Raw genomic sequence first — 72,089 nt, forward strand, 5'->3', positions numbered from 1 at the left:
ATTATACGTAGAGAATCTTTCTTAGATACAGGAGAAAACGTCTCCGTATAATCGATTCCCTCTTTTTGAGTAAATCCCTTTGCAACAAGTCTTGCTTTGTATCTCTCAATGTTACCTAACGAATCTTTCTTAGTTTTAAAGACCCATTTGCAACCAATAGCCTTTGCTTCATTAGGCAACTCTACAAGATCCCAGACTTCATTGCTCATCATGGAATTCATCTCTTCTTTCATGGCATCATGCCACAAATTTGACTCTTTGCAACTCATGGCTTGTGAAAATGTTTCAGGATCATTTTTGGCTCCAATATTATAATCAGATTCTTGTAGATATACAACATAATCACTAGGAATTGCTGATCTTTTATTTCTAGTAGATCTTCTTAATGTTGTACCAATGGTTCCTTGAGGAACTTGTGGTTCAACTAGTTGTTCAGGAGCTTGTTGTAATTCCTGAACTGCTTGATCTATTAGAATACTATCAACAACTTGTGGAATTTCAATGATTGGTTGTTCAGCACTAGTTTGTACTTGAGGAGTGCTATGAACTATAACCAATCTATCATTTGATGTGGAAGGTTAAGATTCTATATGATCATGTGCGGAAACTATGTTCTTGAAATGATCGCTCCCACTAATCACATCATCCTCAAGAAATTTAGCGTTTCTTGATTCCACAATCCTAGTTGTGTGAGATGGACAATAGAATCTGTAACCTTTGGACTTTTCGGCATATCCAATGAAATATCTACTAATAGTCCTCAGGTCCAGTTTCTTCTCTTGTGGATTATATATCCTGACTTCAGACGGACATCCCCAAATGCGCATATGTCGCAAACTCGGTTTCCAACCTTTCCATAGTTCAAATGGTGTCTTTTGGACAGCCTTGGTTGGAACTCGGTTTAATATATACACAGCCGTCTTTAGTGCTTCAGTCCACAAGAACTTAGGAAGACTGGAGTTGCTAAGCATACTTCGCACCATGTCTAATAATGTTCGGTTTCTTCTTTCTGCAACACCATTCTGGTCTGGAGAACCAGGCATAGTGTATTGGGCAATAATCCCATGTTCTTGAAGAAACTTAGCAAAAGGACCAGGTGCTTGTCCATTTTCAGTATATCTACCATAATATTCTCCACCCCTATCTGATCTCACAATTTTAATTTGCTTACCACATTGGTTCTCAACTTCAGCCTTAAAGACTTTGAAGGCATCCAATGCTTCATTTTTGTTATGAAGCAAATATATATACATATATCGTGAGTAATCATCTATAAAGGAGATGAAGTATTTCTAACCATGTATGTCCATGTCTGGACAACATATATCAATATGAATTATCTCTAATAAGTCTGAACTCCTATTAGCACCCTTTTTGGACTTATTGGTATGCTTTCCCTTAATACAGTCCACACAAGTCTTAAAATTAGTAAAATCAAGAGTACTAAGTACCACATCTTTAACTAATCTTTTAATTCTCTCTATGGAGATATGTCCTAATCTCCGATGCCATAATATAGAGGAGTCCTCATTAATATTACACCTCTTAATGCTAGCGTGAACATGCATTGAACTTTGAGTATTATCATTTTGTAATAAAATACGGTAAAGACCATCAGACAAAATACCATTCCCAACACAATCAGATTTATGTAATAAATAAAATGATGTGTCTTTAAAATTAAAGGAATACCCAAATGGTACGAGTCTAGAAACAGAAATTAAGTTTCGTGAGAAACTTGGTATATAAAAGGTTCTTTCCAATTTTAAAACAAAACCACTACTTAAAGTTAAAATGCATGTTCCAATTGCTTCCACATGTGAGCCCATCTTATTTCCTGATAAGATGCTTTGCTCACTTCCCACTGGCTTCCTTAGGTTTTGCATACCCTGCAAAGAGTTTGTAATATGGATTGTTGATCCAAAGTCAATCCACCAGGTGTTAATATTAACATTGACCATATTAGATTCATAACATACATATGAGGTTGGTTTACCTTTCTTTTCAAGCCATTGTTGGAATTTCGTGCATTCTTTCTTCATGTGTCCCTTTCTTTTACAAAAGAAACACCTTGCTTCTTTCTTGATATCAGCTTGGGGTAGTATTTTACCTTTTCCCTACTGATGAGCTTTCTGATTGGCTTAATGTTTGTCAGTTTTGTTTTTCCCTCGAATGGTTACTACTAATGCATTCTCACCCAATTCTATCACTAGCCTTTCTTCTTCTTGAATACACATAGTCATTAATTCATTGATTGACCATTTGTCCTTATGTGTATTGTATAAAATTTTAAAAGGGCTATATTGAGGTGGAAGAGTGTTCAGAATATAGTGCACCAGGAAGGATTCTGACATATTAACCTTAAGTTTCTTAAGTTGAGCCGCAATATCTCACATTTGCATTATGTGCTCACGCACACCCTTTATGTTGGTGAGTCTAAGGGATGAAAATTTCATAATAAGGGTACTTGCTAGTGCTTTATCCGAAGTGACGAATTGTTCATCAATAGCTTTTAGCAAGTCTCGGACATTTTCATGCTGGTCAACAGAACCACGTATGCCAGCACTCATCTTAGTTTTGATAAACATCACGTTGAGCCGATTGGATCGCTCCCATCGCTCATATAATGTGATCTCAGTTGGAGTGCTGGTATTAGTGACTATAGGTGGTTCGTCTTTCCTGATAGCATAATCGATATCTATCCACCCTAAATGGAGGAGAACCCTCTCCTTCCATATCTTATAGTTATCACCATTAAGTTCAGGAATATCACATCGAATATTAGAGAAATTAACAGTTTGAGAAACTGCATAAAATCAAACATGCTTATGTCAAAATTTGAAGCTTAATAGACTAAATTATATGTTTTACCAATGTGAAACATGCCAAAAATATGAATCTCATGACATAAAAATTGCCTGTGGGCTAAATTCTTAATTCAAATATATTCATATGGTCTTTATGATAAAACTATCAAATTATATTCCAATTCATAATACCTGTGGGTAAATTATGAAAATAATCTGATATTTTATCCTGATTAATTATATTAAATATAATAAAAGATCTTGTGGGATAACAATTATTATACGAAATATAATCAATCATAATATGATGTCTAATTACTTATGTGATCCTTATTTTAACTTTATATATAATTTTAATTAATGAAGGATGCTGTGGCTAATTCTTAATTAATTAAGATTATATGGATCACTAGACATTTTAAACATAAAAAATTTGCTCATAAGCATAATTTAATATAACTAAATATGCATACATAATACGAGCATTTTACCAACAAAAATGTTGAAAATGATATTTCCTCATGATTTTCAATAAAATATATCAAGAAGTTTCCAAGAAGAAACCAAAATCAAATCATTTTCATGACATAAAAATAAAAACTCTTTTGTATCAAGGCAGAGGTCAAAAGGCTCTGATACCAAATGTTACGACCCGAGTCTGATGAGCCAACTGGCCAATAACTCCATTTTGGTCCTTCAACCACGGACCAAAATGCTTAAGCGGGAGTTAATGTAGTACACTCATCAGTCCCTTATAAGCTAATCATACACTTTGCCCACTTCCGATGTGGGACTAATGGGATGTTACAATATCCCTAACTCAATTAGCTTGACGTCCTCATCAAGGCCCGACATAACCCAGATCGAACCCTAGCATAGTGCATGTGAGGTTTAACTCAGTGGTGGCTCCACACCGTGATGAGTTCTCGACTCCATCCACGGGTAACCCTTTCCTACTCGAGCCCTCTCACCCTACCCAAGTGCTAAGTCGGCTCTGATACCAAATGTCAGAAATCACTGAAACCAACTTGTGTTTCTAAATCGTTAAAATAGAAACACAATAAAAACGGATGCGGAAATAAAATAACATACCTCTAGCCATTGTCGCCAAGAATTTCAAGGTTTCTTCTTGAACTTTGGCACTTCTTGGCTCAGAACTCTCGCTTTAGATGGTGTAGAAAAGCCTTTCGCTTCAAAGAGATGATTGAGCCCAAGGACCAAAATTCTCATATATATATAGATATTCTCCCATCAAGAACATTTATTATCACCAAATCATAACGTTCAAGAATTAATTCAAATTTGTAATGTTTGGACCATAATTAAGAACTTTAATGATATTAAATATTCAATTTAATAATAACGGTTTCATGCATAAAGAATAAAAAACTGAAATCATTTAAATCATAATAAATGAAAAAATTCATGATAATAAATTATGAATCTTAATGATAACAGTTATATTATTATTAAATTAGATATTTAATAATAACGGTTACAACTTCGAATTGGACCAATAAATGTTATTAGAGTTCTCGTAGAGTACATCAGAAATTGTATTACTTACAAGAACCAAAACTAGATTAGGAGCGCATGAGATCTACCAATAGGTACAAAAGTAGAAGAACTGATAATAGACATTGAATGTATATCTTTGAGGGTGAGGCAAAGAGTTATCCAGATCCATACAAGTTTGTTTTCCAAGCATCTAGAGTGTTGGAAGATTGTCTCTGAAGCTCACTAGATTTTTAACCATGTCTTTGATCCATCATATGTATAGATTTTCAAAACATGCATCTGTAGTGTATTGCAAGATTTTAAACAGACGCATGCTTCCTCTGGTCTTTATGAAATCAATCTCGTTCACCAGACTGAACACTAAAACTCCATCCTTCACGATATGGCTTCTTCATGCTTTTGCAAGGATATATATATAATTTACCATCTAAAAAGATCAACTCTACTTATAAGAAAATGTCAAAGCAACCCCGATCTAATTATAAAATACAAATCATTTCCATTCACAAATACAAATCAAAGACTACTAATCACCCAAAATTAAAAACAAAAGTCCCTGATGCTTCAAATTTCACATAGCTAAAATTTTAGCTACAGGTTCCAAAATGTGATAGATTTTAAGAGTGAGATCTATAGTTATGGTCAACAAAATACTCAATATCAGACGTCTCTTGGCCCATCAAAAGTCAAGCGGATCATTTCTTATGCAGTTCTGCATCATGTAATATGATCCATGCTTCTTACCTATCCTTCCATCACCATGTTCTTGCCTTCATTATGAGGAGGCTTAGGCCATGGAAGAGTTTAAAAGGACTCAACCAATAATATCGACAAAGAAAATAATAGGGGTGACACATAAAGATTCTTTCGAGTCTCAAGAAGCTAATCACTGTACAAATCGATCAGACAATAACCACTAAATCAACCCTTCACCAAATGATCAAGGAAGCCTCTAATCTTAATAGAAAAACGGGACTCATGCATGTATGCTCTCCACCTGAATGAATGATTAAGGACACAAATTTGCACAATTTGGCACTTTAAGATTTTAAAAGTCAACACAGTTCCGATTTCAGCAATCAATCGAACCACTACGACACCAATATATTGGATGGCACACTGGTCTATACCATCTAATACCACAAAAAATGTAATGAAAATTAAATATACACTAATTGGTACTAATTTATATAGTTCGATGTCAGATCGATATCAAACCGTGGTTGTGCAGTTGCAGAAATAAGTTTTTTCAAATTTAAATGCTGTATTTTGTAACTGCAAATCATGGAGTTTTATCAAATTTGTAACTCCAACACATATAGTTCAGCACAAATCAATGTAATTTGTGGAAATCATGTTTTTGTTGATGTAGGATACTACCATGGGCTTCCTATAATGGCACCACCTCAATATGCTGCTCCACCACCCAGGAGCAGTGGCTTTTTGGAAGGATGCTTAGAGTGTTCATGGCTTCTATTTTTTTATGCTCTTAAAGTTTTGTTCTAATACTCTGTTCCTAAAAAAACTTCTGAATCACCCCTTCCTTCTGTTTCTGTGTTTGTCAGAACAAAATGAAAAATTGGAGTCTTTCTCTGTTTTTTGTGTGATTAAAGTATACAGCAGTAGAGGAATATGATATTTCACTGATAAACAAAGATTAAATAGAAATGTGGAAATTAAATAGCATATGCAATCATGATTTGATGCATTGTACGACGTACCATTCAAAATAATATGAAACGAGCTGTACGTACTGGTCTGCCCACTGATTGGAAAGTGATAAGTCCGTTTCAGATGGTATGCAAGAATCAGGTGAGGTATCAGCCAAGCATAGATGATATGTCGCTCGATACCTTCAAAACTCATGTTGTATCGGTCAAAATTTGATTGATACCAATCCAAATCGGCTCAAGCAAAACCCGAATACTCAAATTAACCATTAAGGCCTCTTTTGGAACTTTAAATCTTCATGTGTCCCCCTTTTCACTCGGTATTACTCTCATTCTCATCCGCTTTCTCACTCTTTCTCACACTTTTCTTTGTGAAAGTTCATGATCGGTGATTAATGGTAATCAAGATATTGATTTAAATAAATGACGGATTCGAACTCAACAGAAGGCTTCAGGCCGTAGACTCGGTCATCGGGCCAAGAAGTGCGGGTATTGTGCCAAGGATATCGGAGTTGCGAAGTCAACTGGCCGATTGGGCAATAGGCTGCAGGAAAGGACGATGCGCCGAAGAATCGGACGAAGCGTCGAGGGACCAATGACATGCCGGACAACTTGGTTTATTGCTTAGGATTAATTGTCTTGATCGATGTTTTGTTTTAAGTGTGCAGGATTAACTACGATGGAAGAAAGACATGCAGCAGGAGTTGCGCCGGAGTCAAGACAATGATCACGTTGGGAGTTCGAGAGTTCGACGGAAGTTCGGACAGTCGTCGGAGGTTCTGCGGGAACAAATCCGAGAAGTCCATGAGCTTGCCAAAGAAGCTCGTCGGAACTCGCCAAGTGGATCGTCGCAAGTCCAGGAGTTTGTCGGAAGTCCGTAGGAGCATCACCGAGGGTTCATTGGATGATCGACGGAAGTTCGCCGGAAGCTCGCCGGAAGAAGCGATTGACGCACCGGAGCAAGTTGCAGTAAATGTCTTAAGGAATATCGTAGTTAGCACAATGATTAAGTTGGAAATGGGAGGTGATCCCATTAACTTAATCTTGGGGCAATTGGGCCCCTGAAAAACCCAAATTGGGCCGAATGGATCAACCCATTCGGACCCTGATTTCTGCTGGGAGGTGCAACCGCCCAAGCCAGGAGGTAGCACCGCCTGGGCTAAGTCTCCAAGCGAGACTGGGCGGTGCAACTGCCCCAACCAGGAGGTGGCACTGCCTGGGCTCAGTCTCCGAGCATGAACTTACACCGAAATCTTGATCTTGTTCTGTAATTTTTAGAGCTCAAAATTATTGTAAAGGCCAAAAGTTCTTCTTCCTCTTTTCTTCCAAGTTCTGAGTTGTAAAGAGAGGAGAGAAAATTCTGTAAGGGTTGTTTCCTAAGCCCGTCAAAAGGAGTGAAACTGTAAAAGGGTGGTTGGCCTTCGCCTATTGAAGGAAGGCCTCTAGTTGACGTCGGTGACCTCGTCGGTGGAGGAAGCCAAAAGTGGAGTAGGTCAAGATTGACCGAACCACTTTAAATCTCAGTTTGCATTTACTTTGAGCATATTATCTTTACTGCAAACCTCCTCAAAAGCTTACTGCTTTCTGCGCTTATACGATCGGGTTTCAAGCTTTGCACTTTTCGAATCGGCGTTTAGACGTAAATCAGTTTTATCGTACGATCATCATATTTCAGTTTGCGTTTACGTTTTGATTTCTATCATAACTGCAAACTGCCTTTATATCCTTGCTTAAACTGCATCTCTCTTAATCAAGTGATTTACGAATCAACATTTAGACGTAAATCAGTTTTTTCGTACGAATATCATATTTCAGTTTGCTGCATCTCGCTTAAACAAAAGTTAAAGTGATTTACGAATCGTCTTTCTTACCGAAATCACTTTTAACGAACGAACGCAGTTTTTATCGTAGAAGGTTTTCCGCTGCACTAGTTCACCCCCTCCCCCCCCTAGTGCTCTTGATCCTAACAATTGGTATCAGAGCCCGATATTTCTCATTTCGGATTTACACCTGAGAGAAATGACTCTTCATGGCTTTCAAGAGGGTTTATCGATTGTTCGTCCATCGTTGTTTAACAGATTGGACTACACTTATTAGAAAACTCGAATGAGAGTTTTCTTGATATCTATGAATTTGGATTTATGGAATATCGTTGAAAACAGTTTTCAACTTCCCTCTAAACCAATGAACGAATGGTCGGTTTTAGAGAAGAAGTATTTTTCTTTAAACGCAAAGGCTATGAATGCCTTATTTTGCGCTTTGGACAAAAATGAGTTCAATCGGATTTCTACATGCGAAACGGCTTTTGACATTTGGCGAACACTTGAAATCACGCACGAGGGAACTAGTAGAGTCAAATACTCGAAAGTTAACATTTTATTGCATGATTTTGAGCTTTTTCGAATGCAACCAAGCGAGACTATAGGCGACATGTACACCCGTTTCACGGATGTCGTCAATAGTTTAAGAGCTCTTGGAAAATATTTTTTGGATTTTGAACTCGTAAACAAGATTTTACGTTCTCTTTCTAAGAAGTGGGATTCAAAAGTAACTGCAATACAAGAAGCTAAAAAACCTAAACAACTTACCACTTGAAGAACTAATTGGTTCGTTGATGAACATGATGAATACGCTCAAGTGGTGCACAATGCACATGATGAACATGATGAACAAAATCACCTTCCAAAGAACAGGAAGGATTTGGAACTCCGGACAAATGAATACCACTTGAGCGATGACTCAAGTGATGAGGACAATGATGAACTTGAACTTCGAACACTAAATCTTAATAAGTTTATTAAACAAAAATCTAAAATAAACAATAAACTTGAACGAAGGAAGAGGCCAAAGAAGAAGAACATAAAGTGGGATGAATCGAGCTCCTCCAAAGACGAGGAGAAAATCAACAAAGGCGAGGTGGCAAACTACGCATTTACGCCGATCGACGCTGAGGTAATCAAAATGCCTTTAATTTACTTCAAAATTACATTATGCTTTTCATGATGCATTCTTTTCTATTTAATACAAAAATTAGGAATCATGCTTATCAGTCTAGTAATTTTGAAAATAATAATGAAAATTACATGTTTATGATAAATAAAATAATTTTGATTAAAAATACCTTATGAAATCATGCTATATGTGGTTAAGAAGTAATAATGTGTATCATGTTGATGTCCATTGTTATTTCTCGATTTTGAGTATATCAAATCATGTTTGATTTGAAGTTATGATTAATGAGTATATATTTTTGAAATTATGTATGATGATTCTTGATAATTATGGATTATCGATTTTCATGATAATAACAGTGGCTTTAAAAATTGATGCATATTTTGATTTGACATAAATGAAATAGGCATAGTTATATGAAATAGTGTAAGTGTCATGCTTGACGATTGTATACTCAATGATGCATAATGATGTAATAAAAATACTAAATGTTTGGATACCATGATTTTATTTTAAGGTTATACATGATGATTTTTGTGACTTATTGGTCTTGATGGTTTTATGATGAAATTCATTTTACGATCCTAAACGTTGATGCATGTTTTCATTTGACATAAATGAAAGGGCATGCTAACATGAAATCGATCACTTAAAATGAAACACTTAAAAAAGGAGGAAAATATATTATCAATGAAATCATAAATCTATTTATGTTATAAATTTTGTGAGCCATAAAAATGATTTTGATGATTTAAATTTGAAATGAGTTTTATCAAAATCATGATCATGATTTATCAAATTGAATGAATTGAAAATGAATGATGATTTTTCTCTTGAATGATTGTGACCTGTATTCCTTGTATTCATGATATGATTTTTATATAATTTCGTGTATTCATAAAATATTTATCTCATCACCCAATAACTCTTCTTGATATTCCTTATGTGATGATATGAATACATGAAATATTCATTAATTTATTTTGATGTATATAAATGAAAAGTTATGATCATCCATGGTAAGATATAATTTGACAAAATCGATACCATCATGATATGAAGCATTTATGATTTGCAATGATGCATGCAATACTTGAGCTTCTTAATTATGATGTGATGTATTGCATATAATGTAAATCATGATTTAAAATGCTATGAGTTGTTACTAAAATGATGTATGTTGATTTAATGTCATGAATACTCTAAATGATGAATGTTCGGTATCATGATCAAAATGTTGATAAATAGTTAAAAATTTAAGTATCATGTATGATATGCTCATAATATTGATTGATTTATTCAGTCTCATGCATGAATGAAATATAAGGTTTTTGAAATTGTGCATGTTCGAATTTGAAAATATAATGATGCACAAATAAGATTGAAACCTACCTTTGTCATGATTTAGAAATTAATGTAAAGGTCTTCCCGTCTTTTTGCCAATGACATAGGGGGAGAAAGAGTTGCTAATGTGCATATCTCAAAGAGAAAATTACTAGCTTGCGTGTCTTAAAATGTTAAAAATTTTTTGCTAGCTTGTATATTGTAAACTTGCTATCGTACTACCATGATGATGAGTATGTCTTATCTTCATGATTGTATTTGAAAAACTATGGCAAAAATATGTCCGAATGATTGAACTTGTTAAAATTAATTTTCGGATTTTCTTGATTGAATGATCAAATCACTCGACTGCCATGATGATTTTACACAATTACATGCCCTAATAACAGGTTGGAAATTATGTGCTTTGGATACAAAAATTTCCATGATAATAAGCATGTTTTGTCCTTATGATTATATTTGAAAATCAATAGCACAGCCTTGTCCGAATGCATGAAAGTGTTAATTTCATTTTCAGATTCTCTTAACTATTGGTATCCTAACAATTGGATTTTCGAATTATCCTCTTCCAGACTTAATAAGCATATGTCATATCAAGTCTAATTCATATCATTGATTTTTGACATATGGAATCAACTAGCAAATACATCTCTCATACACTTATCATGTGAACAATATTTTGTTTTGAGAAATGGATTTGATGAAATGATTCCTGCTTATAAATTCCTTCTTGAAAAAGGAAGTCATTTTTACGTACAAGGATTTGATTCACATACATATTTTGATACTTGTAAAAATAAAGCATGCTTTAATATCTTATCAATTTTAACTTCATTCGAGTAAGCTCAGAAATAGCTTTCCTCCTTCATGTAAAAAGAAAATAACAAATAAAATGGAAGAAGCTTTCAAAGCTATCTCCATGTCATGTTTTCCTTTAGATGTTTGAATATTTGATATCTTATCACTATTTATTGAAAAATGACATGAACATGCTTATGGCATCGCACTTATATTTAAAATTTGCTTATATCGTTCTCCTTTTTGTTGATGACAAAGGGGGAGAAATATATGAATTGATGCTATGATTGCCATATTTGCTTTATGTCATGGTTGCATTATAGTAATATATCAAGAACTAGCCTCGCAACTTTACTTATTGATATCATGCCATATGATGAAATGCTACAATTGATAAACACTTGAAATGGTTGCGTTACGATATCAAAAGCTAACATTGCAAAGGAAGCAAAAATTTGCTAGCTTGCAACTTGCATATTTCAAGAAGCAAGAGTTGCCTTCTTGAACATCTCTAAATTGCTAGCTTGCAAGTTCTAAAATATTGTAACATTGCTAGCTTGCATGTTCTAAAAGTGCTATCTTGTATGCTGTAAAACTTACATATCTAAAACTTGATAGCTTGAATGTTCTAAGCATGATGTAACATTTGCTAAATTTTCTGGCTTCAAAACTACATGATGATAAAACTTGATATTATGTTTTTCATGTAATAAGTTAAACTAATATCACAAACACAAGAATAGTTGGACTTCTCCTTTTTGTTGATGACAAAGGGGGAGAAGTATGATGTTATGCATAAGTTCATGATGACGTGTTGCAAGTATTCATGATGAATATTGCAATGACTTGAATTTAGTTTGAATTCAAGGTTCTATCAATATGACATATTGATAGGGGGAGTTTGTTTAAACTCCGGGAGTTAAGTTTAACTCCGTCATCAAGTGGTTGTCATCATCAAAATACGAGATTCAACAATTATATTATATAATTGTTCCAATATAATGTATTGTTTCACAATATTGTTTAATTATATAGTCTATTACCATAAATTGACAATTCGTGAGACCAGGTTAGAGTTCCAATTTCCACTACAAAAGTAAACCAACACACGAAATCCTCACTCCATTATATTATAACAATATTTGTAATATCCTCCAAACTAATGTACATAACACTAACTCTATTAAAGTACAATTATATTATTAGCTACTAGGTTTTGATAATGAATAACGTAGTCGCTAGTTACACGAACAAATTCTCAGTTCAAGTCACTAGCATTTACCAATTCGAAACATTTCTATAAAAAAAACTCTCCATACATTATAAGTTACCTATAATAAAATAATCTTAGAGCATTAGAATTTGCTCATCTTGAAATTCAAGTGATTGTAATGTCAATGTTGGCAAAACAAATATTTAAGATATTTTTATAAAATATCAAATTTGTCTTCTTAGATTTTGATTATGTTTGACTTTTTTGTTCACACCTTTATACAATTGATTATTAAAATTCATCTTTGTTATTTAGCATGAGGGAAACAAATTAACACAAAATGAAAGATATTTTTTTACAAATATTTCTAACTTTGCCATGCTTGTTTAAAATCATGATAACATCATATTATGACTCAATTTATCATGATATACTTGATGTTTATTAAAATGTTTTGTGTTTTTGTTATAAAATAATGAACAAACATCTCCAATAAGTTAAATTGACAATAATTTCATCCATAATTTGATTTTTTAACTTGTACGAAGACGATCATTAACTAGGTTAATGAAAAAGTTGAACTAGTTATTATTCAAATCAAAATTTCTAAGAGTGAGAATTTTTGCACTATGTTTAGATTTTTTGAAATTACAAGAAAATTGATCGTCAAAAAGATTACGTTAGTTCTATTTTTAAATAAGATTTCTATGTGTGGAGTTTAGAACCATGCTTCGTGTTATTGATCATAAAAAGAGCATAAAGTTTTGGATGACTAAAGGATTACAAGCCAATTTACAAAAGAGATGCTTATTCCTCTCTGAATTATATTTATGCACTTGAAAGATATGGAATAGATTTTTTTCAATTTACCATACAACATTCTTAGATTGTTACATAAAGTATAAGCATTATGTTAAAAGATGACATTATTTTTATAAAATCTTTAATTTATAAATATAACAAGCATAGTGTATAAGGTCATAATTCTTTATTTAATTTATATACATTTCCCTTCTACCATGAGGATATGTTATTGCATACAAAAAAGTTACAATATACAATGATGATTTCAGTTTCTAGACGACCATGGTTATTTTTAAAAAACTAAAACCTTATGTATATCGTTTAATTGATCCTAATATTTAAAGCAACTCACTCTTATGATAAACAATTCATCCATCTAGAGATATTAATTTAATATTGTAAATTTTTTTTACAAATAATCAAGTGTTAGTCCATCATGTTTCTAAGACAACTTCTCATTAACCTGATTGTTTTCCTTCTCTTAACGACAATACAATTTTTTTCGATAGCGTATGATGAGCTTGCTCCAACATCATCTAAAGCATTAGAAGAGTTTGCAAAAATCTTAGGTCAGTAATAATTATTATTTATTTATAGTATTTGAAATACCGTATTAATTATTATTATTGTAGTTTTGATATTAAAACCAATGATAAATAATACCAAGTTATACTAAATGTGGACCATATAGGAAATATGTTACGTGAAGAGTTATCTTCAATTCTTTTCATTCAAATCTAAAAGCTTATATTTTTACTAATTTTGCTATATTCGACAATAGTTTTTATTGCTTCGTATGTTTGTTAAAATTTATATCTTGTTTTAAAATATTTTACTAATTGAATTAATTTTGTTCTCTAACCATTGCTATCAAAGAGGCTATAGTTGGAGATGACGTCAAATCATTCGATATAAAACCTTTTATCATTCCTCCTCTACATAATCCTATAGTCCCTATAGGCTCATTGTCTTAATATCATAAATAATAAATTGTAATGCATTATGCATTGTCATTATTTTACTTTGAGATGAACTAAAAATTATTAAAATACATGTGTCTCAAATATTATTGATAAAATTGAAATGATTAAATGTTTGCTTGTAGAAAAGATAACCCAAATAAAATTTCAAATATTAACTTTCATCCGTGAAAAGTATTATTATAACAATCGGTTATATGTTTTCTTGAAAAGAAGAGTGGATATAACTATTACCACATAAAATATAGTTATATTACAGAATTATTCCATTATAATGTATTATTTCTCAATATTATTTAATTATATAGTTTATTACCATAAATTAACAATTCGTGAGAGTGGGTTAGAGTTCCAATTTCTACTACAAAAGTAAACTAACACACAAAATCCTCACTCCATTATATTATAATAATATTCTAAGTTGTTATATTTTAAAGATGAATAACTTACATGATAGTTAAATGAAAAAATTTTAATTTCACATCACTAGTTGGTAATGAGTTGAAACACTACTATAAAAAGAAAGTATAAATACCTTTCTAGTTGCCCATGATAAATTAGCATTGGACCATTAAAATACACTCATTCTGAACTTTAAGTGGTTATAATCTTAGAGTAGGCAAACCTAAAGTTTGGTACAATTTTTATACAATTGTGACATTATAGATTTTTAATATGTTTGACTTTTTAGTTCACTCCTTTTAACAATACATTATTAAAATTTATCTTTTTAGGATTTAAGTAAAAGAATTAACATAAAAGCAAAGATAAATAATTGTAAATATTTTCAGGTTTATTATCCATAAATATAATATTGATAACATCATATTTTGATTTAAATTATCATGAGATAATAGATGTTTATTTTAAAATATTATTCTTTTGATATAAAATAATAAACAAAGGACTCGAATAAGTCAAGTTGATAATTAATACATCCATATTTTAATATTTTTAACTTGTACGAAGAGGATCATCAATTATATTCCTAAACAATGTGAATAAGATATTATTCAAATATAAAATTATAATAGTGAAAATTTTCAATCCACATTTAGATTTTTACATATTATAAGAATACTAAATTGACAACATAAAAAATTAAGTTGGGTTTCTTTTTAAATAAGAATTCTATGAAGAGTTTTACACCATTTTTTATATACTTTATCTTAGAAAGGGCATAACATATTAAACTACTAAGGTATTAATTAGTAATTCACAAAGTAAACTTTAATTCCTCTCTTAGTTACTTTTATGTACAAGATATGAAATAAATTTTTTAAATTTAAATCTTAATAGTGTTATATAAACTATAAGTATCATGTCAAAAGATGATAATATTCTTATAAAATATTTACTTTATGGATATAACAAGCATAGTTTATAAATTGTATGATGTTACGATTCTTTATTCAACTTTTATACATTTCACTTCGTCCATTTTATACATTATTAGATACTACGGAAGTTACTATATACAATGAAGATTTCAGTTTACATGAAAAGTATTAAAATAATATAGTCTTATGCATAAAATTTAATTGACCCTAATCTTTATATTATCTCACTCTTGTGATGAATAATTCATCCATCTACATATTACTTCAATAATATAAAATTTATTTTTTTACGAATAATAAAATGTTAGCACAACAGAACCACCATCTCAAGGTAATAAGATTACTCAATTTACGAATAATGAAATGTTACAAATAATAAATTAATAGCACACTTACCGACCACAAAATCTAATCTTTGTTCCTTTTTCTGAACACATCTCGAGGGAAAAGATTGCTCAATTTTCTTTCTTTTTTTCTTACATGCATAATTCATTCATTATAGATTAAATCCAAGTTCTCTTACTTGGTCATAGCAACAAGCTTGTGCCTGGGATAAGTTTGATTAATACCATGATAATTTCAGCTTTTAAAAGATTGATTAATATCATGATAATTCCTTCAACCTCATGAGTCACTACTGTTTAATTTTATTAAGACAATTATCATGCATAATTGTCTATCGTGAATGCATAAACATGCTAAATGGCTTGGCAATTTAATTAAGGCAATTATCATGCATAACACACTTATAATTTTGTTGAAGGCAAATTTTATATACAGCACAAAAGAAAAATCAAAGAATCACAAATGGTTAGATCAATATATGAAATTATATTGCTATCTAAAACTTTGTAGGATTCTTTTTGCAAATAATTTAGAACATATTAGCTTAAACCGGTCGTATTATCTTGATTAATGGGTTGAAACAGAAAACAAAATGAAAGATAAAAATGTAAGGGTGATTTTTCAAAGAAAAAAAATCCCTTGGGGTTTTCCTGAAAGATTTTCTCCATTTTCATTTTTTTTTCTAGCAACGCTACTTCTTTTTTACCTAATTCCGAATATACTCTTGATTTGAAAATCAACTATCTGTCTCTTTTCTTCTTCTTCTTTTTTCTACCCCAGACACAATATTTTTCTATTTCAATAAAATCTTTTTTGTATTATTGAAAACATTAAAACTTTATTTTTTTAGGTTGATTCCTATACCTATACTCATAAGTTTTCTAAAAATATTTTTCATAAGGATACATAAGAAAGATTCATTAGATATTTTTAGTTTATTTTATTTTATTTTCTTCTATTACAAAAATTTGTAATGAAGTTACACTACTTTTGAGAATGTGCTAAAAATATTATAGGCTTGTTGAAAGATTCTATAACCTATATAGAAGTCAAATTATTTTAATATTTATTTATTTATAATAGAGAACATTTAATGACTCAAATAATTTGACTTCTATATTATTTGGTATTGTTGACTTCTTAAATATTTTTTTTATTTTCAAAAATACATATTCAAATAATTTGACATGGCTACATTTTCAAAAACACCCTTTCCCAAAGGGAATAAACTGAAAAAATAGTAGAAAAATATTTATGAACCATGCTTATATATTATTATAAAAAATAAAAAGAATATATATGATTCCTAAATCAAATATAGAAACCAATCTAAAAAAAATTCAGTTACACTAAATTACAATGTTTTCCGTAATATAAAAAAAGTACCATAACGTTGTAGAAAAATATTTAAACAATAAAAAAATAAAAAAAGAGATAGATCGTTGATTTTCAAATCAAATTATATTTAGAATTATAAAAATAAGAAACTCCGCTAGAAAAATCTGAAAATGAGGGAGAAAAATAAAAAACCAAAAAGTAATCGAAAGCATTTCTGTCGAAAAAATCAATGTTGGGATCCGTATTATATATATATATATATATATATATATATATATATAGAAACTCTATGCCTTGAAATAGTACAAATACTTATCCAACTTTCTTTAGGGACCACCTCGTCGTTGTCCTGTCCAAGAGATTTCCGAGGAAAACCAACTGCTTCTATGGATGCAATTGTGGGCCCCAATAATAGAAGCGATCTCCGTGGGGACGGGCGTTCCGATGACTCCGCTTTACCCCTATCTAGTTCTCTTTCTTTTCGTCTCCCTTCGCCTCGTACCCCTCTCTCTCTCTCTCTCTCTCTCTCTCTCTCTCTCTCTCCGACGACAACGACGACGACGCGCACGACCCACTGACGCCGCCGCATTCTCTTCCATTGCCGGAGTCGTCATCATCATCACCATCGCCTCTTCTCCATAACTTTCGTCTCCTTGCGCCTTCGACGATCCTTTTGTTGTCATTTCCCCTACGCGGTTTGCTCTTCTATCCCTTCTCCTTCAAGTCTTCTTACTTTGAGCCTCCCGCATTGCGACTTCTTCTTCTTCTGAAAATGGATTGACGCACTCAATCGGGAGGAAACACAAATTCTTGACATTAATTATTCGTTCGGTACTTGTCGGTGTATTTAGGAAATCTACCATAGAATGAACCCGATAATTTTTATGACGATATTTCTTGTGTGAGGGAGAAGATGAGGAAATCTGGAAGTTCTTGTATATGGTATGAGATTGCAATAACTCTTTTAGGGTTATTCCAACAATTATCTCTCATCCTATTTAATTGATTTCTTTGTTCGGTGGATGGTTTCTGCAGGAAATAAGAGGAAGATTTTTTTTCCCTTTCCCCGTAAAGAGACGTTTTTTGTGTGAGGCAAGAGAGCAATGGTTTAGTTATTGTATTATATCATATGCTAGCGTAAGATAAATCCATAAAAATCTTCTAAATTAAGTTTCTTATCTGTTGTCATGTTATTTAATCAATGTGATTTTTTTTTTGGCATTGCTAAACGTAAGGGGTAAATTTGGAATTTGATTTTATGGATTTACGGTGATATGATAAAGAAGCTAAGCTAGCTAACATCTTCACTAATCTTATGATTGCATAAAATTATTTGTATATGTGCCATTCGTGAAACTTAGAAGCTTAGCCTCTCCCTTGGCTACTAGAAATCTTTTTAGGCTTGTAAGTCGAAGAAGTCAAGTTTGTATCTTGAAAAGGATTATAGAAAAAAATGTGGAATTTGGATTCGATCTCTTCCATGAGTTTGTCTCAATATTTTTGTGAAAGGCAGATAAATGCAAATTTGATCCTGAATACCTAAAAAGTAGCTAAAGGAAGGGAATGCTTCTCCATTACTTTCCTTTTTAGTGAGGTGAGATGTTAAAGATGGGAGCTCTACTCTACCACAAAATTCAATGGACAGTCTCTTGCCTATAGAGAAAGCTTGTCATTATCTCTGAAGAGAGATACTCGGAGTTGAATGGAAGAGTTCAAATAAAAGAATAGAGACATCTGGTTTCTGTTAATCAAAACTCCTGTTACTTTTGCTTGCATTAGTTATACCTTTTACAAGATAGTGTTGGATATTCAAACATGGACAAAGGCATGATCATTTTCAAATATGAATATTTCATTTGTTGAAATCAATGTTTGTTTTGAAGTGGTGACAGCTACATAGATAGCCCTCCAAAATAATGAGATTTTTTATGTATTGGAATCCTACTTACATTTCAGCTTAATTTTTATCATTATACATTTTTAACTCTAGTACAATAGATGAAGCTATTGTCAACTACATATGTCCTGTCAGTGAAAACAGTGTTGTTCTTTTTAGATTCTAAATTCATATTTTACATGGTGAACTTGTTTTTATTTCATTGAATATGCCAAAGTTGCATCTGGTACATGAATCAATTAGGACATATGTAATTGCTTACTTTATTCACAAATGAAACTGTTCCTGATTGTTTATGCTAAACTGATATTGGTAGAAAAAGTGGCATGGAGACAAAAGCTGGACAAAATGGTACAGATTTACCCAAAGCAGAAATAGACACAAGAGCACCTTTTAAATCTGTCAAAGCTGCTGTCAGCCTATTTGGTGAGGTAGCATTTACATCTGATAGATCTACTGTGAGAAAGCCAAAGCCTCCGCCCCCTGAGGTATATGCTCTCCTCCTATGTATTGGAAGTTGGATTGAATATAACTTTACGCATCTAAGTTATCAAAGTATGTAATCAATGTATTTATCCCACTCCGCTAAAGAATTGGGGAGTAATTAGGATAACATCAAGCAATTATATAGAAGATCCAGCTGAGGATGATAAGAAAGATGCAAGACCTAAGTACAGCATCTTGGAGGTTGTTTCAGGTTCTCATCGTGATTCATTTGCAATAATAGTTGCACACTTTAGAAGTCTAGCGGCAAGACTTCAAATCATAACTACATTCACCATGATATAGTTGCCATTATGAATGGAAACTCTCTTTGATGACCATTTGCTTTTTCACTTCAAATCGATAACAATTTATGGTATCAATAATAATGTGTCAGCTCTTTGATATGTATTACTTTGTATACATTTTTTTGGGAGGTGGATACGGGTAACCTGGTGAAATATATCTGCATCAATTACAGCAATAGGCGGCATTATTGTAGCTGCTGATTTTGTTTCATGTATAAGACCTGTTAAACTTTATCAGTAGCGTATCTTCTGGCTCTTAGTTACACTGCCAGATCCTGGAGGAAAAGGCCGTTGTCACTTGGATTATGTTGTGTTTCTAGATTGCTTAAGAATTTAATACACCATCAATATCATGCATTTAAGATGAACTTGATTTTATATATTTGGATAACCTAACTTGGTCATAATTAAGATGGTTGTGAAGTCCTCTTTGTGGTCTAAATTCTGTAGGCCCGAATAGAGAGGTTAAATGTTTTGTGCAAGCTCAATCAATGTTGTTTATTCTAACAGAGTGGTTTACCTAAGGAGACACAGCTTCACTTGGCTAAGAAGGAGCTTAATAAGTACAGAGAACAGCTTGACAATGCTGCAAAAACTAGGACCCATGCGCTTGTTGAGTTAGAGAGGGTGAGAAGAACTTTTGAAGAATTGACAAACAAGCTCAATGCTGTAAATGAATCGAAGGAACTGGCTCTAAAAGCGACTGACGTTGCAAAAGCTCAGACCAAGAATCTTGAAGACGTGAACTCTGTCGTGAATAATGGTCATGATGGTGGCTGGGAACAGGAATTCAACAATGCAAAGGAGCAGTATGCGATTGTCGTTGTGGAGCTTAATGCAGCAAAACAAGAACTCAGGCGGATCAGGAAGGATTTTGAGGCATCAGCGGAAGCAAAGCTCACCGCCATTTATCAAGAAGCCAAAGCGAAGCAGCTTCTTGATGCCTGCAATGAGAATGTTGCTCAGCTTTCTATGGAGATTAGAACTTCTCAGGAATCACTTGCGGATGTAAAGCTTGTCACAGAGCAAGCCCAGCAGGAAGAATCAAAGATTCGCTCTGAGAAAGACTCTTCCAAACAGGCCTGCAAACAAGCGCTAGAAGAAACTGAGAGGAAAATGGCATCTCTGAAGAAAGAATCTGATCCTCAAGTTCTTAGGAACCTCGAGGCCAAGCTGGCCGAAACGGCTTCTGAGATTGGAGCTGTGAAGAAGGAAATGGAAGTTGCCCGTGCTTCAGATTTGGAGCTTTTTACGGCCATGGGCGCTGAGCTTGATGGTGCTAAAGGGATGCTGCAGAAACTGGCTGAAGAAGAGAGTTGGTTCAGGAGTTTGGTGGACTCCCTTAAGCTGGAGTTGGGAGCTGTAAAGAATGAGCGCGCAGAGCTCAAAGAGAAGGATGCAGAAACTGGATTTGTTGTCAGTAACCTTAACCTCAAAATTCAGAAATGCAAAGCTGAGCTCGAGGCCGCCATGGCTGCAGACTCGAAGGCAACTTCAGCATCGGATGACCTAGTGTCAGCTCCCCAGCAGCTGTCATCTGCAGAAAAGAAGAAAAGTGGCGAAGAGCTAAGAGATGAAGCAGAAAAGAAGCTGCAGGGAGCCCCGACGGATGCTGATGTTGCTGTAGCATCAGAGACTAACGTAACAATCTCAAAAGAAGAGTACGAGTCATTGACATGCAAGGTGGAGGAGTCTGAAAGGTTGATGGAGAGCAAGGTTGCTGCTGCAATGGCACAGGTGGAAGAGCTAAGAGATGAAGCAGCAAAGAAGCTGCAGGGAGCCCCGACGGATGCTGATGTTGCTGTAGCATCAGAGGCTAACGTAACAATCTCAAAAGAAGAGTACGAGTCATTGATATGCAAGGTGGAGGAGTCTGAAAGGTTGATGGAGAGGAAGGTTGCTGCTGCAATGGCACAGGTGGAAGTCGTGAGAGCCAGTGAAAATGAGGTAAGCAAGAAACTTGAGGCAGCTCAGAAGGAGATGGAGGAGATAGAGGCAGCAACGAAGGTGGCACTGAAGCGGGCAGAAATGGCTGAGGCTGCAAAGAATGCAGTGGAAGGAGAGCTTAGGAGGTGGCGAGATAAGGCACAGCAAAGGGCTGGTGAGACACACCAGTCAGCAGGAGCATTGCCACCGAGGCCCACAGTTCATAATGTGAAGCCGGGAGAGAAGAGTGAAGAGCACCGAAAGGTTCTTAAAGCAATGGCTTCGAGGAAGACATTCCTGTCCAACCTCAGCGGTATACTTCACAGGAAGAAGAGCTCCGTCGATGGTGGTGGTTCCCCATCTCATCCCCCAGGCGAGAAGCCTCTGTGATCGTGTGCTCTGCTTCTCATTTTGAAACTGCGGAAATCATGCGCAGGCTTTTCTTTTTGTTTGGTGACTTGGAGGTGTTCCTCCGTGGGGTATGAGTCCCTAACACGGTCGTGTCCCAATCTGTGTTGCTGCAAGCAGTGTCATTTCATTTCGTGGGAATTGCATTTTGATTACGATTGTCTTGTGATTTAGGTGGCTCTCAATCAAAATTATATTGAAGGTCAAAGAAGTCACGTACGATAACATAAAACACCAAACACTAGTCTTAACCACATGCTTTCCGCGTGACCATGACAGGATAAGCTTTGACCAAAGACGTCTTGGGTTCTCACATATCACGAAAAGCTTTTAATTGCTAAAATTAATAAAAAGCTTCTAATTCTCATAGTTCATCAAACGATCTCTTGTTTTGAATAGTATCGTGATTATTTCTTCCACTTTTTTTTTCATTTTGATTAGAAAATATATAATAACTATAAAAAACTACAAACTATTTTTTAATATTTGGAAAACTAGGGGCTCATGTCCTTTCTCCGCACCCATGCAAGTCGTCTACCCAATTCGGGTACCGTCTAATGACTGGCAGCATTAAAAATGTGGGTCCCGCCGCAAAGTTGGGCTACAACGAGAACCACGAGGGACGTGATGACCAAGGGTGCGACGCCTTCGCCTATCCCGGCCCCCTCGCTCACCGTTGATACAACTGGACAAAACGCGGGACCCGATGGGACCCACCGAAGCTCGTGGGCCTGAGCGGCTGCTGGACGAGGAGCCGAGAGACGGCGACGGGACAGCTGGCGGCCGGAGGCGAAGGAGAAGAGAAGCCCTGCGTCGAAGGGAACCCGCACGTGATCCCCCCACCCACCTCCCTGCCTCCCCATCTCGGCCATCGCTTTGGTGGGCTACTCGTCACGGCGTACGACATCAGAGTCGTCGGCCGAAGTCCTCACCCGCCCCCGTGACTCCGACGGCACACGGGACCTGCCACGTCTCGACCGCGACTCGGTGGCGCCACTCTCTCCGCCGCACCCCCAATTCTCGTGCGCCGGTCCGCATAACCATTTTATTCTCATCTCTTTTTTTATGTATTCATTGGATCACATTTGTCCTATTCACAAGATCTGACAGATCTCCATCATCCTATTTTCTTAGACGAATTTTCGAAAAATAAAATCAATCTTTTTTTGAATTTTCTTAGAAGTGTTCTTTTTTTAAAAATAATTTTTTATGTAATATCTGAAATATTCTGCACTTGACAAACAGTCATCTATCTTTTCTTTTTTTTTTCCTTATAGATTGGATCATAGAATAAATCGGTCCAATTATAATATTTTTAATAATATTAAAAATATTATTATATATTATAAAAATATTTATATTTTATAATATTTTTAATACTATCAAGAAAATAATACAATATAAGTTTAAAAAATATAACGTAATATCTTTTTACTATGCTATAGTATTTTTATGGTATTATAGAAAATATCATAACTAGTATTAAAATATTAAAATATTAAAATATTATAACTAGCATTAAGATTGATCCAACGGTTAAGGTATTCTATGTATCAAGTGAAAAAAAAAAGAGTTGTTAAGAAAGGATATTACTATTTATAATTCTCATCTTATTATTTTATATTTTTTATTTAAAAAATTTAAATTATCTCAATCTTATTTAAAAAAATTAAAATATCTAAACAATCCATTTATAAATGAACATAAATATCCATCTTTTTTTCTCCATCTCTTTTTTTTTCTCCTTCTACTCCTCTTCTTCTTTTTACTCTTCAACTTCTTTTCTCTTCAAAAGTCAGCGAAGATGGTGATGATAAAATGAGGGACTGTGAGGATAAAAAAAATAAAATCAATAACACTACTAAGGTTATAAATAATAAAATAAAAAAAATTATTATTTGTAAGAAAATTATCAATAACAAAAGGTTGTTGATAGTAAAAAGAGATTATGAACAGTAATTTTTCTTAAGAAATTTTGAAAATAAGAATACTTCCCCAAAAAACCCCTAAAAATTTTGAAAATTTTCTTAAGAAATTTGATAGTAAATTTATTTTCCAGAATTCCCCTATTTTCTTTCATATACTAACGTGCCTGTTATATTTTTCTCCCATTAATATCTATTTAAAAGATATATAGATTAATTATTATCAGCCGTCCTTGTTAGTGATTGCTAATTCAAAATTAGTAAATATTTAGCAATGTTATGAATGAAGATAAACATAGGACACGAAAAGAAATAATATATTATGACTATATGTATATGATGTAATATTGACTAGGTGTTTGACTATGTACCAGAAGCATTACTTAACCTGCTCCAGTGTTTTAAGGAAGCATGCTTTTCACGTCTTTTTTTTTCTATTGAGTTATTTATAATAAGTTATCCAATATATATATATATATATATATATATATATATATCATCAAATATTATATATATTAGTTTAATTGATAAAATCTTAATAATAAGATTCTTCATGATATAAAAAAAAAATTCATAAAACTATTTGATATATAAACATCGATTCAAAAAATTTATCATTTTTGAATAAAATAATAATATTTCTATAATTATATTATTTTAACTCAAAATTAATTATATAAATGCCTGAACTGGATACCTATTTTGAAACCCAATTAAAGGACATCAAAATCTGATTTAAAGCAGGTTGGACAGAGGCGAACATCCGAAACAAACCCGACCCGCTATCGCAAACCCGCATGCGTATGATCGTATTTGTATGCGGACATCCGCTGGGGACCCACCCAGCGGGGAGCGCAGGCTGCTCGTTTATCTGCGTTTATATATACCTCCGACGGCCCTCTCCTTTCGCGTCTTCCTTACTCCTCTCCTTCGCCCCTTGTCCCGCGAATCTGCAACCACGCCCTAGATTCCGTCCTCCGCTCCATCCGGCATCGGGATCGCGATAGTACGGCGGGATGCGGGATTCGAATCACCGGATCTGAGCGGCGGATCCACCCTCCCGAGATCCGGATTCTTGGATGAGGCGGTCGGACTTGTTTGTTCGTCGGTGGTGGATTGACTCGAGGTGCATTGATATGTTTCGCCTCCCTCTCGGTTCTGATCTGGTTTAATCCGGGTTTCTTGCGTGTTTCTTTTGGGGATTTTGAGCAGGTTTCTGGCTCGGTTTATTGAATCTTCGTGGAATCTTCTTTGTTCTGCAGCGGGTGTGGTAGAATAGTATTGGATCTCGAACTTACTCATAGATCGTGGAAGTTCTATCACTTGTAATTCTAGTGCGGATTAGAATTGCCGGTGGTTCGCTTTTGTTAGTTTAACGGCATCGTGTGTCAAGGTTAGTATATTAGGAGTTTTTTAATTCGAAGAGTCTAGGAAATTGAATAGGCATATACTGGTCAATTCCATTATATTTCAGTTTATTGAACTCGATTAATTCGGTGATTGTTATGGAATAATAGAATTGGATGTTGTTAAAGTAGTAATTGGGCAAATATCTAAAGTTATTTTTGTCGGTTGTTAATTGAAGTACCTAGTGGCCATCTATTCCACACTGTCAATACTCCTTTTTATTCAAGAAAAAAATTCTGTAAGTGGATAACATTAATCAATGGCTTGTTTTGTTTAACTCGACCTATTTGGTGAACAAGTGGATCTGGAAAAGAAAAAGCTGCTGTTTGACCAGCTTGAATTTGACTTAAACAAACACTATTATAGTCACCAGTAATTTATCAAAGGAGAGTTGGCCCACTTTAATCCTATCCTTAACCATAGTTTTCAAAGTTGAGATTAACACTGTCACTCGCTAGGAGTTGTGCCCTTCTGAATTATGTGTTTGGGAGGCGGGGGAGAAGAGGAGCATCTAACATGCTAGCATCCTTTTTCTTCTCTTGTTTCTTTTCCGTTTTAAGGAATAATGGAGAGAAAAGCATTTTAGAACCAGTTCAGGTATTTGATTCCTTGGTTTAGGAACTAGGGAAAACATAAATGACAAGTTGTTGTGGTCTAATAAGTGGTCAATGTTTGTCCTTTCATCTAAAGGATGTCACCAGTATCATGTTGACTCTCATAACTGATTCTGCAATATCAAATCCCATTCTTAGGATTGAATTGTGGAAAAAAATCCATGAGATGCCAATTTCACTGTCATTAATCACATTGCTGGTTCTGCCATTGCCTTTCCCCTCAAACTTGATAATCACCATCTTCATCTTTGTTCTAAGGAATCTTATCCTTGACATCAAAGATATCACTCGTTTTGGTTCATTTTTCTCCAATCTCTGGTTTCTATCCTGTAAATTTTTATTGCACCATTGTGACTCATCACCATTATTAAAGCTTAAATGCTTAATGTGCAGTAGTCTGATTCTTTTCTCTTCGGTAGGCGGTAAGGACATCCTTTTGTCTTTTCTTTGGGATCATCCTTGAACCTCCATATATGTCTGATCTTAGCTAATATGCAATTATGAATTGGTTCTCATTGTCGGTTTCTGCTGATTTTTCCAGCTCAGTGATATAATTAGGCACAATGATATCAGGATTGGTCGATCCATGATATGAAATATGTTAAATCACAATAATCTTCTCAATTCAGATCTTATGGTCAATTCGATTTCATGAAGGATGAGACTAACTTTTGGTCGATTGTGCCACTCGGATTGATTATCATCTAATTCAAGCTGTAAAGTGCAGGAGAAGAGGAGCATAGAACCACCAAACATCACCACCTACTGCCACTGTCTGCTGTTGCTCACTGCAGTTTCTTGTCTCTAACAGTTACTGCCTGTTGTTTAAACAAGCCACAAAATTTCTAAGATCAATATCCTACACATAGATGATCATTAAAAATATCCTACACATAGATGTTTCCTAGACCCCACCAATATGGGGTCTAGGTAGGTACTTTAAATCGATCTAATAATACCAACATGAGAACACCTACATTAGATCCTATCTAACAGGTGTCCTAAATGTAATCTTACAGTACATGCATGAGAAATGTGAAGTATGAGAGGAAAAGAACATAGCAGAAGAGAAGAAATACAATAAAAAAGAAAAGGAAAAATTCTATAAAATATTAAAATATAAGTTAAGATATTGAAATGTATAGTTCCTTCAGGTGGCAGCTTAGATTTTTAAAATATGTATCTATATATTTTACACTGTTGCTCTATCTAACTTAGCTATGAACACAAGTACAACATCGAGTCGTGATTTTATGGTTGGCTAAATAGATCCTTTCTTGCCATGGACCTTTTTTTCCCACTTCAATAATGTTCCAATTACATAGCTTTAAAAGTAAATGCAAATATTATTGTGATAGTTATTATATGGATGCCATTCTTTATGTGTGCCATATCTATACATGTATTTTTAATTTTTGCCTTGTTAATATATGCCATTCCTTACATTCATATTTTTTATGAATATATATTTATAACTATTTGTTTCTAAAACTCTTAAAGAACTCTTATGATCCAACATCAAGTCTGGATCTTACTTACCTTCAGGATCCTGCTCAATATTGACAACATCGATTAGGCTTAATCACAATACTGCGCTTCCAGCTTTCATATGTCCTGTGATGTGAAACTTAGAAAGTTTTATTAAATGGACTTGTGTAATGAAGGATTATGGAGAAGCTGTAGAGTTTTACTGACAATTTTGATGTTTACAATATGTTATTGCATTATATGTGGCCCTGTGAAGATTATGTATATTACAAGTGAATCAAAGGGTTCCTTTGATCTAATGAGACACTAGTTTGACCATGAAAGGGAGTGATGAGTTTTTCTTCCTTCTTTGTAAATGTCTGCAATCTAATAGTGAACTTCGAATAAACTACTGGAAGGATTTTGATTTAACAAACAAAGAGCTTCATTCTTGAGAGGCAAATTAAAGCTGTTGTACTTTACGCTTTCCATTTGAATTTACATCTAGATGATTTTTCATCATTTCAAATTCTTTTTCTGCTTTATTAAATCTTCAATTTTCATATTATTTTCAGAAGAAGGTATAATTATTTGAAGCATCCGAAATGTAATGCAGGAGTACCTTAACCAATATTGGTGTGTGGTATGGATGCACTGTCTTTTTTAAGCATTTGTGATCATATAATTTCAGTGAAGATGGATTTCATTACTTTACACTTTTGGCTGCTTCCCAATTTGCAAGGTTGAGGATAAACACACATATTTTCTTAGAATTTATGCATGATTCTTTTGATGTTTGTTTAAAACATGAGAAAACCTTGAGCTTTTCATTGTTCCTTCCATCTTATGTTTTTAAAATCTTCCCTATTTGTTGTAGCTATCTCAGTTTGTAAAAATTGTTTCTTAAATCTTCCTTTTCTGTTGTAGCTATCTCAGTTTCCTGGAATTTCATGTGCTTTCCAATACCAACATCTAAATAAATTAACTTCAGCTTTTTTATAAGCTAAGTGTATGCCAATTCTGGTTTCCTTTCATGTGTTATAAAAGTAGTTAGTATATAATAAACGAATAAGGAGTGCATGGTGGTTGATGCATTTATAGTTATACCTTCATGTTATTTACATGCTTAATGCATTCAGGTGATAGGTAAATGTGACAAAAATAACTAGGTTATAACTTGGAGATCGCAATTGATGATTTAAAGATAATGTAGTGAGTGGTTAAAAATGTGATGAGGAAGAAGATATTAGGAGTATGAAGAAAGCATAAAGAATAATAGTAATTGGACACATTTAAAATTGAACTTCAAAACTCAAAAGGAAAGGTTTCTTAAAGATGCAAAAACATATATTTGAAATTACCTAAAATTTGGTTGATAATTTCTCTCTGCATTTCAAAAGTGACTAGTTGATGAATAGAATAATTAAAAAGCAAGGAATACAATTTTGCTTGGTTTGGTACCATATGACAAGTATTTACAGATCCGACCGCCAATAGGCATGTGGATCAGCCCATTTTTAGGCTGTTCATGTGTCCTGTGAATCAGACTGTGAGGCCCTTCCAACTGGTTCAAGCCTGATAACGAAGTAGTATCTATAATTATGAGATTATACGAAGTAGCAAGATCTAAAATCATACTATCTACCCCATTCTTCTCCTATATCTAAAGTGCACATGCACTTCTTTAAATTTACTGTATCATCTTCCTACAAGTCGATTCAAATCTCCTTCAATTATATATTTTATAATTAAAATTATTATTCAAATATATTTTCAAAATTATCCTAGAATTCCCCCTTGGATTGATCATTCAATTTAATCTGAGAATCATAAGCACTTGTAAGTTATAACATTTAAATTCTCTTCTACTAGAGTGCAAAATTTTAAAGCTATAATTTTATTCCCAAATTTCCTTATCTCTACATCATTATCCTTAAGTTCCTTATCTACAACAATACCTATATCATTTTCATTTTCAACTCTTTTTGTATATAAAATTCCAAATCTAGTACTACAATCTCTTTAGACCTTTTCCCTACCCATTTACTTTATTATAGATAAATTATGATCATTCTTCTTTGGTCATTGTAGTTTCTAATTGTAAACCTTTCCTGAAAGTGTTTCTATATTCCAACTACTAAACTTTAGTCATGGATTTACTTCTTTATCCCTATTGATGCAAGAGTACACTAATTATAACAAAGTCAATATCTAAGCTTCTAAATAATTCATATTTTATGTAAATATTAATTTTTTTATGAAGGTTTTATATAAATGAATTGCCTAATATACGTGGTATTAAATATTATTTTGAGGTGTATTGCATATCAAGGAAATATCTTGTTAGACAATTAGTAACTCTTGTAGCCAAATTTTCTATACCGACTTGAAAATCTGATATTATATATATATTTTTTCAAATAGCCTCATTCAGGTTTACACAGATTGGAAAAAAGATGACAGATAGGCTTGCGAATTGTATTACAGAAGGAAAAATATGCAGACTGACAAGGAGTGGTCTAAGATATTTGTGTAGATAATATATGGCTTCCGTGGGGTGAGATATGGGACAAAATGATATTATATTTCATACTTTTGGAAAATGGACGATATGTCAGGTGATTCAGCAAGATCTGAAGAAGGGAATTCTGGTGCTGCTTGGTGGCCCTCACATTTTATAGAAAACTTGCAGTCTGTTTCTTTGGATCCACGAAAAGAGAGTACATGCAGGGTTGGGAAAGCTGAACTTTTCTCTGCTACTGCTTCACAGCTGTTGTGGTCCACCGGAACATTTTCTGGTTCAATACCTAATGGGTTTTATTCTGTTATCCCAGTAAGCATTAATTTTATCTCTATAGATGTTTCTATTCCTTGGATACAGTAGCACTAAAGCTCTGTCAAGTTGTTTTTGCTGTTCATTATAAGTGCCTAAAAATTATCTTTTTTGTGGATATATTTGTGCAGGATAAAAAGCTCAAGGAGCTTTTTGACACTATCCCTTCTCCAGATGACCTTCATTCGCTTGGTATTGAGGGATTTAAGGCTGATATCATTCTTGTAGATGCGGAGAAGGATAAGAAGCTTTCTATGTTGAAGCAGTTGAGTGCAGCCATGGTGAAAGGGTTGCACAATAATCCTGCTTTACTAATAAAAAAGATTGCTGGACTGGTGAGATATCAATTCTTCTTCTTTTCCCTTTCCCTTTTTTTTGTGGTGATATTTATTTTCATTTGATTGGGTTTCTGCTCCCAAGTAACACAAGAAAATTTCTTTTTTGTTTTTTTCTCTTCTCTAGATCTTTGTATCCTTCAGCTTCATGTTTTCTTATTGTTTTCTTTTATTGGGTGTTTACCAGTTACTTGACTATTTTTTCCCTTTTCTTATAAATGCTTCCTCTTGATTTGTCAAAAATAATACATGATTGCATAATAATATGTATTTATTTTACATGTTTCACTTCCATATTCAGGATCGGCTCCAGTAATATGTGAAATTAGGTCCTACAAAATGGTTCAGGTTATGAATGCTTTATTATCTATTATGTCATGGATGAGCGTACGAATAAGGTCTTCTTGCATTCTAGTCATTTCCTAAAATTTGCAGGAAACCAAAAAATAAAAGAAAAAGAAAACAGGCATATTTTCTGGGCAAATCAATCTTCATGTCTTTATGCTCTTCTCCCCCTTGTATATACACAGCATATAGTGGGTTCTTGATCTTGCTATCTATCTTTTGACCATTCACCTGTAGGTATTTTTTGGTTGATGAGGAAACTATCTCTTTCGGTATGTGTTGTTTATATTGAAAGAAGCTTAACACTTGAAATGCAAGAGAACTATCAATGATGACATGTCAGGTTTGTAATATTTTAACATTTGGATTTTATAATAATATGTTGTCATTTACTAAACTTTAAACAAATGCAAGGGTTCACATCATCTGATCATTAAAAGGTAAACTGCAGAAGTAAATTTTCTGAGGAGCAAAAAAAAAACTACTGGATCTGTTGTTAATTCTTCATCTCCTAGGAAAATCTGGGACTGAATCCTTCAGTTTTCTAGATAAGTTGGATACAGTATACGTTCTAAACTGAATATAAACCCAACCAATTTAATCACCCATACCATTTCTTGTGATGGCTTTAGGAGTCAACATGTTGACTCTGTACTAGGTCATGCACTTGACTGATCATATGATTTGTTGTCTCGAGCAAACCCTTGTAATATTTAATTTTGGGTATTTATCCAGAGCAATGATGATGACATGCTGTATATTTGCTGATCTCATACAATATATGTATAAAGTATAAACTACATGACTTGTCTTCCTATCAATCAGTTGAAGACATTAATTAAAATATTATCTTTAAAATGGTTTCCAAGCAACTTCCTATCGCATGTCAGACTCTCTTGGACTCACATGCACACATACACACACATTCTTACCCATGTGCACACCCAAACTTCAAAATACATCTCCTGCGACCCACAGAAGAGGGAGTTTTTGTAGTATTTCTCTATCCAAAACTTTAAGAAATGATGTCTGAATCAAGGATAATTTTAGCTAGTATGTATTGGCATGGCTGAAACTTAAAGCCATGATCCTGACTAGGCTGTCTACTATTGTACTTATCTGGAGCATTAAGTAAGAACTTGTTACATGGACCATTAAATTAGATACATTCGACGGATTTAAGAGAAGCAAATGTTGGATAGTCCATTGCCTAGTCAAATAAATAATTATATCTTCTATTCCAGTTCATGTGGAATTCAGAACTGCTTTCTAGGTTAATTACTATCGTATTGACCTTCATGGGAAATTAGTCGCAGATATGTTGTAGTGTAACCATTTCTCTTGATGAGAATTCAAGGACTATGTTTGAGGCAAGGTTTAAAATTTTGGTTACCAGACCCATGCTGTTATGTTTGAACCTATTGTGATACCATTGAGGGAGGGAGAAGAGGGGAGGAAAAAGGACGAAGAAGAAGAAAGAAAGAAGAAGAGGAAGAAGGAAGAAGAAAGATGGGACGGTAAAGGAGGGAAGGAAGAGGAGGCAGTGAAGGAGGAGGAAGAGGAGTTGTACTGGAGCAAGTGATACGAGATGGAGGAGAGGAGGTGCATTGGAGCAGGCAACAGGTGGCCAGCGACAATAGTTTCATTTTGGAAGGCAATGAAAGATACTATTGAATTAGCTCAAAAGGAATTCAAGTACAAATTGCAAGGCAGATCGATGAAAAGGAATTGCATGTGTGAATGGATTAGAGAGGGCAGGGTTCCCCTACAAACAATTCGCTCTAAAATTGATCATTGTTCATATACAATTCAAACTATCTATGGAGTATTAGGCATAAAAATTTGGATATTTGTGGATGAGGAATAATAGACCTTTATTTATCTTGCCTTTCTGTGTGGGCAAAAAATGGGTGAAGATCTCACTAGCATGAGGAGTTGTGTCCCAAACCCTAGTTAAAAGGAAAAAATATTATATATATTTGGGCTGAATCGTGTACTGATTGTTTGTTGGACTGGTAAATACTGGTCAAACCATACCGAACCAGCCAGTTTACCAAACCTTGGTCGGTACTTGGTACTGCTTTGACTGAGAGACTATGGGTGAAAGGAGGGGAGGAGGAAGAAGAAGATTGGTAATGGAGGAGGAAGAGAAAATGGGGGCAAAGGAAGAGGTGACACAGAGAAGAAGAGAAGGGGGAGGCATTCCAAAGGTGGAGGAGGCAACGTCTCAGTGACGCAGGATGGCAGAGAGAGAGAGAGAGAGAGAGAGAGAGACCTTTGAATTTACAGTAGACAAGGTGGGGAAAATAGAATAGGAAAAGAGGATGTACGCCGCCTTTATCATCAACCCAAGAAATAATAACAAGAGATCCTTATAACTCAAATTAACCTGTGAATCCAATCCTCTAAACTAAGGCTTGCAGTCTTCCTTGTAAGCAAGCATTTGTTTACCTGAGACTACATTCCTTCATGTGAAAGAACCCAAAGGAAGCAACGGGAAGTCACTGATCAGGTCATCAAAGAAACCTTCTGCAGCTCCCAGCTCGCTAAAAAAGCTGGCAATGTCGTCCTCTAACAGCTCAATGCTTGTCTCGTCCAAGAGCTCCACCTTCACTCTCTCCTCATGCATCAAGTCCCTGTGCCTCCCATGAATGGATCTCAGGTCTGCTGTTACAAGCTTAAGAAAAAAGATAGCTGTTAGAAGCTTCCGAAAACAGAAAAAGAAAGTAGGGGCACTGGGTGGTAAGCCTATCTCATTATTCCTTGGTTTTTAACCATTAAAACTGAGGAGTAAACCTGGTTCGGCAGGGTTACCAGGATGGTAATCCATGTTTTGGACTGGATCGAGTGAAATCATCTGGATTATGTCTTATTGGTTTTTTATTCCTTGGTTTAAGGTACATGAATGTGAATCTTTACTAGTGTATAGTCATCATTTAATGTAATACTTGTCATGAACTTTATATTTGTCTGATACTTAATGTTGGATCAGGTTTTTGATTTTTACAAGCGCCCAAATTCAGAGCGAAGTCCTGCAAAAGCTGCTGTAGAGGATGCACCTCATTGGATGGATAACAAAGGTATCCAACTGTTGGGCCAGATTAAGCATGGATCATGCCGACCTAGAGCAATTTTGTTTAAAGTTCTCGCAGACTCTGTTGGTCTTGACAGTAAACTTGTGGTGGTAATTTATCATTTACTTTTCAACAGTATGATTATATCAATTTTTTGGTATATTAACTTCAGGTGTTTTTATTAAATGAATTATATATATATATATGTATATATATATATATCGTAGATTACATATCTAAATGGTGTCTCTTTTTTCCTTATAATTCTTTTCTTTGCAGGGCCTTCCTAGTGATGGTAGTGTTGAATGTGCAGATTCTTACAAGCATATGTCTGTCGTGGTTGTGTTGAATTCTGTGGAACTACTTGTTGATCTTATGCGCTTTCCTGGACAATTAATTCCATTTTCGACCAAGGCTATATTTATATCCCATATTTCTGCAGCAGGGGAAAGTGACTCTGCTGAGAATGATTCTTGTGATTCTCCTCTTGAACCCAATAGCCCACTGTATGGGTTTCCTGACAAACTGGATGCTGAAGAGTATGTTATTTGCCCTATTACTAGTGATTAACTTCCACCTTTTAGCATCCAGCTATGAGGAAGTGTCATATTAGAAAACTCTATTTGACTATGAACTCAGTGAATATTGTTTCTCTTCCTAATAAGGGCTGATAATGTTTTTCAATCTGATGTGCGATCGGTCACCTTCTGTTATTTTTTCAGAACTATACCTGTGGAATTGAAACACCTAAACCAGTTAATTTGATGCAGGTGCAATCCTATTTGCAAGTTAAAATAGTAAATTTTGCTTCTTATGAGAATATTTTTGTGTTTTCTAGGTTATAATGATTTTGTTAGGTGTGGCTTCTTAGAAAAAAACACCTCTTATCTGGTTGCCTATAAAAGCAAACATTGGTCTAGCATGTTAGCATAAGCCTTATTAAAATATTTTATGGTTATATGTTCTTCATGCCTTCTTAGTCATACTTATTTTCAGTTCTTTCTCTTTCTAAAGGTGAAATTACTGCTGTTTTTTTTCTTGTTTTCAGTTTTCTTCTGTTTCTAAGGAAGTTACTGATTTTTTTTTTCCATCCAACTCATTCTTTTCTTGTTGTCCGTGTTCTAGGAGTATTAGATTTTCTTCTATGCTTCTTAATATTCTCTTCCTTTTATAACAGTCTTGAACAAGAGGAGAACCCCCAGTCTTTGCATCAGAGTAGAGTGGATGCATCATCTAATCTAAATGGTCGATCACTGCGTAATATTATACTTAGATCAAAAACTTTTATGAAGGGAAAGCTAAGGTAATATATATAGTTTAAGTGGTTAAACTATGTTTCTTGTTTTTTTTGCATGTTTCTTTGCTAGAATTAAACTGAAGCTGTGGATTGCTTTTTTTGCTTTTTTTTCCACTTCATATATGCAAAGTGAAATTTCCAAGTCTCATGTTTGTTCCGTTGACTATTTTGATTACTTGATCAGTGTATCTCATAGTGAATCCAATATTGCAAATGCTCTTGTGAGGTGCAGCCAGAAGAAAGTTGTTAGAGAACAGCAACACACATCTAGTTCAAGGTTATTGCTTTCTGAACTTAATATGTATTTTTTGGTTCTCATTGAATATTATATTTGACATAGTTTATATTGATGATGAGTCTTATTTCCATGTTAATTTTTCTCCACCATGACCATCTGTATGCAAGATTTAGAGTTGTACATTTGAATATGATAATCCTCAGTCCATGAATGAATGGGAGCTGTTGAATGATGTACCCATTTTTATACTTCTTATTCCCCAGGGACCAATTTGTAAAAACTTCAAGCTCATACAATGAAAACCTCCAGGTTGTGAGATAATCGATCAATCTAACACCATTTTCTCAAAAAAAATATTATCAATTAAAACCTCCAGGTTGTCAGAGCATGATTCATCAATCATGGAGTTTAGCAGCAAGGAGAAAGAAGAAAATAGGAGGTCAGGTCGGGTTCTCTGGCTCTAATTGTGCCTCCATAAGGTGTCAAACTTCAGATTGTGATTGCAATCCAATAGGACATCACTGCATGTTTTTATCCAGTGGTACATAACATGTTTCAGCCTGTCGTTGGGTTGCCTGTCCTATAAGATTCATGCATAGTCGTATTCTGCATGGTCCAGTTGGTGGATTCCACATGGTCTGAGTGCTCGTGGGCCCTTTGCAATGCAGTCTACGAACTCGTGATTCAATTGCATTGTATCATATGGTGTTTCAATACCCTGGACTCCTATGCTGCCAGAGAGTTCGTGGGTCCCATGCTGCCTGAAAAATTGCAACTCCTGCATAGTGACGTAGTCATGGCTACATAACCTAATGCAACATGTTCATATTTGTAATTTCTAGATTTTACCTCCAACATTTGTAGTGCTATATCTCAAACTAATTGAAGGTTGGAGTGATGCATTAGTATTTAAAATAAGAATAAATACAACAGGCCAATATTGTGCAGAAGTAGGTAGGCTATTGCAGAAACTAGACTACTATCAGGATTTTCATGCCGAATGTCCAAACAATGTAGCTAAGTTCAGAAGTTAATGAAGGAAAGAATTAATAGATTCCTACCTTCTACTCATGCTGAGTTTGATACAATTAGAGTCTGAGTTCTTGGAGGTTGTGAGAGACATGAGCCTATGTGCAACAAGAGAAGAGCAGAAGAAATGGTATTTTACATAAGGTCACCTAATAGAAATCAACTTTGGTTATCTCATATGTTAAAGATTGTCAAGTGAAGCTCGAACAGAGCATATGGTCAGATCTTATGATGAATTAAGATAATCTCAATTGATCACCATGGAAAAACTTGACATGCTTGAGGCAGCTGCTGGAAGCACAATGTCCTACTATAAGATGATGAAGGAGCAATGGACCAATGTGAGAACTATAGGGAAACAGGCTTAACAATCAGAGATAGTTTTTGGCTTCTACATAGGAGTGCTCTCACTTAAATTCTGGATGATTATGTCAAAAGGAGGCTCAGATGTGTGGCAAAGTGACATCGAAGCTAGACTGACACCAATTATATATCTTCCTCTACCCCTTTTGTCTCTACCTCAAATTTTGATCTCTTAGGCATTTTGGTTAATGCTATTAATTCTGTTAGAAACTTCCCTTGTCCCTGGGTTTCCAGAAATTTTGGTATATGATTGGTTTATACCATCATTTCTCATCATTTTTTTTCATTCATCAGGCAACAAAAATTCATGTTGTGGTTGGTTCCTTGTCCTTTGTCAGGGAAAATAATTCTCTTGTTCATAAATCTGATCATTCTTTTATCTTCTCCCATACAGTGCCCCTAGCTTTCCAAATAATCTATATATTGTTGCCATTGCTAAGAACACTAATTGTGAAGTTGTTTTTGTCCATTCTGATGGGAATAACAATTGGCCATGGCAGAGTAAAGCATCTAGACTAACTATGAAGAAATGCATCTTTGTGAATATCCAATTATAGTATTTTGATTACTAGTTTCCTTTTAATTCCTTTGTGAACACATTCATTTCTTTCCATTTACCTGCATAGCATTTATTTCCAGCATGCTCAGAATAACAACATTTTTGGTTCTTGTTTGCAGTCCGGAGCATCCCCTTTATAAAGCAGGGGGGTGGTCCATGCTTAGTGGCGACAGGCAACCATTTAGAGAATTTGCTGATGGTGTAGATGCATCAAGGTACATTTTCTTTTTCATTTTAGCATTTAATTATAGTTATTCCTGTCTTTTGTCATGCTATCTTTGACCTTTAGTATATTGATATTTGTGGATCCTGTACAACAGACAGTTTAGGGCTAATTTTTAGCTTGCAAGTTTTCTGGTACGGTTCAATGTATACTTCCCTTGGGAACAATAGTTCTTTAAAAATAAAAGTTCAATCATAGGTACTTAATCATAGATCCCTAATTTGAGCCAGTTACTGCATCAGACCTTGTAATCTGCCTCAACATTAATCATTGTATGAATATTCTTTCCGTTGCTTTGCAATGTCATGATAACCTCTTAATTTCTAAATCCCACTATCAATGTGCCTCTCTAAATTGGATGAGTTGCATGAAAAAGAAATTCCTTTTTTACAGTGTGTTTAAATTTTATTGTAAGTTTTGTTAGATTCAGATGGTATTTTGTCATTTTGTATGCATTCCATTGGGTGAACTAGGATTTTCTGTAGGAGTACCATCTACAAGGAAAATTATCATAGTTCTCTACTAAAGTCATATTTTAATTCACTCAAAAGACTTAAAGTTACTGACTTTTAGTTCATAGCTTCTGTAGGTTATGTGTTTTTTCTTTTTTTTTTGGTGATATTGTTTGTTTGGGAGGGGGGGAGGCGCATTTGTGGTTTGTAGTATGTCCAGGAGAAAAGTGTGTTCATAAGACTGTTTAATATAAGGTTAAGGTTGTAGAGACATGCTAAAATTTGCTTTTAAGTGGAACAATATTATCTGTAATATAAGGTTAAGGTTGTAGATACATGCTAGTAGTATGTTGTTTAACAATTTCTTTTATAATTTGGAATGGAGTTTACATCTTGTGCAGCTATCTTGATGAGTTTCCAATGAATTTTACATCTGTATAAAAAAAAGTTATGGTAATATTTCTTGTTTTATTTACTTCAAGGTTTGACTTCTCGTGCTGACCAGCTGACTGGCAGTACATTATTTACTGCTCTGTACCAGCATACCAACACATGGTATGCCAGGGTGTGCCGACGGGGACTCGGGTGATCCATGTCTCGATTGCCTGTCAGACCTGTATGTACAACCCATACCATACCGACTTGGGCGGTACAGCAAACCTTGATTTTCTTATTGCAGCTTTTCATTATACTCATAACTTGTAAAGATTTTGGTATACTTGGTTCATCATATCAGAACATGATTCAATGACATTTGTGCCACATATGCTTGTTGATGTATGTGTATATTGATATTTGAGCAATTAGTTTCTTCCCCTTTTTTGTGTACTTTTGTTTTTTCTCCTCAAGGGACATCTTGTTGCTCTTGGTGTTGCATGTTGGTTCGATATTCTATTTGCAGCCAAATGCAAAGTATTCTAGTTTCATGATGCACTTGCAGATCAGATGGCGGATCAACTTCTGATGTTCATAGAATAAGAAGAAGTATTAGCATTACGCCCGAAATTGGTGACGATATAGTGAGGTTGTTTTCTGTTTTAAATTATCTTATCGATGCCTATAATTCGTTCGTACATAGCTCCACAACTTTGATGTTGCATTCAATTTTTAATATCCCTTTGTGTTTTTAGACAATTTTTTCTTTTGCATTCTGCTACAAACATTTCCATATGTTCTCCAAGAAAATTATGTTACCATTTTACGTTTGACATTTTACTTCAAAACATGTGACAGGTGCAAAATGCATATTAATCCAAATAATTACAGATAAGTATTCCGTTATAATTTCAGACACTAATGTGGCTCAACAGTTTGTAAAAAGTACAATAAATTTCATCACCCAGAACTACACATTATTATCCTCTTTTGATTTGCTCAAAGAAATGAGATATTAGTCAGCATCAAACTTCTGAAACTATATTTATTATTAGCATACTTTTGTGTCATAAGTTATTATGGAATGTTTTAATGATGATAAAAGCTGTGGGTCATTGTGGTTATCTGAAGATAGGTTTATAAAATTAGTTCAAGCACATGTTCATATCTTTATTAGGCAATGAAAAATGGTGATTTATATTACATTTGTGTTCTAAACTTGGTTCAGTTCTTTATGTTTATAATATGCAGTGACGTGATCCTTGCCCTTTTCTAAGACTTGCAGTGACCAATAATTGCTACTTTATTGTCATATCTTGCTTTGAACAAATACAAGATCTCAATCTCTTGTTATCATTTGAGTCCCATGTTTTAGTGATCTTCTCTTCTTGATTCTTACCAGGGCTGTTCGGGCAATGAATGAAACTCTAAAGCAAAATCGTCTCCTGCGGGACCATGGTGATGAAGGTTCATGCTTGTATGCCACAAATGACAAGAATCAGTTGAATGAGCCACCAAAAAATGTATGCTTCTCTGTACCAAAGGTTAGTCGATTTGCCTCTTATTGTCATATTCTAAGATCGTATTCATTTAGACACCAGAAATAGTTTGACTATAGGTGTGAATATACACCAAGTTAATATGTATGCAGTTACATTCTTAATGATGTTATGGATCATAATGCGATTCCATAATTATGGCCATCCTCATATGGGACCTTCAATGTCCCTCTTGGTTTTCTATAAACTTTGTGGAGTTTCTGTGTTGAACCATTGATATTTCAAAGCTGGTGCTAGTACGGATGTGAATATGTATATGTATATATATTTGTATATATATACATACGTATACATATATGTACATATGTACATATGTACATATATATTTACATAAAACTAAAATTTTGTTCCAATACTGGTTCAAGTAACCAATTGGACCGGTATATTAGGCAGTATACCAACTTGTATCTGCTCATACTCATAGAATATATCTCTATACTGGCAGTTGATTGGACTGAGAAACACTGGACTCTACTAACTTGTACCATTGAGATCTGAAACCTTCACATATTTTCTTGAGATACTGGATTATTGTTTTTTGCTATCATAGCTTTTGTTAATTTCTGCTCTTTCTTGTTCATCTTCTATTACAAAGATAAAAGCTGATTCTGTCTATTAATTTTCCTCACACTACTTTTTTTGGAATTATGTGCATATAAATTGCATATGTACTTACAAAATCCTGGTCTTATAAGACTATCAAAGGCAGTGACGGACCGTCTTTTGGGTACTTTTGGGTCAACTATAAGTAATGTCTACAGATTTCTATGTGGTAGATTGTTGTATACATTGCTGGTGGTCCTTCAGTATTTTTCTACATGTGATGCTACTTTATATTTCTGTAATTTTTTATTCTCAAAATGGCTGATTTTTCTGGTGTATTGATGAACATAGGCGTATAGCTTAATATATGCTCTGATTAGCCTGTTATGGGATTCTGCTAAACGTGCCATTGATGTTGTCGAGTCGCAACTCTTTCTTGGAGTTTACTCATCTTAGGAAAGATAGACTTGTTCAATCATGGAGTCAATGTTCGGCATATTATCTCACTGATATTGCTTTCTGATATTTCTCATGATAAAACTACTTTACATTAAGCTAGTTCTGATTAGAAAAATGGATATCAATTGTTGCCCTCATTTTTCATGCTTGCTCCACATTCATTGCTAACATTCCAGTGTTTCGCAATATCATTTGTGCTTTGGGCCTCATATTACTCTGATTTGATGGCTAGGATGAAATATCATTTGGAAATTCTGGAGCATATAATAGCTCAAGAAAGCAAACAGGTTCCAGTCAGAAGGCTATGTCATTGCCTTCATCTCCTCATGAATATATTGGTAAGAATTCTAAGAGAACTGGGGATTCTCCAAGAACAGAACATATGGTATCAACTTGGAACAAAGTTTTGCAGTCATCTCCATTTCTCAATAAGCCTTTATTACCTTTCAAAGAGTGGAACATCAATTTCTCAGAGTTAACTGTTGGCACGCGTGTTGGAATAGGCAAGTGATCTATTTTGCTTGCATCTTATTTTCAGATTTCTGTTACTTCTGATCAATAAAGTAATGATTATATAATTTTTTTTCATTAGCTTGTTTCTGTGACTCTAACCTATGCCACTGGCTTTATTTATTGTTTTGCAGAAAGTTAGGATAGTGAATGGAAGAATTGATCTAAAAAAGTGTTGCCAATCTTTTGATTGAATCTCTGTTGTCCTCTAATTGATAGTATTAGCTTGGCTTTTTTTTTTCACAATAGTCCATTTTTGGATTCAACTAATATTGGTTAACATATGTTGGCAGTTACAAACTATGCTCATGTTTCATTATTTCCTTCTTCAGTCTACATTCTTTTTCCAATCTCACATTAATCTTTAATATCTTAATGTTTGTTCACTATGCTGCTATACTTGAGACCCCAAGGTGATTTTTTTCTTTGATTCTTTGCAGAAGGCCTGTAGATACATCTGGGATAAGTTTTGTTTTGCATCACATTTAAAAATACCAAAAATTTTCCATCTAGATGATTGTGTGGGCTTTTTCCATTATAGAAATCCAATGGTATAAAATACTGTAACATCAACTGTGTTGTTTCCAACAGTGTTATGTTGCCAGCAAACCACCTTAACAAATGCTTAATTGAGTTAAAGTTCTCTTATTATTTCTCTTCGATATAAAGATTCAGGATCTGAAGTTTCTTTCCACTTTATCATCTGTTTGCTGTGACTGTATAATTTGTGCTCTGAGAGTAAACTGAATTATTGTAGATTTTTCGAACAATTGGATTAATTTTTTTACTACACAAAATAGAACTTACTCTCTTCATCCTAATATTTTATTATCGTGCTTTGATAAATACTGAACTAACTCCCCTGTTAAATGGACAGTACAATTCAAAAATATGGATTTTCTAAGTTCTTTGATTTGTATAAGAGGATGGTCATCTAATTAATGGCCCAGATATCCTTGAATAGGCAATTCTGTGATAAAGGATGACTAGTGGTGAAGCAGGTAAATTAATTGGTTAAGGAGTTCAGTTCATTGCTGAATTCAACTGCAACATGAGGGGATGCTAAATAAAAGTTAAAAAAGGAGATTTACTGGTAACAGTTGTCTACATGTGGGGGAGCTGACTTGACAGGGAAAAAAAAAGTCTCATGAATTTTCTTAGCGAAAGATACTTAGATTAAGCTCTGAAAGATCATAAAGGAGTTTTACTGGTAACAATTGTCTACTTGTGGGGGAGCTCACTTGACAGGAAAAAGATCTCTCATGAATTTTCTAAGTGAAAGATACTTAGATTAAGCCCTCCTACGAAGTGCATATCTAAGCAACTGAGAGGAATTTGAATAGTAACCCTTTAGGTTCCACAATGGGCTGCTATCTTGCCCAGTGTACCAAATTTAAAAGGTTGATATGTTGCATGATGACTGAATATTTTTAGGTTTGATGTATTGTACCATGCTTCATGATTTACTAACAGAATAGTCAAATAGGCCTTTGTGTTTAGAGTCTTAGGCTAGTGTATATGTCAGCAAAATATAGCTCAGGAAGGCCCATCAACCATCTAAAGAATTCAATGCCACTGCCAGTGGAGTAAAGGAGAATAATTTAATTGGAGCAAGGATAGTAGGATAATAAGACCATTTAATTGTTGTGAGTTTATTCCTGATGTATTGGCTTTTACCAAAGTTGATTTTTGATGTACCTGGACATTCCCCTCAACATGTTGCTGTGTTATGTACTGTTTCTTTGACATATACTGGAGCCTATACCATTGTTCATATTGGTCTATATGTTGATAGAATACCTCAGGCCTTTTCAGCATTGTCACTGGCCTGCATAGTTGCAACTGATATCTAAATATGGAATTATTAGTGCTACATTGTCTTATAGCCTATAATTTATTATGTTTGATTGTATAAAACTTATTTTAAGTTGGAACTTTTCCATTATGTACTGTAAATCCATTAGAAAGGCATGTAACTTATAGAAAGAAAGCTCCAACAGGCATGCTGTTGTTCCATATATTGACTGCAAAGTTGCAATTTCAGCACATTCTTAAGCCCTTATGGTAGATGATACTGTAACGAGGCAGAAAAGGATTTCATGGTTTCAACTTTCAATACAAGTCTATAAGCTATATGAGAATATTGGTTGGAAGCATTCCAAAATTCTCCAATTGGAGTCATACATCTTTTCTCTCCTATACACATGTACATGACATGTTTCTATTGCATCTTTTGCTTTCACTTGCGGGAGAGTTAAATACAATTTCTTCTTTTTGTTTAATTGTATCGAGTGCAACCATCATGAGTAATAGTTTAATGTTTTATTCCTTCTCTCTTATTTGCCATGCCAAGCACTTAATCTCCTGACAGTAAGAGAACACTAGGTTTAAAGGAACTTGGTTTACCTCAGGATTCTTTGGAGAAGTTTTCCGTGGGATATGGAATGGTACTGATGTTGCAATAAAAGTCTTTCTGGAGCAAGATCTGACAACTGAGAACATGGAAGATTTTTGCAATGAAATCTACATACTAAGGTTTGATATTCTTCCATCTAGAAAGCTCAGTTTTTCTTTCTTCATATGCTACTCTTCTGACTATACAATCTTTCTCTTTCAGCCGCCTTCGACATCCAAATGGTAACGTACTGACCCCATTTAAATATTCTTGTTGATCTTTTCAAAATTTGAAACTATAAAGTGTAAATTATATATATTCATATATGTACATATATATGGTATTCTGTATAGATGTTTTTCCCTTATTTTTGTATGTGTTTTTTTGCAGTTATTTTATTTCTTGGTGCATGCATGAAGCCTCCTCACCTCTCAATGGTAACTGAATATATGGAGATGGGATCTTTGTATTATCTTATGCATATGAGCGGCCAGAAAAAGAAACTGAGCTGGCGTAAGAGATTAAAAATGCTTCGTGACATTTGCAGGTATGCCCATATAATTTCCAATCTGTTTTTTCTCCACATTTGACAACATCTCATATATGCTTCTTTATTTCTCTGACAAGAATCAGGCCAGTCTAATTGTATTGCACTTAAAAACTTATATTGCAGCTTAACTGTTTTCTTAAATTCTTTTAGAGTACTTCAGTATAGATAGTTGCGCTAACATCAGTAAATATGTCAATAAATCTTGCTTCGGTTACATCTTTCTGGTTGAAATGGAGGCTGGATTGTGCATCCTTGCTCCAATTGATCATTGTAAATTGTTTCTTCGATTGTTGGCTTCATGAATGAATTCTTATGTTTGTTGTGATTGTTTTTTGTTTGAATAATATGAAACATTTAATCCATGACTATTTTTTACCTTTTTAGGCTCATGATTTTCACCAAGAAACCAGATTTTGACCTATCAAGACTGGCTTCTACAATATTTTCAAGTTTTCTAGTCTTTGACTCTTTGTTTGTGTTGAAAACTTGAAATCTTTGGTGTGCACCACCGTGACAAGCACTGGATTGTGCATAAATCTTTGTCCTGTACCTCGTAGCATATACAAAACTATGGGGATTATCTTAAGCTTTCACTAAACAGAAAGCTAACAAAGATAAAACAAGATCAACTGCATTATACAATGAATTAACACTATCAACACAGATTCCATGATATCAGTCAAGATCCAATAAAAAATAAGACTAGAGGGTCTTATTGTCGTGAAAAGCTCTTACATTGATATGCATGCTACTCCGAGCAATGACGATTTATGACCTTCAGTTATGGTGTTTTTCTTACATTCTGACGAGCACCTCAAATGTGAGAATATTAGATAGATTTTAGCTCATTGATTGGTGTGGGTTCCACTGATCATCCCCACGATAGGTCTTTCTAATTGGGTTGGGACTCTTCTTAGATAATTCAAATAAAGTCAACAAATGCCAACTATATAAGTTCTCTTTCTCTGTTACACCTCTCATCCCAACTTTATTTGCTTAGCCCCCCAAATCTCCAAATCCTTGACCTTGTCAATAAATGAGTTTGTTCAAGCTTCCTGATGACATATCCAATTGTTTTTGGATAATAATGTCATATTTTTCATATTGTGAAATTTCAGACTGAATCTTATTGTTAATCCTATTAATCATCTCATTTTTAGAATGAGTTAGGAGACATAAAGCTTATATCTTCATCCATGGGTTTTTAGTTTTATTTGGTTCTTACTAAGCTTTGCCTTCTAAATGAATAATGAAAAGACAAATTTTTCTCCTAACCATATCTAGTCATTTCATGATGACATTGCTTTATGTGCTCCTTTAAATTTCAGAAATCAGTATAGGTTCTTTATGACTTGTATATTCCCTTTAATGAACTATTTCCTGAAAAAACATCTCTCTGTGCAACTGACTTGTTGGCTGATTGGATGTACTGCTTTGGTGGAAAAAGCCAAAGTAACTGTTTGCTGTTGGCATGCTATGATAGTGTAGCTCCAAAACATGATCAGGAATCATTATATTATGTTTTTGGGCATGCATACAATAATAGTAAAAGGAGAAATTATTTGATAACTCCGTGGCTATTAATGTGCATTAGTAGCTTTCGCAAAATGATCTATAGAAATATTTTTCCATAATCTTATTTCTTACTGTAAGTGAACAAATTGGCCTGAGTTTCTGTTTACTTCTTTTTCTGGTGCGGAAGGGGTTTGATGTGCATACATCGTATGAAAATAGTCCATCGCGATCTTAAAAGTGCAAATTGCCTTGTGGATAAACACTGGACGGTTAAGATATGTGATTTTGGGCTTTCACGAGTCATGACAGATGGTCCCTTGAGAGATAACTCATCTGCGGGCACCCCAGAATGGATGGCTCCTGAGCTTATACGCAATGAGCCATTTACAGAAAAATGTGACATATTTAGCCTCGGTGTTATAATGTGGGAGCTTTGCACCCTCAACAGGCCATGGGAAGGCACACCAGCAGTTCAAGTAAGTGCACTTTGATTTTTGTCTACAATATCATTGTCCAGACTATCACCTAAGAGGAATCCCCACTTTTATCATCTTTTTTTAGGTGATATATGCAGTTGCCAACGAAGGGACACGACTAGAGATTCCTGAAGGTCCACTTGGCAAGCTAATCTCAGGTACTTTGAAACTGATCCAAATTCTGGTGATATGTCCAGATGCCTCAAATCAACTGTGCTTTAGCAGATACCTAACAGATATTCCCCGTTGCAGATTGTTGGGCAGAGCCACATGAGCGACCGAGTTGTCAGGAAATCCTCACTCGCCTGCTCGATTGCGAATACACACTGTCTTGATATTTTATTGTAGCCTTGTGACATGTACAGCAAGTGTAGAGGCATCTATCTTGGACCGTAGTAAGTTGTAAATTTTCTTCTTGGTGTAATACAAAATCTTCAGGCATCTTTTATCTTATATAGGATTGATACTATTTTGAGTCTCCTTTCCAGAACCGGAAATTGCTGGAACAAGTGCCAATTTTTGTGTGATTTTATCTGGTATAGCAATGAGAAAATTGTTGCATGAATTTGATAAAGATGTTGAGGTAAGGGACGTGTTGTTTTTCCAGAAACAAGTATGATATATAACTGGGTTCGATTGTTGAAATGTGGTTTGTTTTAACTTGGAACTCCTATTTGCTATGTTTCCATTTAAATCGAGTTAGGAATTGCCGTTTGCTCTTTTTACTGCACTTCCCTGATCTTTGGAAACCCAGGATCAAGGTTTCAGATCCGGGCTTTACCTTCAAACGGATACAGATATATTATCCTTGATTTTGTTTCTTTGTATTAATTTTTTTCAATGGTAGCAGACTGACTATACATCTCAATAAAAGATTGTGGAAATCCTAATCAGATTTAAATTTGACGGTAGTGTCTTTCTACATAGAAACATTTGTAAGCTAAATTTATGTGCATTCATCGTGTTGCAGCCTAAAAGTGTTGTTAGTTCTAACAACGCAGAAGGTAGTAGTAGTACAAGCAAAATGCTAAGGGGGTAGCAAAAGTATTGCACAGCTGAGTGAGCGAGACTGCTTTGATGCTTATGGATTGATGATTGGTGTAAACAAACTAATGTACATAAATAAGATCTGTAAGACAAATTTATGCAAACAAGAAACTTCTGGGGGAAGAAAAACACAAAACTGTTGAAGGTGCTGGAATGCATATGCAATTAAGGTAAGAAAGGTCTGAAATAAAATAGAGTGTGCTGCATTTAGGATAAAGCCAGTGTCACATATCTCTTCTACAGCTAGACGAAGAATGCAGGCAATCTGTTAAGCTGCTTGAGCTCTCATAGTGTCTAAGTAAAGATGGAAGGGATGTAAAGATTACAAATAGATGCTACCAGCTCAATATGTAGCAGTGGAAGGGAAGAAGTTTATGTCCATCTGGAAGACTGATACTTTAAATTATAATGTCTCTTCCTTGCCACTGCTATATATGTTGCTTGCTCCACAGAGGACAGTCTTCTGATGCAGCTTTTAATTAATAGCACATCAACAAATGCATTTTACTTCAATCCAACTAATCTAATTGAGACAATGATGGGCTTTTTATTATTATTCTTAAAATGAAGAGGGAAATCTTGGAGATGTCTTTGATTAAACACGTTGATATAATTGATGATGGGTGAAAAAGGGAGGTTTATTTGTTTGTTGAAGGAGGATAACTTGGTATCTCATACGTCAATGATCCATCCCCCGTTCCAGTGACCCATGGAAGAGAAGAGGTGATGCCCCTCCTCCCCGTCGCCACATTGGACAACGTGATGTAAATCACGATGCATGGACTTTCAATCCCAATCATCCATCTATTATGATTCGAGAAAGTGATGATATAAATCACACTGCAGGTTATGATTGGACAACATCTTTCAATCCACACATCCATCTATTATGATCGGACAACGTGATGTAAATCACGAGACGAGATTTATTTACATAGAATTTACAATTGTGCATGAATGACATACTCCTACACCTACCTATCTTATGATTTTACCATCCGATCTGTGTAATTATTGTCCTCCCTATTATAAACATGGTTTGAGTCTAAAGTGAGTTGAAATCAGTTAAAATGTAAAAAAGAAATACTTGCTTATCCAATGATAAATCTTAATGGTCATTTCCACATTCGCCTCCACAATAATGCTAGATTAGATAGATGCGCCTTCCCGACTAGCCTAATAAAGCATTCTTTAATTGCAGCCAGCTCATTGTACAAGCAGCCTTTTCCTTGCCTAAACTGTCTCATTGCAACAAAACAAGACCAGTATGAGTTCTTAAAAGAAAAACTCAATCCCCCCTTCATTGGATTTAATCTCGTATGATCCGCATTCAGCTTAACCCATCTAAAATCAGGTTTGGCCCACACCACCCAGATGGAGTGAAGATTGTCATAAGGGCAGGCAACCTCATTATTATTATTAAAAATATCATTATTCTGGACCTTCCATAATATCCAATATCCAATATATATATATATATATATATATATATATATATATATATATATATATAATAATAATAATAATAATAATAATAATAATAATAATAATAATAATAATAAAGTACTCTTTGAGCCATTCCCAACATTCCTTCCATTCCTCCAAATATTGAAACTTAAAGATAAGTTTATTATTTTTCAATAGACCTAAAAATTCACATTGGAAAAATAAAATGTTAAATAGAATCTTTACCATTCCCACATAAGTAGCACATCGAGAGGCCAACAAAACTAAAACTAGTCAAAAACGTTAGATATTCACGCTTGAAGAAATTTTCAACGAAAACATAAAACTCAAGATGAAACTTTCTTTTTCCACAGTAGATCCCATTTAATGATCGAAGGGCAACTCATAACAAAGTGAGGAAGTTGAGATATGAAGAACTTATATGCAAAATGCATTATACATTTGGGTCATGTTTTCAAATCCATACCTCATCATCATCAAGGGCGTCCACTAAATCCAACATAGAAACCAAAGAAATAACATCATTGCCAAACAACGTATTTAATCTATCAAAATCCCAGTGACCATTTTGAAATCAAGGAACTAATTACAAGCATCAAAACTCACCAAATCAGGGTTCACAAAAATTAATTTGAGTAAAATAGGAATATCAAAAATCCAATTGTCACTTAAAGAGATTATTAACATATTTACTATCCCCAATCAATCAAATGGGAGAAGTCAATCTTGAGATGATATATAGTATTGAGAATATTGCAAGGGTTGGGCTAACGGGGCAGACAACAATATTTCAATTAGTGTTAAAGCACATCCAATGCAGTGTCAATGTCAGACTAACACTAGCGGTGGTACTATCGCCCGTGCCCGGGAAACCCGGGATGAGATGTTTTTAGGCTCCAAGTTTGAATCAACTTGAAGCCTATAAATACCCCTCTCATCCCTGGTTAAAAGAAACAAGCATAGAGAGATTAAAAGTGAGAAAACACTGTTACAATTATAAGAGAAATCCTCTCCTTTAAATTCTAAGTTTAGAATTCTATTTAGAGAGGAGTGAGTGCTTATAAGGGTTATCTTCTAAACCCGGTAAAATTAGAAGTGGGGTGTAAGAAGGAGGTTGATCTTTACCTATAAAGGAAGATCGATAGTGAATGCCGGTGGCCTCGACAGAAGAGGAATCGACGAAGTGGATGTAGGTCATGACGACCGAACCACTCTAATATCTGGTTTGCATTTACTTCTTGCTATTTACCTTATTGCAAACTGAATTCTTCCTTCACTACGTTTCCGTACAATTTCAAGTTAACATCTTTATGTAACCGGTTTTATCGAAAAGAAACGTTTTTAAAGACCTGATTTTACCGATGCACTAATTCACCCCCCACAGTGCAGACCCCATTCCTAACAATTGATATCAGAGCCTCGTTTTCTCATTTGGTTTAACACCCAAAGAGAAATAGCTCTTTTCGGCTTTCAAGAGGGTCACTATCTCATTCGTCCTCCCTTTTTCAATGGGACATACTACACTTATTGGAAAACTCGAATAAGAGTTTTTTTGCTTTCGTTGAATATCAATTTATGGAATTTAGTCGAATTTGATTTTCAAAAGCCTTCTACTCCAATGAACGAATGGAATGATTTGGAGAAAAAAAACTTTTTCTTTAAATGCGAAAGCTACGAATGCTTTAATTTGTGTTTTAGACAAAAATGAATTTAATCATGTTTCTATTTTTGAAACTGCGAACGATATTTGGTATACTCTTGAAATCACACATGAAGGTACTAGCAAAGTTAAAGATTCGAAAATCAACTTTTTAATGCATGATTTTGAACTTTTTTGAATGAAACCAAGTGAAATCGTTATTGACATGTACACCCGTTTTACAGATATCATCAATAGTTTAAAAGCTCTTGGTAAAACTTTTTTAAATTTTGAACTTATTAGTAAAGTTTTACGATCACTTTCTAAAAATTGAAATTCGAAAATAAAGGCTATTCAAGAATAAAAAAATTTGAATACTTTTTTGATCGAAGAACTTATCGGGTCTATAATGACCTACGAAATAACTAATGTGGGACTTGATGAACATGAGAACCACCTTCCAAAATGGTTTTCTTTTTCAAGCTAATGCCTTGTGTGTTCCATCTTGTTCTTTGAGACGAGTGATTCTAGCTAAAGCTCATGGTGGTGTTTTGGGAGGATATTTCGGTAGGGACAAGACTCTAGCTTTTGTTCAATCAAATTTCTATTGTCCTAAGATATTTAGAGATGTTGAGAGACATGTGAAGCAATATCGAGTGTCATTTGGTAAAAACAAAAAGTCAAAATTCTAGTTTGTACACTCCATTGCTAGTGCCAAATGCTCCATGGGAGGATGTGAGCCTTGATTTTATTTTGGGACTGCTAAGAACTCAAAGGAACAAGGATTCTATCATGGTTGCTATTGATAGATTTTAAAAAATGTCTCACTTTGTTCCTTGCAATAAATAGAATGATGCATCTCATATTGCTGATTTATATTTTTAGGAGATTGTTAAATTGGATGGTATTCCAAGAACTATGGTGTCTGATCGAGATTCAAAATTTCTTAGTCATTTTTGGAGAACTCTTTGGAGGAAGTTAGGTACTTCTTTGAATTTCAGCAACTCTCATCATCCACAAATCGATGGGCAAACTGAGGTAACAAATAGAACCTTAGGAAACGTAGAAACTATATTGGCAAGAACATTAAGCAATGAGATCTCATTCTGTTAGGATCAAGAGTCGACACTAAGAGAGGGAGGGGGGAGGGGGGTGAATTAGTGCAGTGGTAAAAACGTTGATTTTGAAAAATTCTCATATAATTAAAATCAATCTCGAAAAAATGCTTAACTTTGAAATGTTTGCAAGAATGTAATGGAACAAATAAAGCAAGTAAATCAGTTTGCAATATGAGAATTAAAAGTAGAACAAAAATGCAAACCAATTTATAGTAGTTCGATTATCGTGACCTACATCCACTCCAATGATTCCCCTTCCGTCGAGGCCACTGACATCTACTAATGATCTTCTTTCAATGGGCGAAGATCAACTACCCTTTTACAACCCTCTTCTCCTTTTCATAGGTTTAGGAGACAACATTTACACCCCCTTCACTCCTCTCTAATATTGTACTAACACTTAGAGCTTTTAGAGGAGTTTTCATAAGATTACAACAGAGTTTTTCTACTTTTTTTCACTCAATTCTTGTGTTTGTTAACGAGGGATGAGAGGGGTATTTATAGGCCTCAAGTTGATTCAAACTTAGAGCCTACAAAGGTCTCATCCCAGATTTCCCAAGTCCTGGCGGTACCATCGCTTGTGTTAGGTGGTACCACCACTTGCAGCACTGATACTAGGTGGTATCATCGTCAAGTCTGGGCGGTACAACTGCTTGATAGAGCTCAGAGACCGAGCTCTGATGGTACCATCACCTAACAAGGGTGGTACCACCATTGGCAGCATTAACTACTGGTGGTACCACCGCCCAGTTTGGGCGGTACCATCGCTTGACAATCTTGGAGACTGAGTTTGGGCGGTACCACCGCCTGACATAGTCTCAGAGACTGTGCCACGACGGTGCCACTTGTTGGGTCAATGTTTGGGCCTTTCACTTGGCCCAACATAGCCCATACAGGGCCCAACTGGCCCCTAATTGGGTTGGCCTAATTTTAATCTTAATTATTTGCTAACTATAAAATTTAAGGCATACACTAAGTAAATCCGGTCCAGTTAGTCTAGGTTTCTTCCAGTGAGCTTCCGACAATCTTCCGGCGAACTTCCGATGATCTCTCGGCAATGTTCCAGCGGACTCCCGACAAGCTCATGGACTTCAAGATGATCTTTTTGGTGAGTTCTGACAATCTTCTTTGGCAAGCTCCTGGACTTCTCGGTCAATTCCGGTAGAACTTTCGATAAACGTTTGGACTTCCGACGAACTCTTGAACTCCCAATGAAATCTCGTTCTCGACTCCGGGACTTCATTTTGCTTTATGCCTTGATTGCTATCATAGTTAATCCTGCATAAGTAAAACCTACTTCGATCTAGACAATTATTACAAAGCTTGAATCATGTTGTCTGGCATGTCATTGGTTCATCGACGCTTCATCCGATTCTTCGGCGTATCATCCTCTCTTGTAGCCTATTGCCCAATCGGCCAGTTGACTTCTGCAACTCCGATTTTCTCGGTGCAATTTTCGCTCTTCTTGGCCCGATACCCGAACTCATGGCCTAAAACCTTCTGCCGATACGTCGACCGATCCTTCGGCTCGACGTCCAATCTTCTAACATGTTCTACTCCGGCCCAACATGATTCTTCTTGCTTTTAATTGTCTTTCCTTGATCGAAGCTAGTCTTGCATCATTTAAATGCACATTAAATCATAAACACTATCAATTGGTTTCATCATCAAAATTCGAGATTCAATAATCTCCCCATTTTTTATGATGATAACCAATTGATGATAGAGTTAACCTTAACTCCCGCTATCAATATGCTAGATTGATAGAACCTTGAATTCAAGTTGAATTCAAGTCAAAGCAATATTTCATCATGAATATGTGCAACATAAAATCATGTATAATCAAATTTTAAGTACATTATTCCATGCATGATTATCAACATAACTTCTCCCCCTTTGTCATCAACAAAAAGGAGAAGTGCAACTAGCAAATTTTAGAGATATATAAGTTTTGTAACATATAAGGTAGCAAATTTTTTTATCACTTTACAACATGCCTAATCACCAAATCACCATTAATTTTAAAAATGTGCAAGATTGTAAAGTTTGTACTTTTGCTTCTTAAGATAGGTAAGCTAACAATTTTTGGTGATGTCCAAGATAACAAGTTCTTGAAAAAGTATGCAAGATAGTAAATAGCAAGTTTAGAACATGTAAGCTAGCAAGTTTTTTATATATGAAGGTTGGCAAATTTTTTTTGCATCTTTTGAGATGAGCAAACTAATAAGTTTTGCCTCTCTTTGTGATATGTATATTTGTAATTTTTGCTTCTCTTTAGATGTGCAAGCAAACAAATTTATCTCCCCCTTTGTCATTGTCAAAAAAAAGGGAATAATACAATTTTGTAATTCTTTTCCCTTTACATTAATTTTCTCATCATGACAAAGATAAATTATCATTCTTAATTCAATATGTTTGTACATCAATATAGTTTCAAATTAAAACATGCATAATTTCAAAACCTTACATTTCATCCTTATTTCATGCACGTTACAAATAAATCAATCATTACTATGGGCATATCATACATAATACTCAAGTATTCATGATACAACATTTCAAATCATAAATATTTCAGATGTTGGTATCAAAATGTCAAATTACATTACATCCTATCATGAATGAGAATTCTCAAGATTCATATAGAAAATCTCATTTTAAGAAAATACCAAGAGGAATCGTAAGAGGATAATTAATGAAAAATCTTGATCCATATAAAGAGAATCTCATCTTATCACGATTTGATAAATATTCCCTTAAAAGAGTGAATCATAAATGTATCAAGAAGGATGTTTCATGTTGAATATATCACAAGTTGTAAATACGATCAATGATTTAGTTGGATATATCATCTCATTAGTCATATGAAAATAGATAAAAATCATCATCAAAATCACTTTTTGAAAAATTCAATGAAGGCAACGTAAATAGATTCACATGAAAACTTGATTCATGCACAATGTCTCAATTCAAAAAATATTAGTAATAATTTCGAAAAATTCATGATTCATCTACAAAATTTTCTTCTTTAGTGAATGACAAGAAGAAGCATAGGAGATCAAATATAAGATCTTGATTCACAGAAAAATCTCAAGTATCAAATATCGAGAAATCAAGATCATGAATTAGATTATTTTCCTCTTTAGTAAATGACAAAGAGAAACATGAGAGATCAAATAAGAGATCTTGATTCATAAAAGATTTCATGTTATAAGTCTTGAGAAATTATGATTTCAATAAAACTCATTCAAATTCAAATCATTTTCATAATCCAAGAGATTCACAAAAGCATAATATACATGGAGTCATAAATATTTTATCGAAAAATCAATAAGATAGAGATGTTTCATTTTAAGTTGTTTGTTTCATACAAGCATGCCTTTGTTTTTTTATGCCAAATAAAAACGTGCATCAGTGTTTAGGATCAAAAAATAAATTTTGTCATAAAAACCATCTAAGACCAAAAAAGTATTAAACATAAGGCTTCTTCAAACAAGAGATTTGATTCATCATTTTAATTCTAATGATAATATATTTTTATTTTTATATGTTTCATTTAATGTGATTTATTTCATATAAGTATGCTCAACTTTTTCGTATGAAAACCATCCATCATGTTTAAAATAGAAAAGCGACTTTCATTGCGATAAAGATCAATAAGCCATGAATCACAAAAATCATCATGCATAATTTCGAAATATAAACTTATTAAGCATGATATCATTAAACATGATTTCATAAAGCATTTTCAATCAAAATCAGAAATCATCAATTTAGATACATATTTTTTTTGTTAAAAATATACATAGGATTAATCATTAGATTTATTTTGTTGTATTTTCATAAAACATGCAATTGTGATGATAAAAAATATATATATTTAAAACTAATCATGAAAAGCACTAAGTAATTTCATGGTAAGGAAAAGGATATTCGATTGAGTCACTTACCTTGTTGATAAAAGCCATCAAAGCACAGTTCGCCACCTTGCCCTTGTTGGTTTGCTTCTCGTTTTCGGATCCACTCGTTTCGTCCCAAGTCACTTTGAGTGCTCTCTTCTTCTTCGGTAACTTCTTTTTAAATTTATTTTTATTCTTTAATTCTTATTTAATGAACTTTTTAAGTTTTATAGTAAGAAGTTCAAGTTCATTATCACTTGAACTTTCGCTCGAGTGGTCTTTATTTGTTCTAAGTGTCAAATCCTTCCTGTTCTTTGGAAGGTTGTTCTCATATTCATTTTATTCCATACTACTCATTTCATAGGTCATTAAAGACCCGATAAGTTCTTCGAGAGGGAAAGTATTCAAATTCTTTGATTCTTGTATTGCCATTATTTTTGAATCCCAATTTTTGAAAAGTGATAGTAAAACTTTACTAACAAGTTCAAAATTTGAAAAACTTTTACCAAGAGCTTTTAGACTATTGACAACATCCGTAAAACGGGTGTACATGTCTCCGATAGTCTCACTTGGTTCCATCCGAAATAATTCAAAATCATGCATAAAAGCGTTGATTTTCGAATCTTTAACTTTACTAGTGCCTTCGTGTGTGATTTCAAGTGTATACCAAATATCGAAAGCTGTTTCACAAATAGAAACATGATTAAACTCATTTTTATTCAAAGCACAAAATAGAGCGTTCATAGCTCTAGCATTCAAAGAAAAAGTTTTCTTCTCCAAATCATTCCATTCATTCATTGGAGTAGAAGACTTTTAAAAATTGCTTTCGATAATATTCTATAAATTCAAATCCATTTAAAGCAAGAAAACTCTTATTCAAGTTTTTCAATAAGTGTAGTCCGTCCCATTGAACATGGGAGGATGAACGATTGAAAAACCCACTTGAAATTCAAAAAGAGTCATTTCTCTTGGGTGTTAAATCAAATGAGAAATAACGTAGCTCTGATACCAATTGTTAGGATCAAGATTTGGCACTGGAGGGGTCGGGGTGTGGGGATGTGAATTAGTGCAGCAGTAAAAACGTTGATTTTAAAAAATTATCGTATGATTAAAATCGATCTCGGAAAGATGCTTAACTTTGAAATATTTGCAAGAACATAATAAACAAATAAAGTAAGTAAATCAGTTTGCAATATGAGAATTAAAAGCATAACAAAAATGTAAACCAATTAATAGTGGTTCGGTCATCGTGACCTACATCCACTCCACCGATTCCCCTTCTGTTGAAGCCATTGGCATCCTCTAACGATCTTCTTTCAATGGGCAAAGATCAACTACCCTTTTACAACCCTCTTCTCCTTTTTACAGGTTTAGGAGACAACCTTTACACCCCTTCACTCCTATCTAAAACTATACTAACACTTAGAGCTTTTAGAGGAGTTTTCACAAGATTATAACAGAGTTTTTCTACTTTCTTTCACTCAATTCTTGTGTTTGTTAACCAGGGATGAGAGGGGTATTTGTAGGCCTCAAGTTGATTCAAACTTGGAGCCTAAAAAGATCTCATCCCGAGTTTCCCGGGTCCTGATGGTACCACCGCTTGTGTTGGGTAGTACTACCGCCTGCAACACTGACACTAGGCGATACCACCACCCAGTCTGGGTGGTACGATTGTCTAACAGAGCTCGAAGATCAAGCTCTGGCGGTACCATCGCTTGATAGGGCAGTACCACCGCTAGCAGCATTAACTGTCGACGGTACCACCGCCTAGTTTGGGTGGTACCATTGCTTAACAGCCTCAAAAATTTAGTTTGGGCGGTACCACCACCTAGACTAGCGGTACCACTACTTGACATAGTCTCGGAGATTGTGCCACGACGGTATCACTTGTTGGATCACTATTTGGGCCTTTCACTTGGCCCAACACAACCCATACATGGGCCTAATTGGCCCCTAATTGGGTTGGCCCAATTCCAATCTAAATTATGTGCTAACTATGAAATTTAAGACATATACTATGCAAATTCAGTCTGGTTAGTCTAAGTTTCTTCCGATGAGCTTCCAACGATCTTCCGGCGAACTTCCGATGATCTCTCGGCAATGTTCCAGCGGATTCCCGACATACTCCTGGACTTCACGATAATCTTCTCGGTGAGTTCCGATGAGCTTCTTCGAGAAGCTCCTAGACTTCTCAATCAATTTCAGCAGAACTTCCGACGAACTCTCGAGCTCCCAACCAAATCTCGTTCTCGACTCCGGGACTTCATTTTGCTTTATGCCTTGATTACCATCGTAGTTAATCCTGCACAAGTAAAACCTACTTTAATCTAGATAATTATTACAAAGCTTGAATCATGTTGTCTGACATGTCATTGGTTCATCTACGCTTCGTCTAATTCTTTGGTGCATTGTCCTCTCTTACGGCCTATTGCCCAATCGACCAGTTGACCTCCATAACTCCGATTTTCTCAGCGTAATTTTCGCTCTTCTTGGCCCGATGCCCGAACTTATGGCCCAAAGCCTTTTGTTGATACGTCGACCGATCCTCCGGCTCGATGTCTAATCTTCTGACTTGTTCTACTATGGCCCAATATGATTCTTCCTACTTTTAATTGTCTTTCCTTGATCGAAGCTAATTCTGCATCACTTAAACGCACATTAAATCATAAACACTATCAATTGGTTTCATCATCAAAATATGAGATTCAACACATTCTTCTATAAATTGAGTTTGCCTTCAATCGTTCCGTGCATCATAGTATTCGTAAGAGTCCTTTTGAGGTAGTTTATGGTGGTAATCCTACTAGTCCTTTGGACTTAATCCCTCATTATACAACAAAGCAATTTAGTGGAGATACTATTGAAAGAGCTAAGCAAATAAAGAAGCTGCATGAGGCTGTTAAAGCAACCATCGAGAAGCAAAATGAGAGGTACATGCAAGCTACCAACAAACATAGAAAATATGTGGAGTTTAATATAGGTGATTTAGTCTGGATTCATCTAAGGAAGGAGAGGTTTTCACCAGGTAAGTTAGGAAAATTAAAACCAAAGATTGATGGTCCATTCAAGATGCTTAAGAGAATTGACAAAAATACTTATAAGATTGAGCTACCTGAAGATTATGGAGTATCCCTAACATTTAATGTGGCTGATTTAAGTCATTTTCATAATTATATTGACGAATCAAATAAGGACTTGTGGATAAGTCTTTTTCAACCGGGGGAGATTGACACGGGAGTGTCTAATTTGCTATAATCTGCTCATATGGATCTTGCTAATGCTATGGTATATTTTTCAGCTCACAATGGTGCCTCATAGTTTTCAACTCAGTACACTTAATTATAATAGCTCATGAGCATATTCCCTATATAAAGATACAAATGTCTCAAGGTGGTTTTCTTCATTACCAAGAAATGCATTAAAGAAGTTGGTTACCAGTTGTAAAATACTTAATTTCGAAATTCCCTATGCATAAAGGGTTGTTTCATGCACTAGTACTTATTTTAATGTTTAGGGGTTATAAAGGACTTTAGATACTGAGGATATTGGCAGAAGCTCTCTTAGAGTACTCTCTTAAACTCTATATCTTTTGGATGCGTACTTGAGTGGTGAGTCTTTTGTTTTCAGTTTTGTATCCTTGTTTATTATCCTTAGGGTGGTGATCTTTCTGTATCCCTTTATGATTTTAAACTTAGTGGTGAGCTATTTTTCATTTTTATTAAAGTTGCTTCGTGAGTTCACTCATTTTCTATCTAGAAAACTCATTATAGCAAATACAATTATACTGTCGACGTTTCTTCGTGTGTTCGTTCCTTGTCTGTACAGAAAACTCATTCCAGCGAATGGGATTATAATATCAACTTTTCTTATGATTTCGTTTATTTTCTATCCGAAAAAACTATACCATCGGTTTTCTTTCAAAATCTATCCTACTTTACCCCATCATTCTGCATCAAACCGGTATCAGTATTTATAGAGGATCATCTGCTCTCGATGTAATAAGAGGAATATCTTATGTATTCTTGTTCAAGAAAATCCCTAGCTAGAGTTATTCGGATTGAGAGCAAAGAGTTTTCCAAGAGAATCCTATTAGAGCGAGACTTAAGTAGATTCTATATGGGTCTGACAGCACCATGTCTATTAGAGTTTCAACTAAGTCAGTAGTGTCTACACTATATAAGATATAGAAAGAGAAGAAACCCGATCTTCAGGTTGTTAAGATTTGAGGCTGCCCTGCCTACGTTAAGAGACACAATCTCGATAAGTTGGAATCCAGGATAGAACGGTGTAAGTGTAGGATACCCCAAGGAAACTTGTGGGTATTATTTCTATCACCCAGAGAACCAAAAGGTCTTTGTAGCCAAGAGAGTAGTATTCTTTAAGAAGAAATATATTCTTGGTGGAGACAATGGGAGTATGATAGAATTGAGCGAGGTTAGAGAACCTAGCTCAAGCAATATGCCACAGCCTGAGTCTATTTAGGTACTTAGTATACAAGTTCCAACTTTACATTGGTTCGACAGAATACCCCATCCTCTTAAGAGACATGTGAGATATATTAATAGAGAGGATGTTGAGGATATTGATCCTTAGACCTACGAGAAGGTTGTTATGATTATAGACTCTGGGAAATGACAAGAAGCTATGAATTCTGAGATGGATTCCATTTACTTCAACAAGGTTTGGAACCTAGTTGATGCACCCAAGGGTATCATACCCATTGGTTACAAGTGGATCTTCAAGAAAAAATCGGAGTAGATAGAAAGGTAGAAACCTATAAAGCGAGGCTAGTGGCTAAGCGGTATCGTCAAAGACAATGTATTAACTATGATGAAACCTTCTTACCCATAGCCATGCCAAAATCCATCCGAATTCTATTAGCTATTGCAGTATACTATGATTATGAGATTTGGTAGATGGACGTGAAAACCACATTACTCATCGGTAATCTCAAGGATGAGGTATACATGATACAACTTGAGGGATTCGTGTCCAAAGAAAGTTCAGATAAGGTATGTAGATTACTTAGGTCTATTTATGGACTAAAGCAAGCTTCCCGAAGTTGGAACATAAGATTTGATGAGATGATCAGATCTGATAACTTCGTTAAAAATGAAGATGAGCCTTGTGTGTACCAGAAAGTAAGTGGGATCGCTATCACTTTCTTGGTGTTATATGTGGATGACATCATCATCATTGGGAATGATGTAGGAATGCTCTCTACAGTAAAGGCTTAGCTATTTGGATATTTCTCCACTAAAGACTTATGGGAAGTATCCTACATCTTAGGGATTTATATCTATAGAGATAGATCCAAGTGGATGCATGACTTATCCCAATCTAGGTACATAAAAATAATTATTAAAATATTTGGCATGAAAAATTCTGAGAGATATCTCATACCAATGAGACATGAGATATCGTTTTCTAGGAGTATGTCCCCAAAGACTTCTGAAGAAAGGGCAGACATTGATAGGATACCCTATGTCTTAGCGATAGGGTCTGTCATATATGCTATGCTATGTTTTAGGATTGATATAGTACACGCTCTAAGTGTCACGAGCAAGTATCAAGTGAATCCAAGCTAGGAGTACTGAAAAGTAGTAAAGTGTATCCTTAAGTACTTGAGAAGGACTAAGGATCTTTTACTAATATATGGAGGTAGTAGCCTCAGGGTCGAGGGCTACATGAACTCGAGTTTTCAGTTCGATGTCGATGGCAGCAAGTCTAATTCGGGGTATGTGTTCATCCTGAATTGAGGAGCAGTATGCTGGAAGAGTTCCAAGCAGGATACTACTAGTGACTCGACCATAGAGGCAGAGTATATTGCTATAGTAGAGGCAACAAAGGAGGGAGTCTGGATGAAGAAGTTCATTACAAATCTAGGAGTTGTGTTAGGTAGCGAGGAGTCGATTCCCTTCTATTGTGAATTATGGGATGATTGCTCAAATAAGGGAACCCGAGTCTCATTAGAAATGTTCTTAGAAGGTTTTTATTTATTAGAGAGATCGTGGCCTGAGGAGATGTAGTAGTGAAAAAAGTTTCATTCGAAGATAACATTGTAGATATATTGACAAAGCCATTGTCTCATATTATCTTCGAGCGTCATAGGAGTTTGATGGGGATCAGACACATAGGTGATTGACTTTAGATCAAGTGGGAGATTGCTAGTCATAGGTGCCCTACAAGCCAATCACGTGAGCGATGACACATGTGACATGACACACACTCTATTTGCTTGTTATTATTATGGTATTTTCTCACTTTATATTATTTATTATATATATATTATGATGTACATGGATCTATGCAATGAGAATCGGATCGTGATGAGATCACGATAATGAAACATATTCACCACTTTAAGGACATACCCTAAATAATCCCGATCATAGGTTACTCGAGAGGGACATCAAGATAACTGGACAAACTGATGTACTATATACTCATCTATATGATAGAAGCGGTTGGTCTCATAGTTGCTTGTATGGGGACACTAGGGGTACAATATAAGTGCTCATTAGAGAATGAGTTCGCTGATTGATTTGCTCACGGAATGCTGGATGGTTGATGATGCCTCATTGTCAAACAACGATTCCGTTATCCCAGTAGTGTATTTGGTCCTTAGACTTGAAATACCAAACTGATGTACTATATACTCATCCATATGATAGAAGCAACTGGTCTTATAGTTGCTTGTGTGGGAACACTAGGGATACAGTACAAGTGCTCATTGGAGAATGAGTTTATTGATTGATTCGCTCACGGAATACTGGATGATTGATGATACCTCATTGTCAGACAATGATTCTGTTATCCCAGTAGTATATTTGGTCCTTAGACTTGAGATACCAAGGATGTCCTATATGAGTACTCCACTCTTTGATACCAGACTTATAAGTTTGGAAGTTCTAGATCTAGCATAGCCGGTCATCGGGAGTGACAGTCAACTTTACGAGGGTTATTGAGTATCGATAGAGGATCATTTACTCTTAGTGTCATGAGAGGAATATCCTATGTGTTCTTGCTTTAGACAAATCCCTGGCCACAGTCATTCGGATTGAGAGAGAAAGAGTTCTTCGAGAGAATCCGATTAGAGCGAGACTCGAGTAGAAACCTTATGGGCCTAACAGCAACATGCCTGGTATAAGGTCTTTGGGATATTAGATGGATGAGGGAGTATAGATATACATTAACTGAGGATAGATAGGTCCAATGGATTAGATTCCCTTATATCATCTGGGGACTACGGTGTAGTGGCCTAGTACATTTGTAGTCAATGAGTCGAGTGAATTATTATGGAGATAATAATTCACTGAGCCAGAAGGAGTTCTGATAAATATGACTCACGGCCAGCTTAATATTGAGTCTAGAGCATCACATACATATGGTAGGTGTTGTGACGAGTAGAGGTTTGAATATGAGATATCCGTTGGAGCTCCTATCTTATCGGATATCTAATAAGCCTCTGAATTATTGGACCCTATATATAAGATCCAATAAGAGCTAATGAAAGATTATTGGGTAGAGACCTACTAATTTAAGAGGCTTGGGTAGTTGGATAGAGATCCAATACCCAATTGAGCAGGATCCATAAGGGTTAAGTTAACAAGGGGCCTCTATAAATGAGAGGGAACTAATAGGCCATAGGCTAGGCCTTTTTGGCTGCCACCTCCTATTCTCCTCTCCCCTTCTCCTTCTCAACTAGCAGACGCATGTGGAGATTTAAGCAGTGATTCAAGAAACATCTTTGCAACCCCTATTATGTGGATCACTACTAGAGAGGAGGACGGTTGACCTCCTTCATCCTCTCCCATAAATTTGTAATATTTCAAAGATATATGATCTCCCTATATAACACAACTATCTCACACGTGATTTTTTAGTTTCATGGGTTTTTGCACACCAATCTTCGCACGACGATGAAACATTTTTATGGCAATATGGAATTTTCGTTTTTTGTTCTTTCGTTGCGCATATGATGTCGCCCCTAGATTTTCCTACATATAGATGACTCCACTCTTGCTAAGTGTTATATGTTGGACTCTATGACTCCCGAGTTACAAATGCAGCATGAAAAGATGGATGTCAGATCCATTCTCTTACATCTCCGTAAATTGTTTGAGGAATATGGAATGACTCAGTGATATGAGATATCCAATAGTCTCTTCCACACTAAAATGACTTAGGGGACTCCGATTTAGAATCATATCCTTAAGATGATTGAGTGAATAGAGAAGCTCATGAGTCTAGGAATAATCCTAGAGGATAGATAATCTGTGTGTGGATTTTATACTTTAGTCCCTACTAGACTCATTTTCTCAATTCATTATGAATTTTAACATGAATAAGATTGAGGTGACTCTCCTTGAGCTCCTTAATATGTTGAGGGAGGCTGAGAGCACCATCAAGAAAGAGAAGCTAGTTTTCTATATTGGTGAGACCAAAAAGAAAAGGAAGGCAGAGAAGTCCCTTAAGAAGGGCAAGGGCAAGGGCAAACCGAGCAAGGCAAAGGTTGCCAAGAAGGACCTAGGAAAGGACAAAGACTAATGCTTCTACTATGGCAAAGATGGGCACAGGAAGAGGAACTGCAAAGAGTACCTTGTAGAGAAGGTGAAATAGAAGCTTGGAGAAGCTTCAAGTACATTCATGATTAGTCTCCATTTATCAGACTCTTATGATAATATATGGGTATTGGATACCGGTAGTGTTGAATCTTGGATTTTAATGATGAAACTAATTGACAGTGTTTATGATTTGATCTGCATTTTGAGTGACGCAGGAAGTTTCGATTAGGGAGAGACAATTAAAGCAAGAAGAATCATGTTGGGCTGGAGTAGAACATGTCAGAAGATTGGATGTCGAGTCGGAGGACCGGTTGACGTATCGGCAAAAGGCTTCAGGCCATGAGTTCGGGCATCGAGCCAAGAAGAGCGGAATTACACCAAGGAAATCAGAGTTGCAGAGGTCAACTGGCCGATTGGGCAATGGGCCGCAAGAGAGGACAATGCACCGAAGAATCGAACGAAGCATCGATGAACCAATGACATGTTGGACAACATTTGATTAGCTTAGTAAGAATTGTCTAGATCAAAGTAGATTTTAATTATATAGGATTAATTACAATAGTGATCAAGGCATAAAGCAAAATGAAGTCTTAGAGTCAAGAACGAGATTTCGTTGGGAGTTTGAGAGTCTGTCAGAAGTCCAGATGTTCATCGGAAGTTCTGCCGGAATTGACTGAGAAGTCCAGGAGCTTACTAAAGAAGCTTGTCGGAACTCGCCAATGTTGAATCTCGTATTTTGATGATGAAACTACTTGATATATGTTTATTATTTAATCTGCGTTTTGAGTGACGCAGGGTGCCTCGATCAGGATGAGACAATTAAAGCAGGAAAATCATGTTGTGCCGGAGGAACATGTCAGAAGATTGGACGTCGGGCCGGTGGATCGGTCGACGTATCGACAGAAGGCTTCAGGCCGTGGACTCGGGCATCGGGCTAAGAAGAGCGGGTATTGTGCCAAGGATATCGGAGTTGCGGAGTCAACTGGCCGATTGGGCAATAGGCTGCAGGAAAGGACGATGCGCCGAAGAATCGGACGAAACGTCGAGGGACCAATGACATGCCGGACAACGTGATTAATGCTTAGGATTAATTGTCTCGATCGAAGTTTTTGTTTTACATGTGCAGGATTAACTACGATGAAAGTTAGACAAGCAGCAGGAGTTGCGCCGGAGTCAAGTTCATGATCACGTTGGGAGTTCGAGAGTTCGACGGAAGTTCGGACGGTCGTCGGAGGTTCTGCGAGAACAGATCCGAGAAGTCCAGAAGCTTGCCAAGCGAAGCTCATCGGAACTTGCCAAGTGGATTGTCGCAAAGTCCAGGAGTTTGCCGGAAGTCCGCAGGAGCATCACCGAGGGTTCATCGGATGATCGACGGAAGTTCGCCGGAAACTCGCCGGAAGAAGCGATTGACGCACTGAAGCAAAGCTGCAGAAATTGTCTTAGATCTAATCATAGTTAGCACGTTGATTAAGTTGGAAAATGGGAGGTGATCCCATTAGCTTAATCTTGGGGCAATTGGGCCCCTGAAAGACTGAAATTGGGCCGAATGGAGTTAACCATTCGGACCCTGATTGCACCAGGAGGTGCAACCGCCTAGGCCAGGAGGTGGCACCGCCTGGGCTAAGCCTCCCAGCGAGACTGGGCAGTGCAACCTCCCCAGCTAGGAGGTGGCACCGCCTGAGCTCAGTCTTCGAGCTAGACTGGGCGGTGCAACCTCCCTGACAGAGAGGTCGCACCGCCTGAGCTCAGTCTTCGAGCAAGACTGGGCGGTGCAACCTCCCTGACAGAGAGGTGGCACCGCCTGAGCTCGGTCTTCGAGCTCTGGCAGAGAGGTGCAACCGCCTCAGTCAAGAGGTGGCACCGCCTGGGCTCAGTCTTCGAGCTCTGCCAGGCGGTGCAACCTCTCCAGTCAGGAGGTGCAACCGCCTGACCCCGGAATTCCGGGATTGGATCGTTTTGAGCTCCAAATTTGAATTGGGTTGGGGCCTATAAATACCCCACCCATTCAGCACTGAAGAGATACAGATCCACACCGAATTCTTGATCTTTTCAGTGATTCTAAGAGCTCAAATTTGTGTAAAGTCCAAAAGTTCTCCTCTTTTCTGTTCTTCAAGTCTTGAGTTGTAAAGAGAGGAGAGAAAGGATCTGTAAGGGTTGTCTCCTGAGCCCGTCAAAAGGAGAGAAACTGTAAAAGGGCAGTTGGCCTTCGCCCATTGAAGGAAGGCCCCTAGTTGACGTCGGTGACCTCGCCGGTGGAGGAAGCCAAAAGTGGAGTAGGTCAAGACTGACCGAACCACTCTAAATCTCTGGTTTGTGTTTATTTTGAGCACTTTATCATTACTGCAAACCTCCTACATAGCTACTGCTCTCTGCGCTTTTACGAACAAGTTTCTAAGTTCTAATCTTTCCGAATCTGCATTCAGACGTCAAATGGTGTTTTCGTACGATCTTTACATTGCAGCTTACATTTACGTCTTGAATCTGTTTATAACTGTGAACTGTCTTCTGCGCTTTTACGAACGAGTTTCTTTGCAGTTTACATTTACATTTTGATTCTATTTATAACTGCAAACTGTCTTCTGCAATTTTACGAACGGGTTTCAACATTTAGACGTAAAACTGCATTTAGACGTAAATCGGCTTTCATCGCACAATCATCAGATTTCAGTTTACGTTTACGTCTTGATTTCAACTGCATACTGCCTTCTGCGAGTATACAAACGAGTTTCAAAGTTCAGACGTAAATCTGCGTTTAAGACGTAAATCTGCGTTTAGACGTAAATCTGCGTTTAGACGTAAATCTGCTTTTTGCAGATTGCTTTTTGAGCTGTACAATAGCAGCACATTATACTTCTGCTTAAACTGCGCTTAGACGCAAACTGTGTTTAGACGCAAACTGCGCTTAGACGCAATCTGCGCTTAGACGCAAACTGCGCTTAGACGCAATCTGAGTTTAGACGCAATCTGCATTTAGACGTAAACTGCGTTTAGACGCTAACTGTGTTTAAACGTAAACTGCACTTATTCATAAGTAATCTTAGAATCGGCTTTTGCATCAAAATAGTTTTTATCGAACGAACGCAGCTTTCGTTTTTAATCGCTGAAAGATTTCCGCTGCACTAATTCACCCCCCCCTCTTAGTGCTCTCGATCCTAACAATTGGTATCAGAGCGGGGTATTTCTCATTTCGGATTTACACCCGAGAGAAATGGCTCTTCAAGAGGGCTTTTCGGTCTTTCGTCCACCGTTGTTTAACGGATTGGACTATACTTATTGGAAAACTCGAATGAGAGTTTTCTTGATTTCTCTAAATCTGGATTTATGGAATATCGTTGAAAATAGTTTTCAACTTCCCTCTAAACCGACGAACGAATGGTCGGATTTGGAGAAAAAGTATTTCTCTTTAAACGCAAAGGCTATGAATGCCTTATTTTGCGCTTTGGACAAAAATGAGTTCAATCGGATTTCTACGTGCGAAACAGCTTTTGACATTTGGCAAACACTTGAAATCACGCACGAGGGAACTAGTAGTGTCAAAGACTCGAAAGTTAACTTTTTATTGCATGATTTCGAGCTTTTTCGAATGCAACCAAGCGAGACTATAGGCGACATGTACACCCGTTTCACGGATGTCGTCAATAGTTTAAGAGCTCTTGGAAAATGTTTTTCGGACTTTGAACTCGTAAACAAGATTTTGCGTTCTCTTTCTAAGAAGTGGGATTCAAAAGTAACTGCAATACAAGAAGCTAAAAACCTAAACAACTTACCACTTGAAGAACTAATTGGTTCATTGATGACATATGAAATGGTGCACAATGCACATGATGAACATGTTGAACACAATTACCTTCCAAAGAACAGGAAGGATTTGGAACTCTGGACAAATGAATGCCACTTGAGCGATGACTCAAGTGATGAGGACAATGATGAACAAAACAACCTTCCAAAGAACAGGAAGGATTTGGGACATAGAACATTTGAAGACCACTCGAGCATAAGCTCAAGTGATGGTGAACTTAAACTACAAATGAAACGAAAATTAAAAAGCAAAAAGAATCGAACTACTTGCTTTAAACGCAAGAAGAAGAACAAAAATTGGGATGAATCGAGCTCCTCCGAAGAAGAGAAAGTCAACAAAAGCAAGGCGGCAAACTACGCCTTAACAGCCTACAATGATGAGGTAATCGAAATCCCTCTAATTTATTTTGAAATTACTTGATGCTTTCATGATGTATTTTTCTCTTTTAGTTTAGAATTAATTTTCTTAAAAATTACATGTTAAAAAAAAAAATTATTATGATCATACTAAGTAATTTCGAAAATGATAATATTACATATTTTATGATAAACAAATAAAATGATCTTGATTGAAAATATGAAATCATGGTTAAGAAGTAATAATGTGCATTACGTTGATTTCCATTGTTATTTCTCGATTTTGATTAAAGATCATGTTTGATTTGAAGAAATGCATAATGATGAAATTAAATATTTTGATTAACAATTTTATGCATGAGATTTTAAGCCGATGATAAGCATGTGTTATTCTCATGAGTATATTTGAAAAACTATGGCAAAAATGTGCTCGAATGCATGAACATGTTAAGATTATTTTTCGGACATTCTTGATTCAATGTTCAAAACACTTAATTGCCATGATGATTTTACACTATAACATGTTGGAAATTATATGTTTTGGATACATAAATTTTTATGATCATGAGCATGTTTTATCTTCATAATTGAACTTGAAAATCTATAGCAAAATCTTATCCGAATGCATGAAAGTACTAATTTCATTTTCGGATTCACTTAACAATTGGTATCCTAACAATCGGATTTTCTCATACACTTTTGAAAAATATTTTTCTAAAATGGATTTGATGAAATGATTCCTGCTTATAAATTCCATCTTGAAATATGAATGATAGTGTCTTTGCTTGCAAAGATTTGTTTCACATACATATCTCCTATGATTCATGTGCAGAAAAAGAATTTATAAATCATAATACAATGAGATTTCTTATGCAAAAATAAAGTGTTTTTATGATTTTTTGCTAAAGAGAATAATTATTAAAATCATGATCTTGATAATTATAACATGAAGCTCTTTATAAATCAAGATCGTTCATTATGCTCCCTACATTTATCAAAAAGTAGTTCTTCAAATGAAATGCAACTTGTCTTTTGATTTCATGATATTTTGTGAATTTCGAAATTAATTTTAATGACTTGATCATGAGTTTCAAGTTGACGATTTGATTTGAATAAGTTATGTCTAAATCATAATCATGATCTTGCAAAATTGAAATCACAAATAATATCTTTTGGTATTCATGAATTGATACTCACAATATGAAAGTATTGGTATTCATGACTTGATTTTGATTGAAACATTACATGCTTAAATTAATCATTCTTCTATGTTTCAAAAATTCTTTAAATGCCTTATGTGATGACTGAAAATTAATTTGCTTTATGATGAATCACGAATCATGACTTGATCTATGATATTGAAATATTTTAATCATGATTCTTGGTTATATAATTCCTTTGCCCTATTAAAAGGATTTGTTGAATGGATCATGTCCTTTTTGAACTTTCTTGATATCATGACAAGATTTTGTAATATGGCCTGTATAATAATTAAAAATTTTTGGCCATTGATTTCTCCCTTCTTTTCGACAAAAACAAAGGGGAGAAAGCTTTTGCTAGTTAGAACATACAAAGAAAAGCAAGTGCAATCTTGCACATGAAGCGAGTGTTGAATTGCCATGATTGAACCTAAGAATCTTGCTATGCTTTTGTGCTTATATGTTGTGATGAAAATATAGCTTCATGTTATAAAAACTTGCATATATTTTAAAATAGCTAGAGCTACTTCTCCTTTTGTTGATGATAAAGGGGGAGAAATATATGAATTGATACTATAAGTGCCATATTTGAATTTTCATCATGTTAAGATATCAAGAACTTGCATCGTAATTCTACTTGATGATATCTTGCCATGTGATGAAATGCTACGATTTGTTGCTAAAATGATGCATGCAATACTTATGCTTTCTACGTAATGTATTGCATATGATATGAACCTTGATTAAAATTGCCTTGATTTGAATTCAAGGTTTATCTCAATTATGGAATTTTGAAATAAGAATGATTACTCTCCTTTGTCATGATTTAGAAATTGACAGAAAGGGTTTTCCCTTCTTTTTGACAATGACTAAGGAGGAGATAACTTGCATGCACAATTCAAGAAGAAAGCAAATTTTCACTTCTCAAAAGAGAAGAAATTGCTATCTTGAACATCTTAAGAAACAAAAAGAACAAAGGTGCTATCTTGCCTATCTCAAGAAGCAAAACATGGTAACTTGCGCATCTAGCAAAGTGGACAAAATTTTCATATTTCAAGAAGCAAGAGTTGCCTTCTTGAACATCTCTAATTTGCTAGCTTGCAGAACATTGCTATCTTGAACATCTCTAATTTTCATACCAAGTGCTATCTTGTATGCTATAAAACTTGCTATATTTTCTAGCAAAATTGCATGATGATAAAACTTGATATTATGTTTTTCATGCAATGAGTTGAACCAATATCACAAACACTTGATTGTGATACTTCTCCTTTTTGTTGATGACAAAGGGGGAGAAGTATGTTGATGACATGACATGTGATGCATAAGTTTATGCATATGTTCATGTTGACGTGTTGCAAGTATTCATGATGAATATTGCAATGACTTGAATTCAGTTTGAATTCAAGGCTCTATCAATATGGCATATTGATAGGGGGAGTTTGTTTAAACTCCGGGAGTTAAGTTTAACTCCGTCATCAAGTAGTTGTCATCATCAAAAAGGGGGAGATTGTTGAATCTCGTATTTTGATGATGAAACTACTTGATATATGTTTATTATTTAATCTGCGTTTTGAGTGACGCAGGGTGCCTCGATCAGGATGAGACAATTAAAGCAGGAAAATCATGTTGTGCCGGAGGAACATGTCAGAAGATTGGACGTCGGGCCGGTGGATCGGTCGACGTATCGACAGAAGGCTTCGGGCCGTGGACTCGGGCATCGGGCCAAGAAGAGCGGGTATTGTGCCAAGGATATCGGAGTTGCGGAGTCAACTGGCTGATTGGGCAATAGGCTGCAGGAAAGGACGATGCGCCGAAGAATCGGACGAAGCGTCGAGGGACCAATGACATGCCGGACAACGTGATTAATGCTTAGGATTAATTGTCTCGATCGAAGTTTTTGTTTTACATGTGCAGGATTAACTACGATGAAAGTTAGACAAGCAGCAGGAGTTGCGCCGGAGTCAAGTTCATGATCACGTTGGGAGTTCGAGAGTTCGACGGAAGTTCGTACGGTCGTCGGAGGTTCTACGAGAACAGATCCGAGAAGTCCAGAAGCTTGCCAAGCGAAGCTCGTCGGAACTTGCCAAGTGGATCGTCGCAAAGTCCAGGAGTTTGCCGGAAGTCCGCAGGAGCATCACCGAGGGTTCATCGGATGATCGACGGAAGTTCGCCGGAAACTCGCCGGAAGAAGCGATTGACGCACTGAAGCAAAGCTGCAGAAATTGTCTTAGATCTAATCGTAGTTAGCACGTTGATTAAGTTGGAAAATGGGAGGTGATCCCATTAGCTTAATCTTGGGGCAATTGGGCCCCTGAAAGACT

General features: G+C 35.3%; 2 protein-coding genes across 10 annotated transcripts; both read left to right on the forward strand.

Annotated features, from left to right (window-relative positions):
- Window positions 1-17,550: 17,550 nt before the first annotated feature.
- Window positions 17,551-22,252, forward strand: LOC135598133 (WEB family protein At5g55860-like). Its single transcript, XM_065091674.1, has 3 exons — window positions 17,551-17,804; window positions 19,323-19,494; window positions 20,308-22,252. Exons 2-3 carry the CDS (start codon window positions 19,333-19,335, stop codon window positions 22,111-22,113), a joined length of 1,968 nt encoding a protein of 655 aa, XP_064947746.1. The 5' UTR covers window positions 17,551-17,804; window positions 19,323-19,332; the 3' UTR covers window positions 22,114-22,252.
- A 2,732-nt stretch (window positions 22,253-24,984) lies between these two features.
- LOC135599026 (serine/threonine-protein kinase EDR1-like) lies at window positions 24,985-47,152 on the forward strand. 9 transcript variants are annotated; one of them, XM_065093661.1, is made up of 19 exons: window positions 24,985-25,182; window positions 25,269-25,449; window positions 28,120-28,187; window positions 29,969-30,377; window positions 30,509-30,712; window positions 34,050-34,241; window positions 34,411-34,670; window positions 35,309-35,434; window positions 35,613-35,705; window positions 37,737-37,832; window positions 39,233-39,316; window positions 40,070-40,211; window positions 41,461-41,731; window positions 44,150-44,273; window positions 44,356-44,375; window positions 44,524-44,680; window positions 46,386-46,674; window positions 46,760-46,832; window positions 46,927-47,152. In XM_065093661.1, the coding sequence occupies exons 4-19, from the start codon at window positions 30,147-30,149 to the stop codon at window positions 47,007-47,009; spliced, it is 2,445 nt and encodes an 814-aa protein (XP_064949733.1). In that variant the 5' UTR covers window positions 24,985-25,182; window positions 25,269-25,449; window positions 28,120-28,187; window positions 29,969-30,146; the 3' UTR covers window positions 47,010-47,152. The 9 variants fall into 9 exon arrangements, with proteins under 9 accessions (XP_064949733.1, XP_064949736.1, XP_064949735.1 ...); XM_065093664.1 differs by having other exon boundaries at window positions 28,120-28,180; XM_065093663.1 differs by having other exon boundaries at window positions 25,319-25,449.
- Window positions 47,153-72,089: the final 24,937 nt, after the last annotated feature.

Source organism: Musa acuminata, chromosome BXJ2-1 (genome assembly GCF_036884655.1).
Source record: "Musa acuminata AAA Group cultivar baxijiao chromosome BXJ2-1, Cavendish_Baxijiao_AAA, whole genome shotgun sequence".
NCBI classification, from domain to species: domain Eukaryota; kingdom Viridiplantae; phylum Streptophyta; class Magnoliopsida; order Zingiberales; family Musaceae; genus Musa; species Musa acuminata.

Excerpts from the sequence above, each read along its gene's own strand:
- LOC135598133 (XM_065091674.1), top strand. The coding sequence starts at position 19,333 with ATGGAGACAAAAGCTGGACAAAATGGTACAGATTTACCCAAAGCAGAA. Across the intron at positions 19,495-20,307 it reads CAAAGCCTCCGCCCCCTGAG|AGTGGTTTACCTAAGGAGAC; the intron begins GTATATGCTCTC and ends TTATTCTAACAG.
- LOC135599026 (XM_065093661.1), top strand. The coding sequence starts at position 30,147 with ATGGACGATATGTCAGGTGATTCAGCAAGATCTGAAGAAGGGAATTCT. Across the intron at positions 41,732-44,149 it reads TGGCACGCGTGTTGGAATAG|GATTCTTTGGAGAAGTTTTC; the intron begins GCAAGTGATCTA and ends GGTTTACCTCAG. Across the intron at positions 44,274-44,355 it reads AATGAAATCTACATACTAAG|CCGCCTTCGACATCCAAATG; the intron begins GTTTGATATTCT and ends TTTCTCTTTCAG.